Source organism: Syngnathus leptorhynchus, chromosome 2 (assembly GCF_054491065.1).
Source record: "Syngnathus leptorhynchus isolate UIUO chromosome 2, UIUO_Slep, whole genome shotgun sequence".
In the NCBI taxonomy this organism is placed as follows: domain Eukaryota; kingdom Metazoa; phylum Chordata; class Actinopteri; order Syngnathiformes; family Syngnathidae; genus Syngnathus; species Syngnathus leptorhynchus.
The window spans coordinates 21,704,671-21,774,473 of record NC_141196.1 but is presented as its reverse complement, the minus strand read 5'-3'; the positions used below and the strand labels follow the sequence as shown (position 1 = coordinate 21,774,473).

At 39.7% G+C, this 69,803-nt stretch overlaps 7 protein-coding genes and 1 long non-coding RNA gene across 11 annotated transcripts in view; 3 read left to right on the top strand and 5 right to left on the bottom strand.

Moving 5' to 3' along the window:
- Nucleotides 1-10,382: 10,382 nt before the first annotated feature.
- Nucleotides 10,383-26,005, top strand: afap1l1a (actin filament associated protein 1-like 1a). 4 transcript variants are annotated; one of them, XM_085905690.1, is made up of 19 exons: nt 10,383-10,557; nt 16,277-16,402; nt 16,485-16,568; nt 16,965-17,044; nt 17,434-17,569; nt 17,885-17,968; nt 18,062-18,276; nt 18,575-18,754; nt 18,921-19,004; nt 19,605-19,677; nt 20,319-20,426; nt 20,495-20,706; nt 20,811-20,956; nt 21,045-21,114; nt 21,575-21,668; nt 22,691-22,861; nt 23,752-23,927; nt 24,017-24,142; nt 24,362-26,005. In XM_085905690.1, exons 1-19 carry the CDS (start codon nt 10,527-10,529, stop codon nt 24,386-24,388), a joined length of 2,223 nt encoding a protein of 740 aa, XP_085761816.1. In that variant the 5' UTR covers nt 10,383-10,526; the 3' UTR covers nt 24,389-26,005. The 4 variants fall into 4 exon arrangements, with proteins under 4 accessions (XP_085761816.1, XP_085761814.1, XP_085761815.1 ...); XM_085905688.1 differs by having other exon boundaries at nt 17,885-17,980; nt 20,322-20,426; XM_085905689.1 differs by having other exon boundaries at nt 17,885-17,980; nt 21,578-21,668.
- Nucleotides 25,484-30,846, bottom strand: gabrp (gamma-aminobutyric acid type A receptor subunit pi). The gene is made up of 9 exons (XM_085905691.1): nt 30,794-30,846; nt 30,604-30,716; nt 30,469-30,536; nt 30,148-30,365; nt 27,857-27,939; nt 27,519-27,656; nt 27,295-27,447; nt 26,294-26,487; nt 25,484-26,214 (listed from the first exon to the last, which is right to left on the bottom strand). The coding sequence occupies exons 1-9, from the start codon at nt 30,844-30,846 to the stop codon at nt 25,882-25,884; spliced, it is 1,353 nt and encodes a 450-aa protein (XP_085761817.1). The 3' UTR covers nt 25,484-25,881.
- Nucleotides 30,847-49,593: 18,747 nt separating this feature from the next.
- On the bottom strand, nt 49,594-51,863 carry foxi3b (forkhead box I3b). Its single transcript, XM_085906344.1, has 2 exons — nt 50,910-51,863; nt 49,594-50,811 (listed from the first exon to the last, which is right to left on the bottom strand). The coding sequence occupies exons 1-2, from the start codon at nt 51,508-51,510 to the stop codon at nt 50,243-50,245; spliced, it is 1,170 nt and encodes a 389-aa protein (XP_085762470.1). The 5' UTR covers nt 51,511-51,863; the 3' UTR covers nt 49,594-50,242.
- Nucleotides 51,864-52,491: 628 nt separating this feature from the next.
- On the top strand, nt 52,492-53,361 carry syce3 (synaptonemal complex central element protein 3). The gene is made up of 3 exons (XM_085905020.1): nt 52,492-52,598; nt 52,847-52,952; nt 53,057-53,361. The coding sequence occupies exons 2-3, from the start codon at nt 52,847-52,849 to the stop codon at nt 53,215-53,217; spliced, it is 267 nt and encodes an 88-aa protein (XP_085761146.1). The 5' UTR covers nt 52,492-52,598; the 3' UTR covers nt 53,218-53,361.
- On the top strand, nt 53,141-58,037 carry LOC147061242 (uncharacterized). Its single transcript, XR_015063865.1, has 4 exons — nt 53,141-53,285; nt 53,490-53,601; nt 56,150-56,268; nt 57,014-58,037. It is a non-coding gene; the product is annotated as an uncharacterized LOC147061242 (long non-coding RNA).
- A 1,839-nt stretch (nt 58,038-59,876) lies between these two features.
- LOC147061241 (protein Wnt-8-like) lies at nt 59,877-62,106 on the bottom strand. Its single transcript, XM_085903348.1, has 6 exons — nt 61,971-62,106; nt 61,866-61,899; nt 61,663-61,792; nt 61,310-61,435; nt 61,051-61,193; nt 59,877-60,620 (listed from the first exon to the last, which is right to left on the bottom strand). Exons 1-6 carry the CDS (start codon nt 62,030-62,032, stop codon nt 60,063-60,065), a joined length of 1,053 nt encoding a protein of 350 aa, XP_085759474.1. The 5' UTR covers nt 62,033-62,106; the 3' UTR covers nt 59,877-60,062.
- A 390-nt stretch (nt 62,107-62,496) lies between these two features.
- Nucleotides 62,497-64,261, bottom strand: LOC147061240 (protein Wnt-8a-like). The gene is made up of 6 exons (XM_085931333.1): nt 64,188-64,261; nt 64,051-64,084; nt 63,820-63,958; nt 63,379-63,504; nt 63,139-63,281; nt 62,497-63,057 (listed from the first exon to the last, which is right to left on the bottom strand). The coding sequence occupies exons 1-6, from the start codon at nt 64,259-64,261 to the stop codon at nt 62,497-62,499; spliced, it is 1,077 nt and encodes a 358-aa protein (XP_085787459.1).
- A 4,608-nt stretch (nt 64,262-68,869) lies between these two features.
- The window catches only part of tmsb2 (thymosin beta 2), a 1,613-nt gene continuing 679 nt past the window's right edge, over nt 68,870-69,803 (bottom strand). Inside the window, exons 2-3 of the mRNA XM_085904820.1 lie at nt 69,457-69,561; nt 68,870-69,305 (exon numbers count right to left, since the gene is read on the bottom strand). Of these exons, the coding sequence (XP_085760946.1) occupies nt 69,268-69,305; nt 69,457-69,556 (138 nt within the window). The 5' untranslated portion in view covers nt 69,557-69,561 and the 3' untranslated portion in view covers nt 68,870-69,267. The remainder of the gene's footprint in view (nt 69,306-69,456; nt 69,562-69,803) is intronic.

Genomic DNA, 69,803 nt, shown 5'->3' with positions numbered 1-69,803 from the left:
ATAATCAATGAGTTGTTTGATTGATCAATGTATCTGCACCTCTACATTAAATAATTGCTTCATCAATTTATTGTGAAAAATAAAAATCTAAATGTTTTTAAATTAATTTTCTATTATTATTATTATTATTATTATTATTATTATTATTATTATTATTATTCATTAGTTTATTATTAGAACAAACTATTTTACATACACATAAAAAAAAAAAAAAAAATTTAAAACATCTACAAATGTCCGGACCTATCTGTTCAATCGAGAAACATTTTATATTTATATTTCTTTTTAAAGTGAGTATGCTTTATCTCGTGGGGAAATCTGATTAAACCTGGAGCCAATCTTTGATCAACATACTCATTTGAGTTGACACATGCTAGGACTGAAGGGTGCACAAAGTGGTGTACATCGAGGTCACTGTAGAAAGAAGGTCGGTACAGAATCAGTAACTGAAGCATCCACATAAGACACCTAAGTATATCTGAGTACAAATTATTTATTTATTTATTTTTATTTTTAAGTGGGTGTGTCCTGCCTGACAAATCCACCCCCCCCCCCCCCCCCCCACACACACACACACACCACCACCACCGCCACAAGTGAACATAAAAACAAGAAAAACTCTGGTGTTGAAACAGCCAACAATACGTCTGTCTAACCGGCTTGTCTGTTTTCTTGGAGGAGCAGAGCTGCCCCCTGCACTGCAAAACATTATTACTGGACTCAGGGCGGCCCACCTACCCCTTCTATGTAAGCTTTGTCTTTGTGAGGTGCAGCATTCTTTGCATTTTACATGTGACGTTAAGCCTTACCCAGAGGGTGTTGTCATTTGGGGGCCCAAGGCAAACCCAGTCACGGGGGCTTTCACATCCGTGGACTGCAATGATTTTCTAATTTTCCTTCAACATGCCCAAAATTGACAGGTCCCAAAATTTCTACATTTTCCTCATTAAAAGACCCGCAGGAATTTCAACCATAAATTCACCATCATTCCCAATGGTACATTTAACATTTTATTTTTGACGTCAATGTGCTGAAAAGGTGACAGAAAACATGTCGCAGACTTCTCCCATAATGTTTTACGGTTCAAGATATTTTTTCTCAATTTCATGTTCCAAAATGAGAAATTGTTTGCTGTGTGCATGTTAGTTGTTAAGAATGTTTGTTTTACCTTTCTTATTTTATCTTGTTTGTTAGAAACACATTGTTTTGTTAAACTTGCACGACAGCTGAAATAGGTGTGTTGATTGATGCACTCCGGTGGATGATGCTTACCAAAAATTATCAGGGATTCTCTGTATCAATCGGTGACTGATCACGAATGACCGAAAGTCGTTCTAAATAGTGTGACTAAAAGATTTGGAGCATTGCCATCCATGGTTGATCATCATGGTCAAGCATCACCCCCTGGATTCACGTATAAAATAACTGCCATTGGGGTCAAGTTAGAAACGTTCTCATTGTAGTTGTACTAAGTTCATTTTGTTTCCCTTGTCAATCACTTTTTTGGGTTCTTTTATCACATCTTCGGCATCTGATGAAGGCGGAAGTACATGCCGAAACATGTCAGGTAATATAACCTAAAATAAATTGTTTGTGATAAAAGAACCAAAAAAAGTGATAGGAATGTTCTCGTCGTGACCCTGTTAATCCGTAAGCCTTACGGCGTAAGGAGACCAACCTAACATTACACGCCAAAACAGTTGTTCATATATATATATATATATATAGAGTAAAGTAAGTAAAAAGAAATACAAAAGTAAAAATATAAAAAGAAATAGCAACTCAAATGATACATAAATAATTAATAAGTATAAATAAAAAAATGCATGCATAAATACAATTAAGAATCAATTAAGATATTTTTAAATTTATTATTATAATTTTTTTTATATCTATACTTGTTCTTATTTTCACTTTTATTCATTTTGGATGTCGGCAATTATGGTCCTCCACAGGTTTGGTCAACCAGCCACCCATTGCCCATCCCTGAAATAGACATGCAGGTATGGAAAATTTTAACATTGTAAAATATGACATCTTGAGTGCCTTTGTTTTGGTTCCTGTAGTTAAAAGTACGTACTCTGAGAAGTGGAGCATCAGGTGGGTGAGGAAAAAGGAGCGGTTGTCCCCATAGAGAAACACTGCGTTGGTGAGATGTGTGTTTTGTAGCTCAGTAGCCGTGATGAATCGAGGCCATTGTCAAGCTGCATATGGAAAACATTGTGGACAAACTAGACTGTGGGATAATGGTGCATGAATGTAATATACTGCTCCTGTAAACATAATGAATTCTCGGTACCTCCACGAAAATGAGCATTTGGTCAAAATGATTGACAGGTCATTACTGGTGACACAAAGATGTATAATTAGCTGTGTTATTATGCACCCTGCTATCATTACCATGCTGCTTATTTGTGACCCCATTATGGGATACATTCAAGCAACGCTGCTACAGATTGAGATGTGAGATTTCGCAGCAGAGGACAAAAAACAGGAGACTTAACTGCAACAATAGGTTATCCTATGCTCCATATAAACTGTTTGATTTCATAAATCGCACTATTGAGTTCTGAGCATTCAGAACTTTACTGTTTATTTACAACAATCAATACAGAGAAAGGCCAAATATTATGACTAATTTCGCTATACGATAATGAGGTGGACCATTTGTTCTTGTGCCCTTTTGTTTTTTATTTTGTAAATATATCACCTGCGAGAGAAAGCAATTTTTCGACAACAGACAACCGGGAGGTTTTTTTTTTTTTTTTTTTTAAATCCTGTTATTTTGCTAGAGGTTGTCAGAAAAAAAAAAAACATCTAACTACAATAACAACAACCAGAGTATACTGAGAGTGAATCTCCTTTCCAGTTTATTGTATTTGGACATGTAATGGGCTGAGCAGTGGTTGATTTACCTTCTTCCCAAACATCGACAAAGTGCCCTTGAGCAAGGAACTGGACCGCCAGATGTGTTTTATTGCACCCTCATCTTTATGCCTCTATTTTTGGTGTACAGAATATACTACTTCAAAGGACAATTATATAAAGCACCCGACAGAGCTAATTATTGGATTCCAGGTTCCTTGTTTCTTTCATTGGCTTAAACAAAAACATACAAGTATCCACAGTTCAAAAGCAACTTTTGGTGCATTATTATTATTATTATTATTGTTTATTGTTGTTATTATTATTAATGTTGTTGACAGCTAGCTACTGGCTATATACAGGGTTTTTCCTGGCTCAAATTGAGGTAGCGGCGGTACCATCCTGACCATGCATGTATTCTGTAAATTCAACTGACTCACTTTCTTATACAGACAAGATACTTTGAGTTCCAATAAGAATATGAGTAATATCATATTCAGTCATCATTTGTTAAACCTACATACTCACACAAATCAGGTGACAACTTGAAACTGAAATCATCCACACGTCTCGCAACCAGACACAGAACATTTTAGCCATGATGTAGAACATCCTCATGCACTCCTTGTAGTCCAAGCCCCCATGGTCTGGTTCAACTACTGTGTGTAGATACGTATATTTACACACATACCTTTTGGGTTTATTTGTGTATTTGTTAGCCTTACTGTGTGCAGCATCAGTTAAAATTTGACAGTGTAGTGACACCACTTGAACGTTTCTCAGTGAATACTTTAGTGTGAGGCAGACATAGCATTGTGGTGATCTCATCGGACTGGGTACTGAATAATATTGAGTGCACTGTAGGGTCTTTGTGTGGCAGCAGGCTGACTCAAGCCCTCAGTGTCATGTCAAACATGAATTAATCACACAGAAAGAGCCGAAAAATGAGCATGAGGGAATCGCTCTTCCTTGTCAGTGACATTTGACCTCCAACCATGGCTTGATGAGCCCATTTGTCTGTTTTCAATATCTCTGTCCTTAGATTGAGCATCAAAAAAGCATTTGGAAAAATCTGGAAAATCCCCCGTGAATTCATTTTGAGTGCAGACAAATCCTACGTTAGCTATTACAAATGTAGATATGTCAGGATTTGGAGTTAGTAATGGATAAACAGAGGACATTAAGGGTAGAAGCAGCTTTTTTGGAGTTAAGGAAGGGAACTCGGCCACTTAGCAAACAATGGGAAACTTTGTTGCTATATATTAAAGCATTGCAAGCTCTAACTTAATCATAATTTGTTGTCTAATACAGTTATTACTCAGATGGAAGGTATCAAATCAAGTCTTGGGATTGTTTCAGTTTATTAATTCAAAGGTCTACGCATTGCTTCTGTTGTGTATGTCTTGGCCTCCAATGAGGGCAATGTGAGGCATGCATACAGAGAGTCATGTAGATTTGATTACAAGACACAAATAACAATTTTGCTGCCAAACTGATCTTCGGTAACTAATTTTTTGCTGAATTTTGAGTATGGCTATGACTTCTTATATGTGTTGATGCGTCATTTGTGTTTGGATATTTGTTATTTAAAAGGTTATACTGCAAAATTGGTCCGAAGGCCATTTGGTACCAGGGTGCACAGAGATCAAACAAAAAGAAAAATCAACTGCGGTGAAATGTCTATGACAGCATCCAAACAGAGACTGGCTTTTCCTTCTCCGCTTTGGTTTGCAAGTTGAAGAAGTGAACAGAAAGTTAAAGTAAGAATGTAACAATGACGGAAGATGAAGTTAAAGACGCAGCTTCAGCCATTTTGACAAGTTTGTGTGGCGCTGTCTTAAAAAAATGTGGATTAAATGAACTCATTTTACATTGTATGACTTCAAAATCAGGCAAAAGAACAGTTTTTGTAATCATTTGAACAAGTACCACACCTCGTGATGATATGAAATTTATAAAAATGCAGCCCTGTCCATGAAGCATCAGTCACTTAGCCACGACTTTTCTCAGTAATGCCTACAAATAAAACTGAAACCCTTTCCATCTAAAGCAATAGTTCTGAAGAATGGAATGTAAATGCCAGAGGCTCATTTTCAATCTTGAGATGAAACAGTCAGGTGAGGCTCAGTTGTCAATCATTTCAAATGAAAATTGTGTTTTAGCGCACAATATTCTCATGCTTCTACTCTACTCAGTGTGAGATCATTGCTCTATTTTTATGATAACCCCAAGCATCTTTCTGAGTATAATAAAAACAGTGGGAAGAACATATTTCTCCCCTTCCCTCATTAATTTGTACATCCTTCCGACTTTTCCAAACATGTTCCACATGTTTGCATCACAAGCTGCTTACCTCCTGCTTGTGCTTGCAATCTGTCAAAAAGTTGAGTAACACCCAGCTCTCTCTCTATGCCCATTCATGAAGCTCCCATTCAAAAAAATGACGGGAGATATTGCACTTTACTTATGGGTAGGAATTTGTTGGTAAAAAAACAAAAAAAACCACTAATTGCTCATACTAATGTTTTGTCACTTTGTTGAATTAGAGCAGAAGAAACAAGTACATTCAGTCATATCTCGAAACGGATCGAGGGTCACTAGAGACAGTACGGTACAAGTGGATGCACGTCAGCTGACCGGAAGAGGAAACAGAAGGCCGGAGGTGATATGTGATGTCATCAACAGAAGGAGGAAGACCATTTCCATAGGGAGCACGAAGGCCCTGCACATGCCATCTGGTGAGTCCAAATGTCGAGTATATTGTTGGCAGCATAAAGAATTCCATTCAATTCCATGTTTATGACAGGCGGACTATTGAAAGTAGCATGAAGATTTGTGTCTCCTTTATTGGATGTAAAGCAGGTGGTTTATAATATTTCATTAAATTATTTAATATAAGAGTAGTTGGAGTAAATCGAAATTGTAGTTTAAAGGCTTGGGTGGGTGGAAAGGTTTTTCCTTTTTCTTCTAAGATAAACATTTCTGATATATTAAAATGGATTGTTTCCTTTTATTTTTATTTTTTTTAAGAATTATTGATGTAATCCATATATTTCATACAAGTGTGGAATTTAACAAAATGATGATGCAATGTTTAAATCAATTTATAGAACCCTATTTATATTTGTTTTGTGTATTTCATTCATTCATTTTGTATTTTCACAAAAATACTTTCATCATATTTACTTCCGAGACCGCTTATCCTTTTCAGAGTTGGTGACAGACAGGCAGACAACAACCACGACTGGTTGTCAGTCAATCACAGTGAACATTGTTTTTCTTGAAATTGGATAAAACCAATGACTTTTTATATGGTGTATTCACATTTGTATAACTATTTATTTTCCTACTGTTTTGCACATTCAAACAATCACATCTACAAACATTTTCATCAGAAGCAAAGCCAACCCTCTAAATGTTTTTCTTGAGAAAAGTACCAACTATAATAACAGAGTGGTAGTTATGTACTTTGCCGTGGAATGTAAACGCCAGAGGCTCTTTTGACATCTTAAAAGAGAAGCGAGATGCAAGTGTCAATCAGTTATAATTGAAATACATTGTATTGTCACTTTTCAAGCAGCAAATCTCATATATTAAAAAGCTTTCATACTATTATTCAAGCCCATCCACTCATTACGATCATTCTTCATGAAAATAGACTTTTGGGTGGAGAAAAAAAAAATCTTGTTTGACTGCACAGTATAGTGTAAGTGAACCAAACAAGATTAGGTGTAACAGACATAAATAGGTCATTTTCAATCATCTGTTAAGTAAATATCTATCGATTTCAAGGAAGTCCTTTTTTCATACTCTGCATTTTTCGCCCACGCTAATTGCCCTTCTGTTATACCTTTCACACAAAAACTGGGAATGAACACGCAAAGCATGATTCACCAACAAGAAGCCTGTCATGAAAATATTAATATTTTGATATTTCGGGAGACTTGGAATGAGACTACTTTGTCTCTTTAGATTGAAATCTAAAGAGATAAAACACTTTTTTAATTTTGAAAATGCCTTATAGTATCAGATAGACTGTGTGATCGGCCAGTTGTGGCTTTGGACCGCTCTAGCTACAGTGCACTTCCATTTTTTTACCCCATTATTTTGTATTTAAAAAAAGTAACTTAATTAGATTATTGTGCATGTTTGTAGAGTCTATCGATAAAAAACATTGGGAAAAATGCTAAGTTGATGGGAGAATATTCGCAAGCCCAGACTGGACAAGGAACAATACCGTTTTTACTTTCTGGATTGAGACATGAACAAACTCTTTGTTGATTTGTGTCACTGTGTGAGTAGTCTATTTTTTTTACTCAGATTAGTTAGTGTGCTCAGTTCAAGCTAAAATTGTTATTTCAGGACCAGTAAAATAATCACAACAATGTTGGATGACTTACAAACTTTAACTGAGTGATACTTTAAATTGTACAACTGTAATATCATAAAGAGTGAAAAATGACTAAACTCTTTACCACTGGCGAAGCTACGAAGCTAGGATTTATTTTTTCTTGAAGGGGGCAAGGATATCTCAAGGACAGGAAGACACTGATCGTGTTAACCATTATGCACAATAGATTTTCAACAATGATTTAACATGGTAGGAAACAGATAAACATCACTAGGCAACACTGTTAATACCATTTTCAACAGTTTACATTTTCAAATGAACATTTTAATCCTAGGAAATCACAATGTCTCATCACTGGTGAGCTACTTTTTCGAACAGATCTGTGGGTCACTCATGTAGACCTTGGGGGCGACTTCTGACCATCAGAGAGAATGAAAGTTTTAAACACTTTTAAAACGTGTTTTAAAAAGACATTGGGTTTAAGGCAGCAGAATGTACTGTATCAGCAGTCCATGAATGCCCAGACATGTCGTCTAGCCACGAGATGAGAGCCGTCACTCTTGGGAAATGCCTGGAATCTGAAGAGTAGACTGGGAGTGGACTGGTGGCACATGCTGGTGAGACAAAGCATTATTGGCACAGCTCTCAGTGCAATTTTAAAGAACATCTGGCAATCCAGAACTCCCCCAACAGCCACCATTATAGGATGCAGCGCATAAAGAATTGGTGTTCTTCTAATGTTACCTTGTCCTGCTTGGGTTGTGAGTTAAGCAATCCGAACAAGACATGAAAGTAAAAAAGTAAAGTGCACTTCTGCTGTGGCTTTTCATGAAAATAAGCTTTGTTCACATCCTGGAGACCCCAGCACCAAAGTCTTGGACCTGCAGCGCTCTTTCATGTCTGATCAGGTTTGAGAATGTTTGTTGGTCCTCCATGTCCAAAGACAATAAGGAAGGAGGGGGGACTTCCAAGAAAAGCCCTGCCGTTTTCATTAGACATAGCTCTCCCAGGGAGATGCTTCTGGACTGTCAGACTTGGGTTTGGTATTGTGAGTTGCTTAGTATGACGCAAAAACATGATATTTGGTGTGCCCAGTCAGTCTTCAAGGTAAAGTGTGTTTTGTGGCCTAGTTTGCTTTTGCTGTCCTTCCTATGGCATCCATCATCTTGTGAGTTCACAGCTTTACTCTGGGGTTCAAAGGTCACGTTTAGTCACAGCGTGGAGCAGTTTTGAAATACCATAACTGAGCTTAACAGGGTGTGTCTGGTATTTGTCACGTTCAACACAAATTAGGGTGATTTGTAGAAAAAATTGGAAACAGGTGAAAACCTTGTACTGTATATTATTACTGATGCCTTTCGGTGAGAAATTCCCCTTGCTCTCTCCCAAGTTGTTTTTCTTTTTCCATTTTGTTCTTTGCAAACTCTTTGTGTGCCTGAGCTGGCTGCGTCCCTCTCCCAGTCTGCCAAAACAAGATCAAAGGTCACTCAAGGTCCTCTGAGGCTGAAACTGTTGTAATACTCTTCAAACAATGGATGAAAAGGACAACAGTAAGTATAGTAAAAATATGACACATTGCCAATACGCCTTTATTTCCTCAATAAAGTCTTCCGCTCTTCTTGACACTGTGGAAGATTTAGATGTGTGTTTGTGGGATTTTGTTTATCCTGTCGGAAGGATTCCTGAACAACTTTTTATTAGCTGAAAATCACTGTTCTGGTTCAACCCAAAGGTGTGTTTATGGGGTTGAGGTCAGGGCTCTAGTTGAAGGCAAGTCAATCTGGACCAAATTTGATCCAAGCAAGCCTTTAAAAGTGCTCCGCTTAATTGATAGGGAAATTAGGACACTTGTAGGACACCTAAGTTATGAACACATTAGCAGTCCATTATTTACTGTATTTCACTAAATGCTATTGCAGCATTTGTATTTATGCCTACAAGTCCAGGAGGCAGATGAAGGTTTGATCGACTAAATTAACAAAATAGATAGGTGAATATGGTAGCTCTTATGTACTGGTTACAAGCATGATGCTAACCTGCTCCATAATAATATGGTTAGTGGTCCCTTTGTATATAATTGCACTATCCTCCAGTCCCCATAAAATGCAGTGGAATAGTTTGTTTGCGCTGAAATGACATATGGTTTGATACAAAAGAAAACTGTGAGTTGAGAAAATGAATGCTGTTAACTATCTTCTTCGAAATCAGGATTATTTGATTTGTTGGAGTTGTGAGGTTATTGAAAGTTTAAATGCATCATATCCAGTTGAGCAAGTACTGGACTGTATACGGAGGACTTTCTATCTGAAATTGGCTTACAGTATTCTTCAAGTGGGTGGGGAAAGTGATATAAATGGGTGTCTGTCAACCTTTTGCTAAAGAAGTGGGGAAAAATATTCAGTGCTCAGAATGATGTCATGTACTTTTTTTTTGTATTTACACTTTCTTGAATCTTATTTGATCACGGGGGGTGTATGTAATGTTGTGGCCAGTTAACACTCTTGAACGTTTTTTACTTCTGCAGCAAATTTGACAATTGGCAAAAATGTAGAGTAAAAGTATGCGTCAAAAGTGGTCGGTGAGGTTATTTATTGTTTTGTGCTGGAGGGGTTTTGACTGTCACCTTTGTGCTGATGTCAAGGCGTGTTTCATCATGTCGGAGCCTGTATGTCTGCCTGAAGGCAAGAAGTAACTTTGAGAAGTTCCAACTTGCCTCCCCCTCAACAGACTAAAAACACCTCAATTCAAAATCATCACTTGGAACAGAATTTTATCGAACAAAATAAGACATATCTTTTCTTCTGTCAAAGTGCAGATTGGGTCTGGCTACTGTACTTTCAAATAATAACACAGGCTGAGAGAAAATTGCAAATAATAATAAAACAAGTAAAAACAAATAACTGGTTGAGTCTTTCCATGAGTGAGAGACTATCCTGGGTGCTTCCCAAACCCGAGACAGGGATCTAATAAGAACACACACACACACACACACACACACACACACACACACACACACACACACACACACACACACACACACACACACACACACACACACACACACACACACACACACAGCAGCTCCCCTGCCCCCCAAAAGAAAAGAGAAGTGGGCAGATGGAGGGAGGGAGTGTAGAGATAACAGATCAGAGGGAGGAAGGGAGAGGAGGGACTGTGATTTCAGCAGCAGGCGGGCAAGCTGCAGCTCACCTCCACCAGCGATACCGACACAACAGCCAGGCCTTGACTCTGGAATATTTCTCACACTATCGGATTGTTGTATGAATGAACGTCTCTGTTATATGGGACCATGGTCGGACTCTCAGCCACTGCTGTAGAGGGTAAGCTTTGCCTAATGCTCTCTATATGCTGTATTTCAAGCTGTATAAAGGGTAAGAAATGTGGACCTTTATCTTACAAACTACTGAGAAGCTTTTACAATGCTCTGGGGCCAACTTTGTTTTTCATTGTAATGCAGAACTTTCTCCCATGTAATACATTCTAAGCCATAATATGTCTTTTTTTTTGTAGCACAGGGTTTCTTGGAATTATTGTAGAAGTTGTCTTAATTATGTACACGCATAGATGAAATTATTGTTAGTCATTAAAGAAAGTTAAAACAATAGTGGTCACAAAAATAACTGATGACAATGGATTTGCCAAAATGCATAGTAAGAAGCCACAAGAGTGTTTTTTGGATTGATGAAGCAAAATTGCAGCATTTTGCCCCCCGGTCACTTAAAGTCTATGTGTACAGAAGTTGAAATGAGGCATAAAACACAAGGGGGTGGCGTGGAGGGGCTCTGCTAATTGTGAAACTTGGAGGAGGCTCTGAGGCTGCTTTGATTGCATCCGGCGCAATGTATCCTTAATTTGGGCAGGATGGAATGAAGTCCTAAAACAACATTCTCTTGTGAAATGAGCTGCTCAGCGTCTGAAACGTCTGTCTCAGCCACACGGGCACGGCAAAGTTTCTTCAACAGAGAAAGAAATCGTTGAATTGTCAAACCTGTGTTTGGTATTAAGGTTAAGGGTACAGGTTTTTTTTTCTTATGCGTACTTCATTGTTTTTTAAAGGAATTCCACTGGACGACAATTTGAGAGCAGTTGCCAATTTTAATCATTTTTTCAGAAATCAAGAGCTAAAGCATCATCTCACTTCAATAGCCTTGACACTGAGGTCAAATCTATAATGTTATTGATTTAACTTCAGCATCAAAATGGCAAACAAGTGAGGTGATATGTTCCCACCAAATATATGAAATTAGCAGTGCAATTATAGCTCTTTTCAAAATAATCATCATCGGCCCAAATTTGGCAGATTATTCTATTAGACTCTTATAAAAGTACTTATATTTTGAATTTGAACTTGATCATGATAAAAACTTGGTCATGTTTGCCTAAAAATGCATGCTTCTTTTGGACACCTTTTGTTTATGTTGTTCCACCTGTTCCACTTGGCTACCTCCAATTTGCAGACCAGTGGACCAGAGGTATTTCTAACCTCATTTATAAAATTATTTCATTTGAGTTTAGTTAAATAATTTCCCAAAAGATTTAATGTTTTTATTTACATATTTTTATTTGCATGATTTTATCCCTAATTTTCTCTCTGTTTAGAAATTAAAGAAATATTGAAAGGCAAAATATTGTAAAACAGTCAATTATATCTTTAATTTATATATTTGTTGGAAGTGACTAGAAAATAACAAGTTGACGTAGTTGGTATGGTTTTGTTGTCTTTCAAATATCAGCATTGGCATCGGCCTTACAAAGTTCGTATCAATCAGGCCCCAAGTTTTTTGAAACAGACCAACACAAGAAGATCTTTACGAGTGAATGATAAAAAATAAAAAAAAACTAGCAAAGTTGACTGTTGAGGATGGGCAGCTCCAACACTTACACCCACCACCCCCAATCGTGTATCAAAGTGTGATAAACAAGACAATGAACCCAAACATAAAACTAGAGCTACAATGGAATACTTTAGATCAACGAATATCCATGTGGTACGATGGGCCAGTCAAAGTCCAGAACTAAATCCTGTTGATGTGGCAAGACATAAAAATTGCTGTTCATTTGTTTAAGGGCTGTGGATATTTTCCTCAAGGCATTGTACCTAAAACTGTATTTTTTTGCTGTCAACAGTCTCCTCGCCAATCAAATTTCCTCACTGTGGCCATGATCCTCGTTCAACATTTTTTTTATTAACATTGCTTTTGTCATCAATTTTAGTGAAATTTACAAGCAGACAAAAAATTATTGACAAAAGGTGTTCTTTGGCCGTTCCATTCTCATTTTCCTACAGAGGTAACAATTCCCAACTGACAGCAGTTTGTCTCGATCCATCCTTTAGCTTCCATAACTGCAAGGTACCAGAAAGTGTTAACGTAACTAAACTGTCAACTGAACTAAACTGTGTTGCGTGGTGTTTGCTAGGTGTGTGCTTTAGTAATGCTGCACTATTGTGAAAGTGACTGGCGCCTTAGCTCAGCTAATTGGGAAACTTGGGAAAGTCTCTGTGCAACCAAATTCCTCTGTAATTAGATGGAGTATGCGCAACAATATTGTGAAACAGAGTGGCTGCTGAATGACTGAACTGTCACCTAGGACAAATGTCATTCATGCGTGTGTCTGTGTAATTACAGTATGTGTAAGAGTGCAGCAGACTCTGCAAATCCTATTAAGGAGAAAAACTCAACTGAGGTCAGACTATTTTTCATATCAGGGTTTGTTGGGTATGTTAGCACAGGTGTTCTGTTTGCTGACGAGATTCAATTCCCAAATCATCACCAACCTCCTCCCCCGCTTCTCTTTCCCTCATCCTTGCAGAATTGCTTTAGACAAAAAAAAAAAAAAGTCTACGCTTGCATCTCTATTCATAGGCTGCACTTTGCAGAGACTTACACTATCAACAAGGTGAGGAATGTGTGTGGTGTTTACCAGCAATTGTCATACAAGTGAGAGGAAGTCAATGTTTGACAGAGGCTAAAGCTTTTGAATAGCTTCAAGAATTCCTGCCGGGACAGCAAGAAGAAGAATGACTCTTCTTTATTTGGCTCACATTACCATGCTGCCAATTTTAAGTACAAAACATCCTGTAAATATTTTAAGTGTCAATAATTTCAGGATGGCAAAAGATTTTAAATAAAAAACGTAACCCTACGACTCACTGTAGTTTTCCTCGGGTGCTCCGAAATACAAATACACAACACCTCGAAGCAGTTGCAAATTTTAATAAACGTGGAGATGTTTTTTTTACTGGTGCACAAAATTAGCCGTGCATGAACGTCACCTTGTTCAAAGAATAAAACCAACACAATGCATCAACTCACAACAAATGACATACCAGGCAAATCAGTGTGACTTCCGCTGTTGCCTTTGCTAGACCAGTTCAGATATGCGTTATTTAAAAATCTGGTGTGTTGGGACCTGCCGAACCCCTTAGACCGACTCACCGAACCCAGGTTAAGAACCACTGTTATAGAGGCATATGACTTTGGATTCAATGTTAATTCTTATGTGCGCTTTCTTAGTGTTTTGGTTTTCTGTGTCAATGCAGCACCTATTAGTTTACTAGATTTGATTTAGTGCTGACTTTGGTCTAAATGTTCAGTGAATGAATCACAATGTGCATAGATGTTCTTTTTTTTCTTTCTTTCCAAGGTTAGGGGAAGCACAATTTCAACCCAGAGCGACAATCTAAACAGCTGGAAAATTTGGCAAAGAGACAGCTTTCACTAGGCCAAGTGATCCGACTCTCATGAGCCTCCCAATCCCCCTTGCACAGTAAATCGCGTCATAATGAGCAGGGTCAAAGCGGCTGATCCATGCATGAATCACTTCTTCATGCCAACGTTACAGGGAGTGCAAGTGTGGTTTGAGTACAATAGAAGGAAATGCTTTTACAGGAGCAGTAAAACACATGTTACTAGCATGGAGACACAGTTCTATTTGCATTTTGACTGGAGAGTCCATGGCCCATTGTTCAGCCCAAAGGAAGACCTACCTCAGGAAAGTATGCCTGTTGCTGTTCAGGGTGGGAACATCTTGCTCTCTCAAACCATTGACAAAAATACATTGCTGTTGACAACTGGCTAAAGCATTAATGAGACACTCGTCAAATTTGCATATATGAACTTATTTATCATCCCACCTGATAATTACACATACGGGTGTGTGTGTGTGTGTGTGTGTGTGTGTGTGTGTGTGTGTGTGTGTGTGTGTGTGTGTGTGTGTGTGTGTGTGTGTGTGTGTGTGTGTGTGTGTGTGTGTGTGTGTGTGTGTGCGCGCGCGTGTGTGCCTGCTAACTAGAACAGGTCTTGTTACCTTATGGCTGCCTTTCCAACAAAACGTTTTCTAGCTGAGAGACTGTCCGATGGCTGACCCCAACAAGATGCATGGTTCAGCAAGTCTATTGTGACTAGACTGTGAAAATGAATCAGGAAGCAGGGAGGTATGGCTGGTGGCTGATGATAGGGGGCTTTGAGTTATGGAGATGTTGGGGCAGTAGCAGTGACTGAAGCAATTGTCAAAAAGGTGTAAAATTCTGTATATTGTGTATAAAATTGCACGCAACTTTGTCGAAGAAAAGCATTCAAAATGACTCATCGGTGGTGAGGGGTATGAAGGGGCGCTGCCTTTGGTAGCACTTGCTTGTGTCTAGCATCAATTCCGATAACACAGGAATTCAAACAAAATGGCTCTTGAAGCAGGTTGAGGTCTGGGAATAATGGGGCATTACCACCAGATGCTATCAGCTTTGTATTGGCACCAACTGGCCGCAACATTAGGTACACCTGTGGAATTTTACAAAGAACATTAAAAAGATGCTGAGTTTTTGATTGACAAGATTATTTTTAAAAAATCACATTAGTCTTTGCACGATCAGGATTTTGTCAACGATCACTGCCCTACAAATAAAAAAAGATCACCAATCCCATCATGTCAGGTCAATTTCCTTATACATAGTTGTTGCCAATTGAAAATAATTTTATAAAAGTAATTTGCTGATCCGATTGAGCGTAAAGTATAAAGTCTGTGTAAAGTCTAGCTAATAGTTACAACTCAACACAGGTGTCTGTTTTAATGTCGTAGTTACTCCGTGGTTATGGTATGGGCGCATTAAGCTGTCACATTTTTGTTACTTTTTTTTCACCTATTGGAGCAAATGAGTGCACTGGCGTACCTAAATATATGTCTACTTAGTATTTTGAGTAATCTAAGGCATTGATGATACATCAGATGTAAATGATGGAGACTTGTTAAAAGGAAGGAATCTTCACCTGTATCATTACCACGCAACACTGTGTGCAAACAACATCTGTGGTCTTTTTATTAGACTTTATTCACTGGACTGAAATTTTGATGTGTTGTGTTGTCACCATGACAACCAGACATAGTGAGGAGACACCGAAGTCCAATGGAATTCAAGGGATTCAAAATAGAGATAGATTGAAATGTGGCTCTGTTTTCCACAAGCGGGTAGCAGAGCAGCTCATTGCATCATATGATGTCATCTGTGCATGCATGCATGCTTTAACATTGCCTAACTTCAAGATAAAGATCAAGTCTTGGCTGCTGCATCATAAATGTGCTCTCTAATCTAGTATTCTTGCCATGATCTCCTATCTCGGCAGACTGCCAAAGCTTTTAATTTTGCCTCGTCAGTGTTTGATTAAAATTTGACTTGGTTTGCCATTGTTTGTGCAAGCCATATTTCCAAGATGCTGGCTAATAATGATTTTGCTTTCTTTTGATCAGAGGATTCAACTGCTTGTTTTGCTCCCTCCAGTTTTAGCTTTCTCTATTTTGATGAGGAATTGCTTTGCAGACATCTGTCCTGTCACTCAATTAGTGTATTGTTTAGTCTGGCTCTTCTCAGAAGAGAGAGATGTTCACAGACTGTGAGGGGTTAAGGGTTAAACAAGCAAAATATACGGTGAAGTAAAGAGAAGCAGCTTGCATGCATTGAATGCTTGTTTAGACATCTGTACCCGACCTTTGCCCTCTGTTATATTTCATCTCATTTCGCACTGACATTTCATCTCGATATTGCAGCAATGGAGCAGTTAGTGAGTGAGCTGAGTGCACTCCTGAAGTTGCTGGATCAGGAGACTCTGAGCTCATCAACGCAGGAGAAGAAGACTTCAGTTTGGAACCTCCTGCAGCAGATACAACCATCAGGTCAATAAAAAGACACCTTGAGAGAAACCTAAGCATACTTTGCAAAGCCATCAAGTGTTTAACTTAGCCTTCTTTATTCCAGTTTCGGGAACAGACTATATCTATGTGAACTCAGCAGTGTACAGGAATGGCACCAGCTTTGTGGAGTCACTCTTTGACAAGTTTGGTGCGTTTTTATTCAGTAATTTTACAGTACATAGGGCCTACTTTTGTATTTAAGTCGAAGTCAACCCCAACATTTTCTTTACAAATAATATTGTATGTTGTACATGTACTACTAACTACTCACAACCAATCACGACTCACCAGTTTTCTGTAGCAAACGTGTGACCTGAGACTTTTGGCAACTGCGATGTCATTATCAGTCAACGGCAAGTGGCAAAATGGCTGCCCCCTGAGATGGATAAAAATGAGTGAATTTTGCCCATTTAATTCATATTCCACAAATGAAACATTATTCAGAAAACTGTGTTTCGATTAGTTGGACTGCACAGAGCATATTATTCCAAAGATAATGTAGGGGTTGACTTCACCTTTAACCATGAGTTGTTTTCATTTCCAGACTGTGAACTTGGAGACCTAAAGGATGTTACGGACGATTTGAAGCTAGAAAAAGACACACAAAGCGATACTTTGAAACAGGTCAGTGACCTAATTTCTTGTACATCCAAATGTAGGTTTCAAATAACAACTGGGTTAGTTTTCTATATGTAGGCTTTGATGTGTGACTTTCCATATCATTTAAAATCTATGCTAGTCTTTCTTTTCCAAAACGAACTATGTGAGCAAAGATTACGATGTGTAAATGATTAAGGAGGCCTGAGGGGATAAAATACAATGTATTCCATGTTGCGGGGTTTCCCACATGTTCATCGCACGGTAAGGAGAGATTTAGGGCCTGCTCCACCCAGGGAATCATTTCTTCTCTGTTTCTCTTTGACGAAATAGCCCCTTTGGTTAGGAACAAACAAATCGCTCATAGTTATTGATGACATTTGAGATGTACTGTAGGTTTCTGTCTCACCTTTCAGGACTGTGGAGACTCCCCAGCTGTGCATTCAGCCGACTCTCCTCCCCCTCTGCCCACGACACCTCCTCCTGAGGATTATTATGAGGAGGCAGTGCCACTCAGTCCGGGCAAGATGCCTGAATACATCATCGCTAGAGGTAAACATCTTCCTTCTTGACTCGACTTGTCGCATTCAACTGCTTTTCAGTAAGCTCTCAAATGTTATAAATCGACAAAATCGAATATTTTTCATTTGATTTGATTTATTGAACAGATTACATTCCACTAAAGGTGAAAAGTTTGGAAAGAAAGAAAACAAAATCAATAGACATAGTTCAAAGCAGTTTATGTGGAGTGGATAATAGGCAGACTTAGTCCATTCATGTGAACCAACAGTTTTGAGTTTCAAGAAATGTGGTGTAGCAATTGTGAAATGCCGTTTTTATTAATTAATACTTAATTTTTTTCTTCAGTTAGACCTAGCCCTCCCACCTCTATAGAGGATGGATATGAAGATGCAGACAACAACTACCCAACTACTCGCATCATCTCCCATCGTAAAAACTCCTGTAAATTAACAATACATAATACTGACACCCAAATGTAATTCAAAGAATAAAAAATAGCGTACTCTGCCTCTGCTCTCTCAGATAATGATTCTGATGCTCTGAGTAGCTCTTATGAGTCATATGAGGAAGACGAAGAAGAGAGGAGTCCCGGTGTGCAGCTGACACATCAGTGGCCCTCAGATGAGAGCTCCATGCCCCCAACCAGGGACTGTCGGATCTGTGCCTTTCTGCTACGCAAGAAACGCTTCGGCCAGTGGGCCAAACAGCTCACGGTTATACGAGAGAATCGATTACAAGTGAGCAAACGGCAGAAAAACAATGACGGGTGAAACATCGCGACAACTAACACAATCCTTTACGATCCAACGCATGTGTTGAATTGAACTTGAAGAATGTGCTATTATTGTTGTGGTTGGAGTTTGCAATGTGTGACATCTCATCTTCTACGTAGTTTGGGCCACAGACTTATTATTAAATTTGATACCGCTTCATTGCCTGTGTTTGATCTAATTAGAGCTCTCCCTAATGATGTGGCTGTGAGGTTCCAATATTTAAAAACATTTTACTATAATCCCTCTTATGTATCATTGGCAGTGTTACAAGAGTTCCAAGGATACATGTCCCTACGTGGACATGCTGCTGCCCCAATGCACTGTGGTCTACGCCCCCAAGGATAGCAAACGGAAGAACCATGAACTTCGGTTCACCTTACCCAACGGAGATGCTCTGGTTCTGGCTGTGCAGAGCAAAGAGCAAGCGGAGCGATGGCTCGGGGTAACTGCAACATGACTAAATGTGTTTACTCTGATTGTCTACTCCAGCTGCTTGGCCAGCCTGAGTGTGAATACAATAATAATGTTGAAATGTGACCGTCAAGCATATTGACAGCCCCTGGAAAAACAGGGTGGAAATTGTTTGACTTTGACAATTTGCCCTGCAGGTTATCAGAGAGGTGAAGGGCCAATGCACTGGGTCAGAGGTATCCGCGTCCCCCGTCATTCTGAGGAAAACTGAACTTGACAAGGTGTGTCAAAAGGCGATTATATGGTCACAACACATTATCATTCCTTTTCTCAGCTGCGGTGAGAAAAAGTCAGCAGCAAGCAGCAATTGTGTTGTCACCATCAATTTTCCTAATCGATTGTATGTCAAAACACAGCACTACCTATGTTTGATTGGCAGAGCAAAGGCAAGATGTGTTATCGTAGTAATTGCTAAGACGCCAATAATAGGGCTGCGGGTGAGTCAGTGTTGGACTGAGTACTACCTCTTCAACGTTCACCCATACCACCATAAATTAAAGTCAAGGAAGGGAGGGGAGAAAAACAGATGGAAAATACTGTGTTTGTGTTTCTCTTCTGATGTCATGTGTTCATGGTGGACAGTGAGCAAAATAAAGAATGAAAGTGAGGGAACCCAGAGATAAACATACTTTATAAAGACAAGACAAGTGGAATGGATATTGGAGTTTTTGGTTGTGCCCATGCACAGCTCATTAACACCAGATTACTCCGGAATGCTATCGAACAACACTCTTGCTTCTAAAATATATTTGGGTTATCGAGTAGAAAAGTGTCTCAGACAATAAATCCATTTGTTTGCGTGTATGTGTGCTCTTCCACAGAGGTTATCTGCAGAAAGGAACAATTCAGATTCAGATGTTGGAGTATCAACGGGGGAGAACTTCCGAGAAAATAGTGAGTATAATGTGAATGGAGCTACTCTTTTTTTTTTACATTTGTTTTCAATTTAACAGGTTTAGCTGATGCAGCAGGCTGTGGGAATTGCCTCTTGCTGATAACTCAATAAGAATGATACACTTCCCGGCCAAAAGGTCAATACTGGGATTTTACAAAATCTCAGATCGACTGTATCTTTGCAATGTAAAGCTTGATGAAATGGGAGACATTGAAGCTTTGTTTTTGAGGGTGAGGGCTCAGATGACTGCCTTTCAATGCTGCCGTGACCTTGCGCTGGATATGCAAGATAGAAAGTGCATGGGTTCTACTTATTATTCTTTCTAACAAAGAAACCAACAAGATCGAAAACTGGCCAGCAGGTTTTTGGCCAAATAGAATCGAAAACCTTTCACATTGATGGAATTAAAATTCTGCAGTAAATAAATGTCACATTTTATACCCTTGCGTGAATGAAACATGTCCCAGTAAGTGTCATCCTAAAGATCATCAGGAAAAGCTTGCTTATTGTCGCGTGAAACTTTTACTGTGTGGGTTATTTAGAATTTTGATTTAGATATCTCTCATCAGTGAATGTTTTCTAATCAATTACTGTTTCCAAATGTCAAGCAAACTCATCTCCAATGCTTTGATTTTCAAAGCAGGTAAGGTGAAGCGTGGTGCCTTAGCTGCAGGTCGAAAGATCACACGCATCATCAGCTTCTCAAAGAAGAAGACTTCTCGAACAGCCTACAACGACCCTCGACAAGGTTTGTGGCTGCTTCCACGTTTCTCTTTGAGATGACTTGGAGTTCATTCGTTATTTCTGTTTGCTCAGGTTATCTGTCAGTTCTCGTCAATCAAGAGTGGCAGGAGCACTGGTGCTGTGTGTGCAGAGGCTTTCTGCACTTCTACCACGACAGAGGCGACCATCAGACCTCCTTGCCTTCCCTCCCACTGCATGGCTGTGAAGTGGTGCCAGGCCTGGGACCCAAGCATCCCATTGCCTTCCGGATCTTACGAGCAAGCACCACTGTGGCTACTCTGGAGGTGAGAATTGTTTGCTTGACTGCAGCTTTTGTTCACCTTCCAACCTACTTGAGGTTTAAAAGAAGTGGCCCCCTTCCTATTGAATATGTCCTGCTTATTTCCAGGCAGCCAACTCTGAGGACCTTGGCAGATGGCTCGGGGTTCTCTTGGCAGAAACCGGCTCCACAACAGATCCCGAGTCTCTGCATTACGACTGCGTGGACGTGGAGACCATTGCTAATATTCGCAATGCTGCTCGCCATTCCTTCCTGTGAGTGAGACAGTTTTAGGGTTAAAATTTGAAACCCTTTCACCTAAAGCGGACATCATTTCTTCTCCACTTTCTGATTCTTATGTAGATGGGTCACATCCTCCCCAAGTAATACAGACTTCAGAACATATGACGAGGTCCCAAATGAGGATGTTCAGGTTGGTCTTGCAAGCACAGAGATGAGCGCACATTTCCTTTGAAACAAGAATAAGCTGGAATAGCATGACAATTTTTGTTCATATCATCATTTGTATTCAAAAAGTAACTACATTTATAAACTATTTTTACTCAAAAGGTAAGGAACTATAAATTCACTTCACGCTAAAATGTTTCATGATTCTGATCTTCATGTGTGCGTGTGCGTGCGTGTGTTTATGGGAGTGAGGACAAACAGCCTCCATAGTGGTGACAAGAAGGTCACTGCAGTTTAACAGCCTTTAAACCCCTCACATCGGTCTACTGACATGAGTTTAAACACACGCTTCTCACTGCCTCCACCCACACACATTTGGACACACCTCCGTTATCAGAAGTCAATAAATCCAAAAGTGGGTTCGCTAATTGATGAGTATGTGATCTTTTTGTTTGCACCCCTCCCTTCCCCGTATTCTTCTACAGCAGTGGGGGAATCAAGGCAAGTGGCACTCCGGTTTGTCCAGCAGGGATTCTGAAAAAAACAAAGTGTTAAACTCCCTCGAACGAACAGGTTCAAGTAAGTGTTTTTTGGTCGAATTCCCACACAAACTAACATTCATGGGTCATGGCCATGCTTCTGGCTAGTTTCAAGGATTTGTCCTCAAAACAGTTTTCAACAGACCAATTTAAAAAATGTCACTTTGCTCTTTTTGTGGCCTGCAAAGGCAAGTAACTGGATGGTTTTGATTCCTTTTCATTTCGCACCGAAACGAAAAGTATCTAAATTGTCCAACTTCATCACTGTTGTTTTCTTTTCTTTGCTCAAGTTTGATGTAATTTTGAAAAACTGTGTTGGTCGCACCGCTACTGTAGAATACTCCCAATACCATCACATGACATGCTACACAAGATTTAGAATAAAACCAGTGGAGAAGCAGTTTGTGACCTAGAATCTTAATATAAAAAAAATTGTCCAGAACTTTATTTACAAAGTTGTCATGTCAATGTGCCCAACATTTGTCTCATCTGACAATTCTTGCTGGCCTCAAAGATGTTTTACAGATGCTATATCTTAATCATAATCCCAGATGACACTCTCTGGTGTTTACCAATCCCTTCTTTTGTCATAAAATAGAACGTCAGTTTCTATCTGGCTCAAAGTCCAGTATCCAGCATCTCCACTTTCCACTGGCCGCTCCCATGTGCGTCATTGTGTCCCTTGGCTGCTCTCCCACTAATAGAGATGAACATTCTGGGTTTAGCAACATGATATTGGCGTTGTCCTTTCTTTCTCTCTCAGGCCTGTGCGCTGACATTGCGATACTTCAAAGAAGGACTGAGCACGCTTAGAGTTTGACAGCTTCAGGATGAAACACGAGATTTATTAGACGCATTAGATTCGCTGTCTCGCCTCATGACCTTTACACCAGTGTGTGTGTGTTCTGTATGTGTCACATGATGTCGTCATTTTAACACTGTGGTTGAATAGGATTCCTAGGGTTTTTTTTTTTTTTTTCTTTGTTATTGGTTCATGAGTGAGCAAAGATAAAACAATTCTTTTTTTTTTTTACCTCTCACCTGAAATCTCTGACATCACAGATTCTAACAACCAGTATGGAAGGTATGGGAAAACACGAGCAGAGGAGGATGCTAAGCGATACCTGAAAGCAAAAGAAGAGCTGGAAAAAGAGAAGGAGGGAATTCGGCATACACTCACAAACCTCCGACAGGAGAAACGAGAGCTAAAAGAACAGCTGCAAACAGCTTCTGGTAAGTAAAAAAGATCAAAAGGAAAGAAAAATCTCTTTATTTTGGCCATCATATCCATGCAGTTGCTCAGCTTTGCTTGAACGTGTAGGTTGATATCCTGCAAAAGCTTCCATGTCGAATGGGTCTGACCCAGCTGTCTGACCCCCACAAACCCAGATTATTTTAGAGTGAGTGGGAAGACAATTTGCCTGCAGGGATAAAGAAAACATCAACAGCATAGCATTCCTCACTGATTTATTAATTTCCTCAAATTGAATATCCAATGTTTTATTGTGATGATTTCAAGCCCAGTATCAGCATTGTAATGATGTAATTGCTTTTTTTTTTTACACATAATGATTGACAATTGTATATAAAGCAGTATTGCCTAGCGTGGCTTGTACACTCTAAATTATTATGGTAGTAAATCTCCTTTAGGATACACCCAATCCAACTCAACCTGAAACCTCCTTTAAGGCTGAGTTGGATTGGCTTGATTCCAAAGGAGATTTACTAGCATAATAATTTATGATATTAAAAATAAGTCAAATTTTTTCTAAGGTCATAGTGCCCTGAAGTGTTACATTATTAAATGTTTGACAGTGCCAACCATAGCGTTAATATATGTGAGATGTTGGTATGCTTATCATTGCACCAGATTCTTTGACTAATTTACACATCTCATTTTGTGACCAGTGCTAAATTACTCAGAGGTGTGAATGTGAGTGCGAACAGTTCAGGGGCTACCCAGTCTCGCCCAAAAGTCAGTTCAACTAACCCGTGAATTGTGACCCTAGTGAGGACAAGCCGTAGTGAAAATGAATAATGCTTTAGCATGACATTAAATGATACAATTATCCCACTTGAATGATAAATGTTCAAATATTAGATATGATTATGTGTGTGGACAGAGAAGAGATGTGTCCTCTTGAACCAGCGCGTGTCCCAGCTGGAAGAAGCTTGTCGGACTAAAGAAGCAATGCAAGTGGACCTGGAACTACGACTGTCCCAAGTCAAAGAAAACCTCAAGAAAAGCCTGGCAGGTGGAGCTCTTGGTGCCCCTGTGGAAACTGTCCCTCCCGTCAAGGTATTTAAAATGGAGGATCATTTATCTTTACCCATCCTTGCCTTCACATATGAGTGACAACATGTTTACAACATGTTTCTTTTCTGTAGGGGTCCAGAAAGAAGACACATAATATCTACAGTGACACCTTACCAGTAAACTGTGCTTCGGAGATGCGCAAGAGACCGCCCTCTGTGTATGCTTCATCGTCAGGAACTGTCATGCAGAAGGCCAAGGTAGCTTTCACTCCCTGTATGTGCTTCTGCTTACAGTGAGCAAATGATTAGATCCAAAACGAATGATCAAAAAACAACAATTATGCCATTGTCAAGTGGAAGGTATTATTCAACACTATGTCTGATGTTTAGGTTGTGCAGTTCAACTTTTGTATTATTTTCTCTGTTAATAAATGTGTTGTGTAATAACTACGCCACTTGCCTTCTGACTTTTTGCAGGAATGGGAATCAAAGAAAGGAAATTAAAGGCAGAACCTTCAGAAGTACTTGCAGTAAATGGAACTGATTACAGGATGTAATAGTTGCAACCTGCCAACCTGCTGAGGAGAACATCTCACCAGTTTCCAAAAGCACAGATGCCCAACGAGTTGTTGCAATGAAAGAAAATAGCCACTAGATGGAGGTACGTCCTCTATAATGCTCTTGACCAACTTCAGCGCCTGAAAGGACTTGACAATTCAGAAATCCAAAGACTGTTTCAAATTTTCAGCTTGAAAAATGCAGAACTTAATGTGGAAAGCACAAATGAGATATTTAGAGTTTTGGAATGTCGTAAAGCGTAGTGCCTTGTAAATAGAAGCTCAGGTGGTTGTGGGTTAATATGAGGAAAGGCTTATGAATGTGATGTGGACTGATGAAATGATTGGAAGTAGATCAAGTCACAATGTGCCTTTTATCAATGTTATGTTTTTTTTTCTTTTTACGGTGACTGTTTCATGTGTTTCAATCTTTGTGTATATTTCTTTTGTTTGTGTTTTCGAAAGGCTTCGGATAGCACAATCCTGCTATTTTAAAAGGACACACTTCACTATATGTGCTCGTAGTTTATTTCTAAATACCCCTGCATCATTTTAGATTCATCTTAGGCCATAGGTGAGCCATGCATCAAAAGATTGGATGCAAAAATGTAACTCACTCCTGTCAAAGTAGGGAAGTCTTACCTTTTTCCATTTACCTGCAAAACCTGTGTTGAATTTTGCACTTTAAGATTCGCTGACCTGGGTCCAGACAGAACCTCAAAGTCATTAAATTGAGTCTTCCTATTTATAGCCAGGACGATTATTTTAATAAGATTACGATGCTGATTCCATTCAAAAAGATACCGAATCATTTCATGTGTTTTTCTTTCTTCAAGCAGTGTTGTCTTTCTACTTTTTTTATTTTCAGATCCCTGCCTGCATATGCCACATCATTAAAAAAAAGTTGTAAGGATTCTTAGTCTTATTTGAACTCAAATGGCAATTTGTTCTGCATTTTCTCATCCTGAAATTATAATAGCCTCAATTATCCAAACAAAACAGCACATCAGCTTGTCCTGCATCACTGTTTTATTATTCTAAAGTTACATGCTGTGAAAGTAATTACAGGACATGGTCTTGTACAAACAACGTATTAAATACAGCAGAAAAAAGGTAGTCCGATGGAACAGACATTTCTTTCGTTGTTTTTTCTTTTTATAGCTAGTTCTTTCTTGTGTGATTTTTCCAGTCAATGGACAAATTGCAGGCTTGGTAGAATGTGCGATGTGATCTAAAGACGGTTTCTGATACTGGCAGCTGCTCTCTATTCGTTTGTGGTCTCTTCATCTGGTTGAAAGTTGTTGTTTTTTACATATCACTTCTCAACCAAAGGCATGTGCGATCACTTCAGATCCAAGCGACTGGCCTGACATCTCCATGGGGAATGCAGAGCAGCTGCGGGGTGCTGAAATGAACTCAGCAGCAGCTTGCGAGGAGCTCTCAGTGAAAGAGATAATAAAGCCAGTAGAGAATATTGACAAAAAAGAATGCCATGGGGAAAACGGTGCGGGCATGGCGATCGATGTTGTGTGGATTTTCTACAATAAAGATGGATATTGCCTTCTTTGAAGCATCCTTCACTGATGACAGGCTGCAGCCTTGACCTTTTTTTTCCTGCTTGGGTTCACCAGTGGCCTTTGTGTCACTGGTGGGCGATTGTTCTGTAGGCTCCTCGGCGACGGAGCTTACTTTCACAGAATCCTTCGGTTGGGTGGAGCTGACAACGGGGATGGAGCCGTTTCCGCTGGACTCGTTGAACTCTCTCACAAGATCCTAAATTAAAGAACAGATGCTTTCAGTAAGGGAACATTACATGAATATATTTTTGCTGATGTTTGCACATTTGACCCACCCTGTGTAAGTCCTCTATGGTTTGGTGTTGCATGGTATAGAAGTGAGCACAGGCATACTCCAACAGAGCACCAAATATGAAGGTAAAGCAAATGCCCAGGTAGACGTCTATGGCCTTAATGAAGCAGTTGGCATTTGGTAGGGAGGTGCGAGCGCCCATCATCAGAGTCGTCATTGTCAGGACTGTAGTAACGCCTGTGAGCAGATTAGTTTCATGTAAGTGTGACCATTTTGTTACCCACCCTAACCAACTCTTTATTCATTAATTATGAATTAGCCCGTCATCTTCATGCATTTTTCATACAATGTTAGTGTAGCGTCCGAGATGTGGTCATCTAATGTCATTCCTGCGACACAAAAACTCATTCTATTTTGGAGTGCACATTCATATGATGCTGGTCTATTAATGTAGTTTAACACATCTTAATCTGGTATTTCTTACACATGCACACTGCTGTTTATTGATCTCAGCTCACATGTGACCATCTTAACTGCAACAGTCGTCTCTTAGGCATGTCTCCCCCGCATCCCACTCTCCAGGCATCGCTAATTGATTTGTGCTAAATCACTGGTACACTAATCTAACAGTTGTATTAAACGTGGGTTTATTGGTCATGTTGGAAGAGTGATGCACAAGGGTGCCGTAATAAAACTGTTGTTGAGTTACCGTCTCGAATGCGAGATAAGTGAAGCAACAGACAGCAACCAAATCCCACCCATCCAAATAACAATATACGGTAAACAAAAGAGGATTATATCATACTGTAGAGACTTTTATATTGCACTTAGATGCTAATGCCCAATCGAAAAAATTCAGAACCAAAGTACAAAGCTTGTGTTTGATGCCATCATTCATTTGCATCATCATAAAAGATATTTAGAAGCACAATTGTCAAGCACGGATGCAAATAATGCCTAGGAGTCAAAGAATAGTGACCCTCAAAAAAAGAAAGTAAAACAGTTTTCAATTCCTTATGTGACTGTGATTAATTTGTTACTAACCAATGCAGGTCCTGGCTGGTACAGAGGACTGGCTGATCCAGAATGAGACCCAGGAGAGAACCACCAAGAGGGTGGAGGGAACATATGTTTCCAAGATAAAGAACAAAACATTTCTGCGCAATGCAAAATGCAGCACCAGCTTGGGGTATTGTCCTGTGAACAAAGGCACACCCTTAACCCTTGTAAAATATTGCATCATTCCCAAGCGTACGTAGCACACCTACCAGTCTCGTACACAGCCTCTGACACAGATGTGTAGTAGCTCTCCACGCTATACTGAGCCAGCCGCAGTGTGTCCAGACCCTTCACTGAATCATTCCCTCTGGTCCAGTAAAACACAACATCCTGCAGATTGTAACCCCCTGTATACACACATAACACAACACTCTAGATTAAAATGTGTCCACTCTTAGCCAACCACAAGCCTTTGCATCGCCAGTGTCATACTTACTACAACGATGTTTACAATGATGATGATATTGAGGAGGATGGTGATGATAGTGGCCATCTACACAGTGAGACAATATGATAGATGTGAGTGAGTTGGGGTTCAGTTACTCACAGCTTTCTAGCTGCAGGGTGCACACCTGTCTGTCCATGGGGTATTTGGTCAGGTCCATGTTGCAGGCGATGGTAGCTGTGATGCTGTGGAGACAACATATTCTCATTTTCCATACAGTTTATATGTGTTTTACATTGAGAAATGTATTTGAGGTGTATTTTCATATACATATATAGTTTGTCATTGCAAATAGATAGTGAACTTACAACTTAAACCTAAAGTTATTGTCTGATAAGTAAACCAGTTGACACATAGACCTCCCGGTGTCTTGCAAGGAGAGAAGATAAATGCCCCCACCCAGTTTATGGTTGCTTGAAGGTGTTAACAGTTCCTGGCTGGAGACGAAAATAGTTGCCCCCTATTGTGACCATTCGCCTCAAGGGGAACAGAGCCCAAAGCTCACAGAGGCATTTGCAATTAGTCAATTTGCACATTCAAGACAGACCCAAAAAGCCGTCACGGGAGCAGAAGAGAGAAACACGAGGAAAGACGCTCGTGCGGACAGAGCCGCGCGGACACAAGGTAATGAAGATACCTCAGCATGAGCAGGAATAAAATATTTTTCAAACCAAGACGCATGTGTCATGAGGAGTAATTATCCATCAACCAGCCTTGCCGCAACGGACTCATGTCTCTCAAAAAATACACAACATACTTAAACAATAGACTACAGTGTTAACATTTACATGCCGTGCAAATTCTTGCAAATCAAGGACCTATAATTAGTTTTAATTCTAAAAAGCTGAGAAGTTCCATTAATTGACTTGGGCAGTTTGCAAAACAATAAAAGTAATTGTGCAGTCAAAATAATTCTCTTCCACAGGGACGGGCAAATGCATGGCGGCCCGTGCCCATGTTTGAGTGAACCCCTGATTAAAAAACTGATAAGATATTTTTTTAAGGCCAGATTATAAATGTAAAAATACTACAGTGGACCTCTTTCACCTCTTCTCATTTTTTTAAAATATATTCTCTCAAAATGGCTTATTTTTGGGGGTGGGGCAGTGTTAGAGGGATTTTTTTTGTGTCTTTTGAAGATTTTTCTGGGTTTACAAAATGTACACATATTTCTTTGTCAATGTATTTCAATGGGAGTCCATCATACTCATATTTTTCATTTTTGCGAGCTGGTGCTCCCTATCCCCCACGAATAGCCAAGTATTTTACTTTCAATTTGTAATATGACCATTCACCCCTAGATGGTCGATATTGCTTACAGTAGTTGCACATCATCTTAATAATTCTTTGCCGATTTGGAATGACAGGCATGACCTTTAGTCTCCAGAATTGTTGACACAACTTAACGGAGACCTCAGTATTATTTGAGAAGTGTCGTTAACAATTCAAGTTGCGCTTATTGGGGTTATCATTGTTTTCTCTAATAGTCCCTCAAGTGAGAAGTTCAAAGTTATTGTGTGTTGAGGAACTAAGTTTGTCTGCTTCGGGTATCTGTAGCATAAACATGACGGTAAAGCATGTCATCCTAAGGTGAGGAGCGTCCCATGTCATATACTATGTGATTACTACACCTATGATTATAGGGAAAAATGTATGTTGATATGATTGAAAGTGAAATGTAATTGAAAATAATAATGGGATTTCTAGAATGAATGAATGCTGAAAAATCAAACATTTCTACGTACTGACCCTTTAATGCTAAAAACAATTCTGACAAAGAAACATGCTTCTATTATTGAACCCAAATAAAACATTTTTGATTCAATATTGATCTCCTTATTAGGGCAGCCAAAAATGTTGATTTTTGAACACCAGATCCGCTCAATATTTCCCTGCATAAGGCAGCAAAATACTATCAAACTTGAGATTGTCACCTAGTTAAAAACGTGTCTCCAAATTTAGGATTATGTTAGAAATGTATTGCATTTGCAAAGGCTTTTTTTCTCTGATTTATTTTGTTCCCATTGCCCCTCGGCTTTTGTGGAGTTTTTTGGGGGATGATTTATTGAGGCTTGTTTCGACAAAAAACATGGGGGTGGGGTTTAATCAATCATGGGTTAACTCCGCCAGTTGCCCATCCCTGCTCGAGAGACTAATAACAAAGCCACCATAGGGACACGTGTCCACGTCTAGGTGGATTTTATTTTACAGGGCTCCAACCCAGGTTAGGCACTAAGTATGAGAATTTACCATTATAAGCAGCTGCGATTGTAATCAAAACTCACACCTCAGAACAAGATTTCTCTTGCTAACTCACTTACTCTGCATGTTTTTGAAAATGTACAATCGCTTCCTAACTTGTGTTTTGTATGAAGCAAACTGGAAGAATGTACCGTAGTGCATAAAGTACGGTCCCGTTGCTGAATATGCGTATGAGGCGGTTTTCCACCGTCACATCATGGAGGAAAGAGCGCTTTGAGTCAGGAATAAAGGTGTCGGGGATCCAAAGAAGTGACACCAGGCGTCCATCCACGCTAACACTCTCGTTTCCTGGGAACACCAGTCTGGAATCTCGCCACCGTTGGCGCAGGAAGATAGTTGCAGTGTAGTCCTGAAAAGCAATATCTTGGTGTATTAAATCAGCAATTGTTTTTTAGTGCCTCATTCTCACAGACACATTATCCCACTCGAAGAAAATAGCAGGAATATTGTACCATATTGATTTCAGAGATGGCATCGATGCTTGCAATGTCAAGACTCATCCCGATTTCCACAGGGCCCTCTGTCAGGGAGATACAAGAGGCTTTGGCAAACAAGTCATGAATAAAACTGATCAGGCTTGGTTCTACCATTGAAATTGGGTCTAAGATAGCGGTTGTATCCTTTCATCAGCTTCTGAATGGTTGGCAGGAGCTGGGAGTCGTTCCATTCCCCCCAGTTATGGCCGGGGAACATGCAAGCACTGCGGACCACAGACAGAAATGTAAATTCAATTTCAACACTCTTTGTGACACAAATTGCGGGGTTGAGATGTCTCACCTGAGTGTGAAGGTCAGGCACATGATCAGCGGTGTAGGCAGCTGGACAAACATTTTGGATCAGCAGCTAAGCAATTACAAATGTGAAAGATGGTCATTGTTCATAAATCGGTGAGCATACAGTTTTTACAAATAAAAACATGAACCGGAAAATCGGTTAGATCCGTGAATCGTGTCCCACCCGGATAGCACACCAGATATAAATCAATATGACGTTCCTGATGATTTGTTGTTTCCTTGAATTTCACTAACTTGGGCTTTGGATAGCTTTTACATGTTGCGTATTAATAAACATTAGAAAGCCTACAGCCGTAACCTAATGAAATGAATCAGAATACCACAGAATCAAAATGTTTTGTTTTAAAATTGTTACATCCATGAATTTTATTGTAATCCACGCATTGATAAATCAAAGAATCTTTGAGGTAGAGACACATTTCTTGTACACTAGATGTCATAACTGTACACTGGTGTCAGTCACAGATGCATATTGATAACCAAACCAGGCAGCATTTCATAAATGTGGTAACAATGCATCGATTACCTCCAAAAGTCAAAAGAAAATTAACATATGCCAAATCATACAATCTAATTGATGAAATGTGTTTTGCTTACACCTTCACCAAATGGCAAAGGAATGAAGATTAAAACCAAAGAGAAAATATGATGCTCTCCAGCAGCTAAGGTCAACTCTCAGTATCGAGGTAGCAAGACCAAAACAGACCTACTCTAGGCTCTAATACGCTCTCTAGTATATGAGAGATGAAAGCGTCACAAAATACCAACGCTCATGGCTGGCTAATTTACAAAAAGCAGAGAAATATCCCAGAACAAGAACCAGTCATCACAACAATGGCTGATATCCAAGCAAGAGTGTCAAGCAAGAGATGAAGAGCATGCAAGCATGATTCATGCCTACTGACTAAAGAGGCAAACTTCTCTCTGTCAGCGCAAATGAACCAGACATTAACATCAGGCACCCACAAACAATGGCTAACCCAAGTTTGAACAATTCTCATCATGAAAGACCCCACAAAGGGAGCAACTCCATCAAACTACTAACTACCTCAACACCACATGGAAGTTCCTTTCAGCAGACAAATGAGTGGGCATATGGATCAATACATGAGCAGAGCACAGAAAGGAGCCAAACACCATCTGCTGCCAGACAGGGAAATCACTCCAGTCTATAAAACCAGACTCATCAACCTGTGCACTGCCTAGGTCTTGTAGGATTTCCAGACCCAGATTCACAAACTGGTGATAGCCAATCAGCCTGACATAATGCTGGTGGATACTGTAAACAGCTGTCGTAATAAAGGTAGCAATACCGAATGATCTGGAAAAAGGAGCATGAAAAGCTGGAGAAAGAAATGAAGGAAGAATGAAAGAAAATGTGGAGGGGAAAGGCAACATTGGTGCCACTCGTGACTGAGGCATTGCTGACAGTTACCACCAAGCTGGATGTATGGCTCCAGATCCTGCGCAGAAACCTCAAGCTCCGACACCCTAGACATTGGCTTGTATTTATTTTTGTAAAAACTGCATGTGTGCATGTCACTCGACCTGCTTTGCGTACATGTGTGCCACATCACGGACGCATTAAAGTTAACATCAGATTTTTGTAATGTGAGCGAAAACACAAAAAGGGCATATGTAATGGAAAATCTGAATTGGGCATCAAGCCCTGAAGTGTGGATATTGTCTGCGTGACTGTGACATCTCGCTAAGAACTAGATGTAAACCAGGTTGCCAAAATTTCCACGGACTGCTTTGATCCCCGCCGAGAGCTTTTAAATCTACGGTAAATTCCGTGATCATGGAATCATTGATTTCAAGAGGGACCAATTTGTGCACTTGTATCTGCTGAGATTGAAAGGCAACACATAAAATTGGTGCACAATTTGGATGAGTCTTTGTATTTTTTTTATCGTCATGCACATTGGTCTTTACCTCTCTGCAAGAAGCATATTTTAGTGGGCCACTACTATTTGCGCAATAAAAATTATCATAAACTTCCAAATTTGAAATCATCAATAACTTTTTAAAAGCAGGACGTAAAGCGTGGCTGTTTTAGCATGAGAGACATTTACATTTAAAATCAAGGCAATGTTTAAAAAAAATTACAAATTCGTGGCTTGACTCTTATTGATCAAATCACATAATAATTATGAGTATTTAAAGCTGCTTTACCTTTTTTTTTTAAAACTATAATAAGACCAATTTCTTTATACTGACAGTCTAGGAAGTTAAAAAAAATATACACTTGCATAAAAAAAAAAAAAAAAAAAAAAAAAATTTAAGAATAGTTGATAGTTAGACCCTGGAATGGATTGTGGGGGTCTGTCCAGAATGCATATTGAATTTGAGATTTCTTTTTAAGTGATGTGATGCATCAGCCAATTTAATAATTTGATCACACAAAACTACATTTTTTCTGTCCTTTTAATATGTGGAAAACCTTCACTGCTCTATTCCCAGAACTAGTCCTTTGTGTGTAATTAACACATAAAGGCGGTGAAGCGGCATGGATTTTAAAGGGTTGTTTCGTTTTCCTGTTAGCAAGTTGCACGTGACAGGGAAAGTGTCACCTGCCGATTTATGGCACCATTGCCTCATGTTTTATTCACAAAGCTAACCCGATAACTAATTCAACATCAAAGTCATGAAGAATGTACCATTGTGTTACAACTTACTCCCTCTTACCTCTGCCCTCTAAATGAGATGTCTTTCAATGATTGACTTTTTTTCTCCCTCTTCATCACATCTGCAAAATAGGACTGGTTTTGGTTTCCAGCAATTCCCAAAGACGCGGTCTTGTTACCGAAGGCTGTTCTAGCTATGTATTATTCAGACAGAGGTGTCATTCTAAATGATGTTTATGGCAAGAATGATTTCCCATGCCTATGGCTGTTATGAGCGTTAAGACATATTAGGTGTAATTTGTTTCTCTGCAGTCAGGTAGTGTATGATAAATTCGTAATCACATTTTAATTTAACTGTTTTCATGAATTGTGTGAGCTTTCCATTTTAGTCGTTTCTTTGTGTCGCTTCCCTTAATCTACACTATACTCAAATACTACATAAAACAGCCCTGTCCGTGGATATCCACTTTGCATTACATTTTTTTTTTCCGTATGGCAAGAGTTGTCATTTTGACATTTGTTCTTCTTTTCTTTCTTTTTCTTACCTTTCTCCGTACAGCACCAAAGATCTTCAGGGTTTCTTTGTCCACCTGTTCTTCTTTTGCTCTCCTTTCTTTGTTTCCTTTTCCAGTTTTGGGCTGTACCAGTAAAAGAGATTTGTGTCTGTTGGTTATGATTGCATCCAAGTGTCAATCCACCAATGATGCGCTCATTTGGTCCTGGTGTGCTGGTAATGTTGCTTGTTTGACTGTGTGCGCATCTCCCTGCATCTCTGCACAGTTGCCGTCATCTCCCAACAGAGCAGTTGTTTAGCCCCCACCTTCCTCCTCACCCCTCCCTCTTTTGTACCGTGTCCCCTTCGTTCCTGCTTCGCTCAACTCCACTCTCAAATGAGCATGAAGCTGAAGTACAAATACTACATGTCCTTTAATCCCTTTGACAGTTCCCTCTCACTCTCATCCTCACACACTCTTCTGCTCCTCTGCACCCTGACAACCACCTCCTCTTGGACTTCTGATCACATCTCATCCCCTCAAGCATGCCTCAACTCTAAATCTGTTCCTTTGCATCATTGTCTTCATGTGAATGCTTCCCTTTTAGCATTTTCATTGAAGTGCTCACAACACTAGTCTTTTACGCACAGAAATCTTCCTCACCAGAAAATGTGTCAATTATGGACCTTTGTATCTGACCCATCCCGAGTTTACCTTGTACAGAAAGCTGACCTGGGAGAAAAACGTGGATAAATCCCACCTTTAAAATGGTTGTATTAAATATATACATCTTCCCAAAGAAGGGAAGAAACCAGAAGACACTGACTTTCATTCAAAGCCAGGTGGGTTGTGGAACTCATTTTGAAGTCTGATCGTTTTTCTTCATCATGTCGTCGTCAACTCACTCTTAGCCACGTTAGTAGACAATATTGTTTTTTACCCCCGGCCATATGGCAACTATGTTAGTGCATCCAATGTTGCTGTTTTCCACCCCCGCAGCTTGATGATGTTATCTTCATGGGATCTACCAACCGACCTACCTACCTACCTACCTACCTACCTACCTACCTACCTACCTACCTACCCTACCTACCTACCTACCTACCTACCTACCTACCTACCTACCTACCTACCTACCTACCTACCTACCTACCTACCTACCTACCTACCTACCTACCTACCTACCTGCCTACCTACCTACCTACCTACCTACCTACCTACCTACCGATTCATCTATCCATCAATCCATCTATCAATCAATCTACCAATGCTGTGATGATTATGCCATACATTTGCACCTCTCCATGAATTCCTTGTTCTCCAATGGCTCAGACCATAGAGTCAGTTTGTGTAAGAATATTTTCACATTGGACTGAATGTTAGTCAATGCTTCGATGTTCCCACAACCGTCATCCATCGCCAGAGTCAATATTTTTATCATTCTTATTATTATTAAGAGTACGATGTTAGTGGTTATTTGGTGCATCAGAAAAGCTGTCGCAAGGTTGTTTATTTTTAGTCAATGCTCCTTGAATGCTGCTTTATTTGAGCAGAGTCTGTGTACTTTTGCCAAGAAAAGAGTAAATTTCTTTGGGATGAGACCCTCTTAAAGTAATTTACATAAACTGTGTGAATTATGAGGAGCGCTTATTTGCCTGACAATAATGTGAGAGAGGAATACTGTATATTTGCAAAGTTTGAGTAATTATTGTCTGAGCAGAGATGTCAGGTAGGCAGATAAGTCACTATTTGTGTGCGCCTGCTAGTATATTTGATCTGATTTTATTTTCTCACTGAGGCATCTTTGTCAAGAGTGTTTCATCAGCCCATAAATCAGTTGTTAGCTCATATTTTCCTTATCTTAATATCATTTGTGCCTTTCTCGTTCCGACCCGATTCCCTAATTTGGTGGTTGTATATCCCTTATTACCATAATTTAATATTTTTAGAGCTGTATTAATGAGATAGAACCATTCTCTAATAAGAGATGCAGTCAAAACTGAACGTCCAGGCGCAATTGAAATGATGCCAAGGTGAATAGACCTGAATTGATAATCTGCAGTCAGACTTTAACTTGCATATAAAAGCAGAGACTGCACTTATAATGAGGATGTTATGTCATGCCCAGCACAGTTAAATGGTACACTGTAACTGTAACTGTGCGCTTGGGTGGAGCGTTCTGGTATTTTCCCAGATGCACGTAAATAGAAACGAGCATTTGCGTTATAGTGGATGTGAACACAAGCAATTTGCTTCCCACCCTGTGGAAGTGGCTCATCTCATTCCCTCTAAATTCAGTGCAGAACAGGTGCATAGTTTACATCACTAGACAGGAGATTGACATGCGCAAAGCATGTGAAGAAGAAAATGCAAGATGATCGCCACTTCCGGATGAGGTCAAGTTGGTCAGGGCGGTCACAGATCACCACTGTGAAATGGGCAGCGATTGTGTCAGCCCATAGCTATGCCACCGCCTGTGGGCGATTTTAAAAACATCTTAAAGATGATAAAATTAATAATGTGTCCAGTGAATTGATTTTTACTCTGATCCAGAGGGTTTGGTGCATGCATTTGTTACATTTATGAATGAAATACAGTCCATTCACATTCATCACACATAAGCTTGGTGTACAAAATCTGCTTGCACTTTGATAAAATTCACCAAAATCGTGTTTGACTTTGTCCTTCTTTTTCCAGGCATAGAATGTAGTTCCCGTTCAGGCACAAAAATATCAGGTGTCAAAGAAATGCCGGAATGCCCAACATGGGTGCAGTCTGTGAAATAACAAAATACTAAAAAATAAAGCCCTGAATGTGTGTCTGAAGTGTATCTTAATGCACTGTTTATTTGTCTAGTGGTGTATAACAGCACTTGAAAGTCCAACCATTCACCCCGTAAAAATTGATGACTAATGCTACAAGATAGGATCTTACCTGCTAAAAGAAGGAAAGTGGAGAATGAAATCAAGGATTTTCCAAGAGAGTTTAAGTTATTGAAACTCTGAACATTGAATGATGAATATGAATGAGAAAAGAAAAAAAATGCCCAAAACTGCAGCAAGTTTTACACAAATGTTATATACACAAACTATATATTTTTTTAGTCCATCAGAAGTAGTGTTCCTCAGTCCATTAATTTGCAGCGTTAAATTCACACTTTATCTTTGCATTCTCTGTCTGGATACTTTGGTCCATTTCTCATCTTACTTTGAAAATTTTCTTATCCCTCCATTTCTCAGTCATCTCAGTCAGCCCGACAACCATCCACTTTGTAAATATGTTTTTGTCATGTCTTAGCCAACACTTTGTTGGCAACTGAAGTTTATTTACCTTGGTGTGTCTCGAGGATGAATTAGCAATGATGAGATCACCGTGTTACATATATTGCTGCCCTCGTCTTTGCATTAGCAACAGTGAATGGAAACGTTACAGCCCACGCACTGGCCCAGTAATTTGCCGTCATGTGACAAATGAAAATGTCATTGGAGTGCACATTAAAGAAACGGGAATGACGTTCTCTTAAGTGATTGTGACGCCTACCATGTCCAGAAGCAACATGGAATGTATGATTTAATGTAGTATAGCCTTGTTCTTTACACTGAGTCGTTTATGTTTTTCATTGAACAAGGACTAAAACTGTAACACGAGCATGTCATGTCAGTAGGTTTGCTGGCCTATATTCTTCGACCTTTAAAGCTTTATTTTATCAGTCTTTAACCAGTTGCAGTTCCTTGGTGATTTTTTTTCCCCTTACAATCTGTCTGGTTAACGACAGTAACATTCTTCTTTAACTGTTGCTCTTTACGACCTCATTTTGCTTCTCATTTCTTTGATTTACTTTGAAAGTGTTTGTAAAGTTGAATTACAAATAATGCCAACCTCTCCAAGGAATATATCACAGCAAATAAAATATATTTAGAATTTCAAACCTGTTTAACTTGCATCTCATTCCAGATAGTAGACACATTAATTATTGGCATCAAGAACCAGAGGTAAAAAAAAAAATGCATGAAAATATTAAATTGAAAAAAGTTAATGCCATTCCTAATCCTTGATATCAATCATTTAACAAATTGCTCACGTAAACACATTCAGGAATAATTAAACAAACTGTGAAGTTAAATTCCCTAATATTTCTGGAATGAATCGTCACTGCAGTTAATTTGTTTTCATCCATCCATTTTCTGTACCACTTTGGCCCCACGGGGGTCGCGGGCGTGCTAGAGCCTATCCCAGGTGTCATCGGGCAGTAGGCGGGGGACACCCTGAACTGGTTGCCAGCCAATCGCAGGGCACACAGAGGCAAACAACCATCCACACTCGCACTCACACTTAGGGGCAATTTGGAGTGCTCAATCGCCCTACCAAACATGTTTTGGGGATGTGGGAGGAAACCGGAGTACCCGGAGAAAACCCATGCAAACACGGGGAGAACATGCAAACTCCACACAGGGAGGGCGGGAGGTGGAATCGAACCAGCACCCTCCTAACTGTGAGGCGGACGTGCTACCCAATGCGCCACCATGTTTATATACATATATACATATAATTACTACTAACTTCTGTTATGTTAGCCCATCTATGATGATTAATGTAAGCATTAAGGATTGCAAAAGTACTCCTCGTGCTGCAGCAAAACATGCACAACAAATAAATTGTTTAAGCTACAGGGGTGAACCTGAGGGCCCTAAAAGTTGTGGTTTATAGTCCAAACATTACGGTACACGGATTTACTGTTTATTTACACAGCTGCCATGTCAATGAGTCTGTCTCTTTGAAATATTGTTCATTTAAATACATGTTAATGGGTTTAACCCTACGGCAGATGACATCTGGATTTAGAGTGTTCATCTGGCCTCTCCGCAAAGGAGCCTACGCATCACCTACCTGTTCACATGGGCCTTGTGTCTGCGAGCTCCTGTTACGAGAACAGCCCGGAAAGCCTCATGTTGGACGTAAATGTCTATAATTCAAGTAAATGGAAAAGTTTGCTTTTGATAACAGAAATTCTATTTTCCCCCTTCTCAAAGCTTATAGGTGTGAGATTGCTGCTTTGACTTTGAGCCAACCACTTAGGATTCAAAGGTTCAGGGGAAATGGATGTGACACTCCATCCGTAATCCTGTCAGCATTGTGTATTGGGATAGTTCCATGAGCAAAGCTACATGATGAAATTCTGTAAGTGTGTTTGCAACTGGCTGGCTGTTGGGACCAGTTATCAGCAGGTTGATGCAGCATGGAAGTAGAACGATAACCTCTACTGGAGATATAGCTTTACCGGAACAGCTTGCACTTTCCTTTCCATTTTGGTGCCAAAAACTTGCCTCAACTTCTGTTCCTCTTTCCATTAGTTTGTCAGAACTCTTTTCAAAGTTGATAAATTAGCTTACCCACTGTGAGCTGGAGTTAATCAGAACGTAAATTAGCCTCACCCCCTGAATGATGACAAATGTCATAACAGTCCGTAGTTTAAATGTGCTCATTTAGTGTCTTATTAAAATCACAGCATGGATAAAGAAGCGAGTTGTTTTTCCATTCATGTTAATGGTCCACAGGTTCACATTCAACCCACATCTCATGGAGCAGTTTCAGCATTCACATCTAATCAAAGTGAGTGCAGTGTTCATCCCAGTCTCACACTGATCCAGTCTGCTTATATCAAGCTGCTGAAGTGTGAATCTATCAACTGGCCGGGTGGCTCCCGCGGGATCCTCCACAGCGTCTAATCAGCCATAACCCTGGCAACTAACAGGCAAAAAAGTAGAAGTCAGTGACACAAGTTTATTATCCATGAATCTGCTTTACCTCCTCTTTGACCTCTATCAGATTTTTTATAAAATCAGTTTTCTGACGCATTGTTTCACCATCTCTTCTCCACCCGCCTCTAGCCAGGACAAGTCATGTCACTTTCTCCTCTCTGCTTGAAATTCAGATGAGCAGAGTGTCAAGAGTGGTTATTGTCTAGAGTAGCTCATTCATTCCATAGGATGGAAGTGAGAAAAGAGAATATGTTACGGTGTCATTCTACCAGGGAGGAAACTAATGGCAACTGTTACCCTCACTGACATTTCTATTGTATTTGAGAATTCTAACAGTTGTTGCTAAAAAAAAAAAAAAAGTGAAGAATGTGACCAAAAAGCTGTTGTTATGTAAAATATTTATTTAAAGTTCATTATGGTCATATCAGTAAATTGTCTTTGATCCAACATATAGTCAGTGAAAAAAATGAAAAAAAAGATATCGTGAACATTTGTTTTGCACAAACATTGCCACGTGAATAATGTATTTTTAGGAGACATGCTGGTACAAACATTCAAATATTTTTCAAATCCATGCAGAGAGCCTTAGGGACACACTGGAGAAAAAAAAAAATTATCAGCAAAATGTGTATACTTTCGCAAGAATAAATCACAATATTATGGGATGGGGTGGTTATTGCACCATAATCGTGTGCTTATTTTTTTTTCAGTGGTTTTCCAAGACTATTCCTCACTTGCTTCCACCAGTTCAAAAACTTCAAATGTTTTGTGTCGTTTTGTTAAAATACCTTCTCAGGTTTGATTTGTTGCAAAAAAGCACAATGAAAAAAAAAATATCTTCTTTCACATCCAAACCTTACAATTTCTTTAGCCGTAGGTCATCGTCTCTCGAGAAGAAGAAAAGATTGAAAATAAAGATGAAATTGCCAATAAAGATGTTAACGATGTTAAACATGGCTTCATCAACAACTGGAAACTACAATGTAACCTAGTTTTTTAATGGCTCTCTCTTATGTAGACTCATTGTTAAGGCACAAGGTGAAGCAAGTTTGCTTGCAAAGTGCCCTCAAGGAACAATATGGCCCTCTTTTGAATGTGTCTGAGGGGATCAGTCAAAAGAGATCTGCTGGACTCATGATAACTGTCGAGGGATTTTTCCCGCAGCAAATCCCAGACTCGATGCCGAGACTCCTCCGCCCACACATATGCACATTTACATTTAGTATCTTCCGCAGTACTTCGAACACCAATTTGTATGCAGCAGTTAGCTCGGCAATTGATGAAAAGCCCAGTGGGACGTTGCAGCTTCAGACGATTGTGCCAACAAGTCTTTCTGGCACTGTAGTCAGAGTAATTAAGGTACACAGTTGCTACTTTGATGGGTAACAAGATTTTAGGCAGTTTTAGTTAAATTGCCAATTTCTGGATAATAAATGATACAAGTCATAACGTTACCGTCAAGTCTCTGGTGCTTCAGTGCTACCTTCAAGCTTCTGGTGCTTGTATCATATTGTAGGTCGTGTTGACTGGATGAATACCTCAACTAATTAACATTCCTTCTCTTCCTCCCACATCTGTGTGTATGATGCAAATTTCTTGTGTGATGCATCACCCATCTCCATGTGCACATGGTTCCTTCTTTTCAGAAATAAAGCTTCGTTTTGCTCATTAACAGCGAAGGGTTGTCTGATCAGGTTATTGAAGGATTGCCACCTGTTTCTGACAGAAATTCTGTAAATTCTGACCATTGAAGGGACCTTTTTGTTTGTAAGCAATGGCGCCCTCCGCTAACCCAAGATAAAAATCAACCTTCTACCCTGCACCCTCGTCATTTTTCTAGAGCCATTAAGGATGTGCACAAGTTTACGGATGTAGGCACGCTACAATTAAACTGAAATACACGTTTCACACAACATATACAAAAATCCAGGATATCTCAGTGTCCCAGATTTCTTTTTTCTTTTAGGTTATTGATGAGACGCTTTAGGGGTCACCAACTTTTTTGAACCTGAGAGAGGCTTCATGAATACTAATGTAAAGGGAGGCCAGTTTAAAATTACACACACGTTTTACAGTATGTTGGAGTTGAAGTAATTGTGGTGTGAATTTCAAAAATAACCACAACTTGCAGGTGACCCCTGATATACTGAATGTACATGTTTAGCAAACAGGTCAGACTCAAAGTATTTTGCTTAACCATTTAGTTACTTTAGCACTTTGACTGGGAGTTAGTTCTTGGGAGGGAGATTATTGTACTCCTTCCACTGGCAGTCAGCCTCTCCTTTTTTCCCTTTCCGAGTGAACTTAAGGCAAAAAGTGTGTTACCCCATAGCGGAGACTGATCACCAACACATGATGGATCAATGTCAACGCTCACATCCAATCCTACTTGTACAAGCAAGTGAATAAAAACACTACGGTGGGCAATTGAGCTGTCAATACAAAACGGCCAAAACACATTTTGGTACACTGTACATTGTATTACTAACAGCTGTCAAAGTCTTGAAGATAATGTTGTGGGTCTAATGACTAAAGGAAATAATGGTGCCCTTGGTAAATTCTAGAGTACCAGCATATGTTACTGCATCTAATAATTTGCATTGAGTTTAAGATCAGGGGATGTTTGAGAATAATTGTCAATTTTCACACGTCCTGAATGTTGTTAGTCACCCAAATGTTGAACAGAGGCTGAGATCTACCGGAGTCAAATTCCTTGTTTGGCATGCCCTAACATGGACAATAAACTTCTTGAATCTTAAATCTTGAATTGGTACAAGGGTGTCAAACTCGTTTTCACGGGCCACATTGTAGTTACAGTTTACTTCAGAGGGCCATTATGGATGTCAACCCAAATAAAGGTATGAATGTCTCATATTTTATACAGTATAAGCTACACAACAAACTGATGACTGACTAGTTTTGAAATCTGAGAGTAGTAAGAACTTTTCTAATTTTCAAAAAGATGAATGGTAATAAAAAATTGCTAGAAACATCTTTACTTTTTAAAAATGAAGACAACTTACAATGTTAGTATTGACACAAAGTCGATGCACCATTTGTCTTTGCGGGCGAAATATGATGACACTGCGTGCCAAATTTGTCTGACACCCCTTTCCCAGAGCAATAAATTACATACATCTAAATGTGACTGGAGGTTAACTTTGTTCTTCTGATTTCTGATCACTGTGGTTCTGACGCTTGTAATTACATTTTGAGGCAGCAGGGGCTCCTGTTTCATCAAATTATGCTGAGTGTAAGTGGTCATCCATCCATCTATTTTCTGTACGGCTTATCCATACTTTAGTTAGCAGGCAGGCTACACCCTGAACAAGTCACCATTTATTTAAATCATATTGCCTTTTAGCCCATAAGAAAAAAAAAATCATGTGCATCAACCATTTAATGTGACACAGTGAAATGAAAGTTACCTCAACCTAAATGTTGCCATGAATGTCTGATTTGACATCATTTCCCATTGTGGTCCTAAGATCCAACAGCTGACACACTTTTTTAGTTTTGCATTTCATTTATATGGAGTTAAATGGCAACTGCACCAGGCACACCAATTTGCATAGTAATACGTACGTAATAAATCATTCAGATTCCTCTTAAACTGGGAAATCAGAGAGTAGTAAGAACTGACATCTCTTACAAGTAGCAAACCTTCAGATCCGCATATATCCGTCTCTCTGGGTAGTAATACATTTACATACATACATACATGTAGAAATGGGTTTACTGAAAATAAAAAGGTCACGACAATAATAAATAACGTTGATTGTAGTTTGATCATTATGCTGGAAAATGTAATCAGTTCAACTTGAACAAACTTCAAACTCTTAACATCATACAATTGACATTTGGACTATAATGGAAAAATATACAATAATTGTCTTAAATATTTTTTGAGTAATCATGCAATAAGTAAAATTTAATGACATTATCCTACATGAATAAGACCACAGACTAGTACACATTGATTGGTCACCCGTGTGTAAAACTCCCACTTCACCTCAATGCTACGACCCCGTGAAATTAATTTACCATCGATTTGCGCCCTGACCCGCAGAGATTTGAGAAGTAATGAAAAAGCAGATAAGACTCTTTTGTAAGGCTATGGTGCCGTAATGAAAAAACAGATAACTCTTTTGTTAAGGCTATGGTGCTGTGCTATCTAATTGATGCTTATACTTCAAAATGTTAATGATGTTGGATCATGTCAACTGAGAGGAACAAATAGACAAATCTCTCAGTGCATATGCACTGACATCTCATGTCAATATTAAAAAATGACATAGTCGACTCAATTCCAAAGAAGCAGTTTTCTCTTAAATGACACAAATTATGCTATTTGATGATGCATATGATGATATAACTTGAGGTACTTTCAATTCATTATAGCAGTTGTTTGGAAAAAAAGGATAGCTGGCTATAAAGCCAGCATGTGTTACGAATTGGTATCGTTCAAGGGTTTTTCATTGAGTTATCTGGGAAGCAGTGAAATGAACGTAGAAATCGATCTCTTGAAAACAAAATCAATTGCTAGAAATTACTTAATTACGGCCATTATTTATGAAATAGTGTTCCACTTCCAAGTTAGGAATTGTGCTGCTTGCAGTTTTTTACAGTGTTTTCCTTTCCTTGCAGCAGGTGTCATGTAATTTGTCAGTGGTATAACATTCAGGTATTATTAATGATGTAAAAGGTAGCACGTTGATTGCTTCATGACGGCCCTGAGGCAAATCTGAAATCTGGCTCGAAGCAGATTGAACAGGCTGAACTGAGCCTGCTAAACTTTGATTAGAGAAAAAATAAAACTGACAACATCCAACATCAACATAGGCCTATGCCTAGTGCAAGCAGTGCAGCAAAGATAAATGCAAAGAAATACCAAAAACAGACTGTTGGTAATAAATGGCAGTAAATTTACCATTTAAATTTACCATAAACCATTACAGGTTTGGGTTTACAATTTTTGTGAATTTTATCTGGAATATTAAATGATGCTTTATGTTGCTCTAATGATCATCTGTTCAGGATGCACCGTAAATTTCGGACTATAAGACGCACCTGTTTATAAGCCGCACGAGCTAAATATAGGGGGAAATCTTGTTTTTATTCATATATAACCCTCACAGTACTATAAGCCGCGTGTTTTAATGTTTAATTACCATTCGTAAGAGAATATACACAAGGAATATTGTCAGGAAAGAGATGGTTCTTTGGGGACGCATACTTTTTATTAACATAAGCCTGATTGAGAAAGATAAAGGAGCTCTGCAAACATACAAATATGTATACATTTTCATTCGCTAGGTTACATTTAACTAGTGAGCTACACGTATAGCTCCAGAGTAGACGTGACCGGGAAATAAAGAAAGTAAAGGGTGATGCAACAAGATGTCATCAACAATAGCCCAGTGCCCTCCAGTGATCGGAGGAAACCTCTACAGCGCATGAGTAACTCTAGTTCCTTCGTTAAGAGCCAAATCGACTGCCTTAAACTTAAAAGCGGCATCATATGCATTTCTTTTGTCCCCCATACTGAGGGTTTGTGTATAAAAGCTTCCTTTTTTCAGTAATGTCCGTCTTGATCTCGTTCTGTCTCTTCTATTTGTCAATTATACGGCACTATTTGCCTGGCAAACGGACATGAGATCAACACACCACTCTTCTCCCCAGTGACCGTGTGTCAGGTCACATATTCCTCCGCCCAGCAAAGCGGTGCCGCCCAGCAAAGCGGTGCACAACAGCGATCCACAGCCGTTTTTACGAGTGTATAAGTATAGTGTAGTCATCACAAAAATCATGAAAAATCCACAAATACGCTGCACCGGACGACAAGCCGCAGTATTGAAAGCTTGTGCAAAAGGTAGCGTCTTATAGTCCGGGAATTACGGTAATTGCATTCTTGACCAGATGATAGCAGATAACTTACTCTGAGATGACGTATGTAGAAAAGAAGTTATCCACAGCTGGAGTTCATTCTTGGCAGGTTCAATCATGTGCCATAAATGCTATAAAAATGTTTCTTACGTGTATTCACTTGTTGTGGGGGTGGTCTGGAATGTAACCCCCGTGATGGTGAGAGGACAATTGTAATGCAATTTCATTCAACAAATGTTAGCCTATAATATTGCTTCTACATGTAGGTCAGTGCTTTTAATAGACCAGCAAAGACCACCTTGCTGACCCTGACAGCACTGGACAGTAGAGGAAATGGAGCTAAGATTCAGCACAAACAGCTTTTCTGCCCAGATACATGTCAGTAGTTCTGCAACAATCTATATGGTGGGCCTGCAGACTGTTGAATACCTTTGATTACCAATGCACTGGCTGGTGTGCAGTATTGTGAGGCACATTCACAGATTTCATGGTGATGAAACAAAAAACACATCTCTGTAAAGGTTGAAAATATATATACTTTTTCATATATATTATCTTATACTATCTTTCATTTGTGCCATTTTGCACAGTTGGGCTCAACTTGTGCCTCTCCAAAAACGAGTTTGTCATCACATTGGCAGAGAGTTATCCCAGACCTACGTGCCTCACTGTTATAACAATCATACGTCACCATATTCAAGTTTGTTTCCAAAGCAGCTCATGTTGGCTGTCTTCTTGCTGTGAAAATTCAAGTTCAATCCATGAAAGAAAAAAGTAGAGGACTTGACAGGGATTTCATTGTTGTTCATACTTTTGGGCGATGACCAATGCTCTGGGGGGGATAATCTGCACAAACCTAATTTCTCGGATTTATTCCTATTGAGGTGTGGCAAAATATGAGACCACCCTGCTACCTGAAATGAATAATTCTCTATCACTTTCCTTTTTATTTTCTGGTCCTCTCCTAAGCTCCCAAAATGTAAAAGTTAATTTGAAACGGAATATCATTTCTTCCAGGTGCATGTTAATCACAACTTTAGAGGGAAGGTGAACTTCAACAACACCAGAGAGAGGATGTCATTATGTTGGATTTCACGGTCTCTAAAATTGTGATGGGCATTCACTACAAAATATATTTCAACTGAAAATGAAAATAATGTGTGCAATATACCACACTAGTCTTCAGCTCAGAGAGATTCCCACGAGTGGTGTTGTTCCTTCTCCCTCCCTCTCCGCAAAGCCCTCTTCATATCACCATGTTTACCGCCTGTTGACATGGAAAATATTTTAGGGTGAAATAGCAATGATTCATATATACACAGCCTCTCTCTCTGCTCCTGTTTGTCTTTAAACTTAATGTTTTCCACAAATGGTGTATATAAGCCATGTTTAGAAAGGGGAGAACACTCACAGTCTTACTCTACAAGACCTGACTGGGATGGATACTGCATTGCCTGGTAAAGATATTTGAAGTTGGCTCAACTGGAATATATTTGGAGACTAACCTGATTGGTTAGGTTTTAAGGAGTTTTTCTATTTCGTAAACTTTGTCCAGAATGCTACTGTAGGGAAATGTTTCTCTGAACTTTTTTCTCTTTTTTAAATTAAAAGATGGTTGAGGCAATTTCATGATTCAAATCCAAGCTATGGTTGAGGACATTTACATTTTCCATTGACCTTTAAAGGACACAAAACTTGTGGACTCGGGGCAAGGTATTTGGTGCTTTCATCACCTGCGTACGTGTGTCTGGAGTGTGTTTGCGTGTTTACACATAACAGTAAGCTGGTAAATCCTGGGCCCACTCCTGAAGCACTGAGCATGACCACATTTCTCCAGGCTTGACGTTCTCCCCTGACGTTTACTAAACAGCCTTGATAGGGCACGGCTGTTTTAGTAAAAACAGGAGGTGCATGGGTGTATGTTTTGGGTTAACATGGTACCAGGAAATTTAGCATTTCAATTCAGATCATTTCGAAGCAAAGAAATCATTTATTTTGAACAGTCTCACGAGCTGTGTCATCTTACAATCTCGACCAAAAATATGTTTTCAATGCTGCCAAAATGCAATCCGTCAAATGGTTTCCTCTGCAGCAAAAAAAGATAGTCGCTCCTCTTTTAGTTTATGATATAAACATCACACACAAAACACTTGTGTGGGTGAATTCCGTTACTTCGGCAGGTGTTTGAGAGACTGCCACGAGCCAGGCAGCAGGTGAGGGAGAGGATTTATTCGATTTTAATCACTCTACTGTATTGAGCAATAATTCCACTGCCTAAGGCGAGGAAGGTGTGGGTGTTAGATGTTCCCTGGGCTGTGCCTTCGTCATAATGTATATCTCAAACAAGTATGTCAAAGAACCATTTTGAAGGCTTGTTCCTCATTTTGAATGTAAGTTTCATACGTTTTGGGCCCAATTAGATATTATTTAGTTAACAGGAATTTCCTCACTCAATGAGTTCAAATGAAACTTGGCATCGAGTGCACATGCGTTCAGTGTAAAAACCGGCGCGTCTTAATTTTCATGTCAGGGCAAGTTGCGTTTACCGCTTTTGCAAATTTGGCAGACCAAGCTAGGTGTTCTGGCCAAGGGCATAGTGGCCAGGGTGACACAACACCTCAATGAGGGGTGGCAAGGGCCATGCATATACCATCCACAATCAGGGCTTCATGAAATAAAATACATATACTATATCCAAAACAATGCCCATCACATCTAATATCAAGCATGAACAATTTAGTGAAATTAAAATGTTTTGATGATCTTAGTTTACGAGATAAGGCCATTTTTTTGCCGTTTTTGCGTACTATCTCATAGTGTACTTTTATCTCACGCACTGATTCACTAGCTAACAGCCAATCAGAGTGATCAGTTGTCAACGACCAGGCCAACGACCTTTTGCATAGTACGATTAATGCCATCAAACTAAAAAGCACAGAAGCTCTCTTAATTGTAAACAATTGTTCATTTTTCAGAGTTCTCAACATAGCTTTATACTTGAGTTTGTTTCCGCTTGCATTGATGATGGAAATATGTGTCTATTTAACTTTTAAGTATTCCCCCAAGTCTGCAAGTGAAGCATTATATTTTGCACGATTAAAATTACATTAATGCGTTTTATTTTAATCAGAACTCATATCCTGCTCTGAAATCAGAACATATGCCAATAATATAAGCCTGATCTTTTTCACCTTTTTCACCTTCATGCCGTAAATTCTGGTTTTGCAGATCTTTTTCTCTTCCTCTCTATCTTCCCTTCTTTGTTTCTTTTTCATTCTGTGTTTGGTGTAAATTGATGTCATGCTGCCTGTGTTTCAGGGTAAATAAAGGCCTCAGGCTGAAATTTATCAGGAGGTAGTTTACTGCATATTTTTATGTTCAGGACTGCCAAACAAAATTGTACTGTAACCTACCTGTGCATGCGATTCGACCACATTCAATAAATAAAGTTTGACATGCATATAAATTGTGTTTTCTATGTCATGATCCTGATAAATCTGACCCAGTGTCATTTCATATGTTTATTATCAATGTTTCCAAATACAGCAATAGCATCTAATGAAAATAAAATCTCTCTGAATCTATGTGTGTTTTCATCTGTTTCTTGCAATTTCATTGTTGAAGAAAAAGACTACAATTAACAATTATGACCCATACTGCTATCAGTCAAATGGTGTAACAGTCAGTTCCCACGTCAGCATCGTTGACACTTGTGGCAGTTGAATCAAACTGTATCCAGTCAGCATTCCATACAGAGTCACTGTGACTGTTTAGTTGTTTAGGCAGGGGAGGTGGGACAGCATGGGAATGAGAATTTTTATCATTTCTGCAAATCTGTTCAACAATTCATCACACAAAGATCAAGTTTCAACGACCCACTGCTTCTACTCTGCTGGTCATCATATTCCCTAGCATAAATGTTGTGCTTAGTATATATTGTACTATCATGTATTTGGTTCTTTTTCTTTTTCTTTATGTATTTATTTCACAACATAAATAAGTGAGAAATGCAACTGTCAAAAGTATTTTATTCATATCAAAAGGACAACATAACCTTTACCTTACATTAAGAATACATTAGCATCGGTAATAACCAAATTATACAAAGGGTTCAGATTAAAAGACACATAGACATATTTACAAAGAGCATATATATGACTCTGGAAGATCATCAGATCAGATTTAGGAGACAACAAAACAAAACAGTAATGGTTCACATGAAAATAATCCGTAGACAAAGCTGTAATTTAACCGCTCATCTAAACTGCTGCCTGGACGTTGTATTTGTGTGATACCATCAGGGAATCACAGAGAGTAGAGCGGAACAGACCGATGTCAGCAGATAAGATCTCAGATCAGTTAAGAATGACTCAGCTCTGATAGAGACAAGCTTTGGTAGGGATAAAAGCTGACTCTGGATTTGGTAGTTTCAGACAGTTTCTGCTCTTTGCTGCTGACTCGGATGTTTCTGTGGGAATCTAAGGTTTTTAAATCTGTTGTCACATGCTTTTGTGACCTCAACTGTCTCTGTCAGCGCAAACATGCTTAGTGTGTGTGTGTGCATGTGTGTGTGTATTAGCCTCTCAAAGTGACAACTAATGTCTACTACAAAACAAAACTAGTTTCTGTGAAATGTCTCGTCTATAGCAATCAGTTCAATGTAAAATTACACTTCAGTGCCCTCGCGTTGATAGATGATTCCTGTTGAGCCCAGCGGAGGATAGAAGGACGTACTGTACTGACTGAGGATGGGACTAGTATACCCTAGTGAAGAGTGGGTGGGTGAAGAGGAGAGCATGGGGGGCGCTTGCACCTGTGGAAGCCACTCTCGCCCGGCAGAGTTTGGAGAGTAGCTATTAAAACTCGCAGCCTGTGGAAGCCTGTGTGGCCCATCTATAGGGAGGTTGACCTGCAGGGGTCTGTTCAATGCATCACCTCCCACATCATTGGGTGATCCACCGGACACTCCAGACATCTCAGACAGGAAGCTGCTCAGACAAGGTGCAGCACTGGATGATGATGGCGAAGGAATTCTGTCTGGCGTTTGGGAGATGTTAAGGGAAGAGTTGGCAGAGTGCTTGGGGCTGCCCCTCTCACTTTCACCTGACTCTGCGGCTCCTGAACTACCGTCGACTCCAGAGAGGGTGTCAGACTTTCTCTTCCTTTTGCGGCGGAAGTTTCCATTGTCGAACATCTTTTCACAGTTTGGATCAAGTGTCCAGTAGTTGCCCTTGCCTGTTAAGTGACAAAAATGTTAACGATACGGGATGTAAAATGAAAACAAAAAAAAAGTGAGAGAGAAACAAATAAAAATATTATTCTCAGAGTATTACCTGGATCGTCTTCATCTCTTGGTACTTTTTTGAAGCAGTCATTTAGCGACAGGTTGTGTCTGATGGAATTCTGCCATCCTGCTTTACTCTTGTTGTAGAAAGGAAAGTTGTCTGCAACATACTGATATATTTGACTCAGGGTCAGACGACGGTCGGGTGCTCCGTGGATAGCCATGGCGATGAGAGCCGAGTAAGAATAAGGCGGCCTGACGAGCTTCATCAAGTCTTCTTGTGAGGGGAGGGAGAACCAGCTCAACTCCCCTCCTGGACCTCCTGCTCCAGCTGAGCCCAGGTAAGGCCTCTGCATGCCATAGTGCTGGGGGACGAAGGGAGGGCCCGGGTTCCCGGGTGGACCGTTGGAAGTCAGGTACGATGGTGTGTTGAGCCCGGGGCTGTTGAACCAAAGGTAAGGGTTTGGGGAGGTGGTGCTGAAGTCACCCAGCTCATAGGAGGTCGGTGTGGTGCGCTGAGGACTTGGCAGGGATGGCGGAGGGTAGTAACAGTCACTGTACATGCTGAGTTCAGGGGGCTCCTGGCCAAGGCTCGGAAACTGAGGCCCGCAACGTGGAGGAGACTGTTCCTGGGCCTCAAACGCAGACATTGTCGTGGCGGTGTTTCTTCTTACCTTGAAGAGAGCCTCTTTACCTTCAGTTTTCTTGGCGTCTGGATCAAAATCTTTCTCCGAGTTCTGTTTAAGCTCTTGAAAATAGTGATCTGATCCGAATGGTGTTATCTGTTCTCTTTGCTTGTCAGCTTTGCCCTTGCTCTATGTTCAAATGTCACCTGTCATACCTGCTATATTTGTTTCCCTGGAAACGCCCCCACTCTCATTTGATTGGTTCTTTCCTTAGGTGAGAAGCCCTTTTTTTTCTCTCCTTGGGATTGTACAATTGCTCCAGGCGTTTTGTTTAACCTTGCTCAAGACTATTGTCTTAAAACTTAAACAGTTATTTCAGTCATTCTCGTTTTATTGCGCAAATTCATCTAAAAATAAAATGTGCTTTTCTTTATGCAAAGATTAGTAAATGTAGTAAATGTCTTGTCAAAATTGTTTTTTGCTATCAAGGCGAATGGAACATTCCACAATTTGTATGTTTATTGCTTTCACATATCATTGACAACCTGTTTTAGCTGACATAATTAGTATATATATATAATATATACTATATATTATATATATATATATATATATATATATATATATATATATATATATATATATATATATATATATATATATATATATATATATATATATATATATATATATTCGTCCTCTGAGAAGTTCATCCTATCAAGTTTGTGGAAGTCACCCTAAAACATTCTATTATATGATTAAAATGTTAAAAGTATTCTGTGCAATTCTGTTTGATTGTTCTAATTAGGAGGATGTTGGACAAGGTTGGAATTAATATCATTTTATCATCTTTTAATATTTACATTGTAATTATCAATTGTTTTATTTTTATTTGTGGTATATTTAGATAGATACTTTATTGATCCCGGGGAGAAATGTATTATTTATGATTGTATTTTCTCAAATTGTTTGTATTCATGATCAAATTAATGTAATTGAATTGTGGGCGTGGATTAAGTGTATTTCAATAAAGTTCAGTGTGCCTACTGTTCACCATTGTCATAGCTGTCCACTGCCTAGGTCTACTGAGTGAGCCTAAAGCCTCGCCTAACGTAAGTTGTGAGACTTTTTATTTGATTTGACCAAACAATATTTATTCTGAGCCTATCTGGAAGTTAATTCGGCTGTTTCTCCGAATAAATTGTTAAAAAGGCGTGGATATTGGTGAAGCTAAAATGACCTAGCATCCTAGCATGATTCATTTATGTCGTCTGAAGACGTCAGCGTTGTAATCCGAAATGGTTGAACGATGTCTAGTTGTATTAGAATCTATTTGTGGACGTGTCGGTTTGTTCGGCAGATGGCCAACTCTACATTGCCTTCCGGGGACCAAACGGGCGTCGAAAACCCGTTGGAACTCGACGGCCATTTGGAAAGAATGATTGAAGACATGGAAAACATATCTGGTGCGAAACGTTTGGACTTTTACCGAGTATCGTTAAACTCGGGGATATATTGTCGGTCCGAGTCTAGTACAGTGCAAATGAACTGCAGTTGTGTCCACCTGTAGCGCAACTGACGCTGATGGCCCATGAGATGGCGGCTCTGCGGACCAACCCCGAATGTTGGGGTTCAATGTTGCTTCTCGAGGAGGCTCATCGCAAATGCTCCAACGCAGTGGGCGGGAGCCAGCTGCTGGAACCAGCTCCCACTGACACGCGACACACTTAGATGTGAACTTTTCAATCCTCTGTTGTTCATATTTCCTAATACCAACCAACATGTCTACACACTCAATTGTTAGTACTGCATGTACTTTATCGTAAGACTGTCATTCAAATATATTCTAATAAAAGTACACATTCAGACTAAAAATATGGTCTGCCTTTGATTTGTGACAGCCAATAATCATAATCGTTCAGACACAATTTCACGGTGAAATGTACCATTTCAGTAATTTCCTCGTGTTATTTTTTTTTCATTATTATTTTTTTTTTTTCCAGATGAATAACGCAGGGACAAGCACTGAGCAGAGTTTGTCAGCCACCCACATTGATTTGGAATCTATCCTCAGAGAGTTGCAGTCGCTGTCTGACTGCATGGATCAACTGGCAGGTATGGGTGATTATATTGTCAAGTAAGCATCAATTATGTCATTAGAATGATGATGACACTGATGATTATTTGTCAAATATGCAAATCACAAAGCGTAACAGTTTGCCCTCGATCTGCAATGCGATAGCCACGTAGTTTACAGGAGTCCAACTGCTATGCAAGTTAGCCATGCTTAGAGGCGTCAGATGTGCAGACTTGCATTGTTATACATGACAGCTGTCAGATTGGAACCCGCTGGTGGGTTAGACAGAAGTAACTGAAGGTTTACTCAAATGCCTTATCCATCAAGCAGGATGTTGTGACTTGTTCTCTGCCAAGGGGGACAGATACAGTAATAAAAATAAAGTGTGGCATCAGTAAAAATGTCTTCTCAACAGCTCTAATCAAAGAAGCCACAAGATTTGTTTAATCCCAAACGTTCTACATTCAATACGGAAAAAAAAACCTGACAGGGACCCTGTGCTCCTTGCTATTACTTATATGTACACTCTCCAGCCACTTTAGCAATGTCTATTCAATAATATCAGTAATATGTTTAATGATATATATATTTTTAATTTCTATCACATAAGTACCAATGTTTACCCTGCCTTGAAGACAAATCACCCAGTATGCTGCAGGCCAGTGTATGGCGAAAGATCATAGAGATTAAAGTTTTTTTTACCTTGAAATTCACAAATACTTACTATACAGGAAGAATACCTGGCTGCTATTTAGGGTATGAATGCATAGTGATTTTACTGTGATAGTTGTAAAAAAACTGTTTATAAAATGACACGTGGCTTGTATCCTAGCTGCATGTCTCATTCATAACAAACCAATCTGCGTCAAAATCGCAAAAAGAATACAATGAGTTATCATCAACACAGCCAAACACAAACACTTGCTGTTGTATATCTATCGTCTTCTTCGCCACCGCCTTCTTCTTCGTTTTCTTCTTAGGCTTCTTTCTGGCAGCCGCAAGGACTGTTTATTTTTACTTTGCAACAACGTGTGCAATATAACCGACCCAGATTTTACAATAGGCCACAATGCACTGTGAGATTCTACTTAAGGTAAACCAGTTGGAAAGAAAAAAAGACAACATCCCGTAGTTAAAACATAACATCAGCGATTTGGTTTGGTTTCCCGTTAGGGGTAGACAATGCTGGCAATCAATAACCCTCATTCCTGTATCTCATTAAAAAAAAAAAAAGTTTTTGAATTGGTTTGTTTGAATATTCCTTGTGCTCCTCCCTTAACCTATTTCCCTCAACCACAGTTTGACACCACACATAGAAAGACTAAAACTTCTTATGCTTACTCTCTTAATTTTGAAATGAAATCTACCTCTCAATTTATAGCCCTCTTCTCTTTCGATGAACAACTGAATATTTGTTGGTAGCAAATTATGTTTTTGCTTTGAATAAGTTCTTTGTTGTTTGCAGTTCTATAATGTCTCTGACTTTTAAGAAGTTTGATCGGAAAAATAATGAATTGGTGTGATGCCTGTAACTTGGTTATCCCGATTGCTTTCTTTTGCCAAATCATAAGTGGATGTATTGAATTGATGTAATTATCTCTGTAAACCTCAAAACAATAACATATACATGGAAGAACCATTGAAGAGTAGAAAATACAAAATTACCTGTTTCATAATGCTATGCATCTTTAGATCTCGGTCTGTAAATATTTGATGTGATTTTCAATTCATTTTCTCACCCATCGTCACCCCGAAATTTGATTTCATTAAGTCTGTTAATAGTCACCTACAAAAGGATCTGTAATTTTGTAATTTTTACAGTTCACCCAAAAACATCCTTTTATTTTTACTCGAGTCTAATGCTAATTTATTTATATCAAACCATTGTTTTACTTTAAGAAATTCTGTGTTAATGTCATGCTTGAGGAGTTGTAAGTTATTGCCATAACAAAATTATTAGTATCATTTGTAATTCAAACACATTTGATGTCTTACATAAATCATTGATATAGAGAATAAATAATTTGGGGCCTCGTACTGACCCCTGAGAGACACCAGGATGTCCAAACATGTGTAAATCACCTAGCTTCACAAACTGTACCTTTTCCCGATACCATATAAAATATCATGTGGGGGTTTTTTTCATACCAGTGAATATTCCAATCGTATATAGTTTTTGTTCCAATGAATTAGTGATTTCTTTTATGGACTCTGTTGAAACGAATGATGTTCATTTATTTGATGTGAATCCATAATGACCTTAATATATTTGTGTCTGACCAAGAAATAATCCATTATCCATGTTTTCAATATATTATTGTGGTGTAAAATAATTGAATGGATGACAACAAAACATTTTGAGAAAAGTATAGTGTATAATAAGCACTATATAAGTATTTTGCAGTTACTCTTCAGGAAAACCTTTATTTATTTTCCGGGAAATATGTATCTGCTTGTGCATACAAATCTTTAAATGTGTGCAACACTCAAGTTGTTTATTGCTAAGATTGTTTAGCTTGAGAAACTCAGACTGTTTTTTTTTTTGTTTTTTTTCTCTTTTTTTTTTTTTTTTCCCCCCACCTGCAGTACAAACTCAGCTCAGGCAATGTGATCTAATCGTTTGTGTCGGCCAGCCTGACAAGTTGGGACACCTGAAAATCCTGGAGGCGCCTCAGCAGGCGCCACAAGCTTTTCCGGGAAACGACGTAAGAGAGCAGAGGTCATCTTCAAATAACTCAGACAAGTCAACTAGCGCAGTATATGCAGTTTATTACATTTTTTTCAAAAAGTATTTCATACTGTAAAAAATTATTTCCATGGCAATGATCTTAGAAGACATGTTTTTCAAGGTTCTCTGGGACAGCCCCCATGTATGGACATAATTTGCATACAGAAACACATGCATGTTGTTGGTGCAGGACACAACCCTGCAGGGTACTGCAGACCTTTGTGGCGCCCGTGTGTGTGTGTGCGTGTGATGGGTAATTGTCTCCTTTACCCTGGGGAATCTTAACATCACTAAAGTGCCCACAGAAATCTGACTTTGACCTAATAATTCAGTGCTACACTCGTAGACAACCATCAGACATTGCCAATGGCATGCACACTTTTCAGTTTGCATTGAATGAATGGCTACGATGGTTTCTCCCCGATCGGGGTTTCATGTTTTCCTCCCTTTCTTTGCTTTTGTGGTGGGATGGCAGGGAGTTGAGTTGCCTTGGTTACTGCTCTTAAAGCTGTAAACTGGGTGAGTTTTATAGCAGTGATCAGAGGAATGAATTTGAGAAGCATCATGGTGTGAGAATGCCTCAGAGGCACAAACACACACACACACACACACACCTGAACCTACATACTGTAGATATTACATATATCTATTTTATATGTACTGTAACTTGACTGTGAAAGACAAAGGCTGACATGCATGTGAATTTTTTTTCTCCATACCAGTTGGAAGGCCAACCCTGAAGACAACGCAAGGACGACATCAATTTGACAGGATGGCAAGCCAGGTACTAACTTACAAAGACTGGTCTCTGTTGGAGTATTCTTTCTTTTGACAACACCACCATCTGCTGTTCATTTTCTCAAAGTTCATAGGTTAAGCTTGTCAAAAATATTTGCATTGAGAATTCTTTGCACAAAATGTTTGTAAATTCCCATGTATTTGTTAGGAATGCTGGGCCCCATGTTAATTTCTGTGCCTTGAGGTATACAGTGCATTTGAAAGGAGTATTATTGTTACACAAAACTCTGCATATATAGATGACAATAAAGCAGTTAAATTCCATAGTCTGTATGGTTATTTCAAATGGACAATGTGGCAATGCTGGAATAATCAATTTAAAAAATATTATTCTTTTGTGTGAAATTAAGGAATACATTTGAAGAATTTCAAATGAGGTACATGGAGACAAGAGTAAAACAAAAATTGAAAAAAGGATATGATGATCAGTTTGTGTTTTTTTTTTTTCTTGTGGTTATTGATGGTTTCAACTGATGGCTAGTGAGCAAACTTAGGGGTGGGCATTATGAGGATATATGAAGATGTCAGTAAAATAGTGTTTTTACCTTTACAACTAGTGTGGTGTTGTCATTTGTCGCCTGAAGCAAGCTGCGAGTAATAAGAGCGTCAGAGGACATTGATTGATGTGATTAGATGGGTACTTTTTTCAGTAAGTACATAGTCAACACGCTTATTACTACATTTTACATTTTGTTTTATATGACTTGTCGTAAAGAGAAGTGTGTTGAAGCAATTCTGTTGATCTAATCATTGTATTTCAAAATGGTCTGTATTGTGATTTTCTTTTTCATGTCACCCAGCACTAACTTGGAATGTGAATAATTAACAAATCAGTTGAATTAAAAGAAAAGGATCAATTCTGCTTTAGAATTGGAACTGCAGTCAAAAGTCTTGCACTGACATCTTTTGGTTGTTGTTGGTAATGTCCACCTTTTTTTGTTTTTAATCACTACATCTTTAGTAGTGATTAAAACCGATTGGGTTTCGATCAAGTTCAAATTAATGTAATTTTGTGAAGCATATTGTTTGTGTTTTGTGCGTGCAGCAATTGAATTAACAAAGTCAATATTTTACTCACTTGTCATTGTTATTTCTATGGGCTGTAATTATTGCAATGCATTGGTATACCAGTGAAACATTCAGTAATGTAAACTGATGACCACATGCATACATATCTTCATAAAAATAACAATTATGCTTATTGCCCACCTAAATCTCCTCATTGCAGACCTTTTGTTTGGTGGTTTTGAGCTATTAAAAGTTGCTATGACTCTTCACTATTAGTGTTGTTGTCATACAAACCGGATCTTATCATTTTATTCTAAATCACAGCATTGCCCAAATCCAATCTTGTATCCCGGCGCAGCGAGACTTGTCTCTTTGTATCTCACACGTAGGTGATAGAGGAGGGTAGCGAGGGAGGGGGGTGATCAATCAATGGTGTGATCCACCCCCAAGACCCTCAAGCCTGTCTGAGTGTATACATGAGTCCTCCTTGGGGGTCTTTGTGGCGACCCCCCCCGCCCTCCATCTACTGTTGTACTCGACCATTCTGATTTTGAAACGTATCCCTGCTGAAAGGCTGGATATTGCCACCGTGGGGTCAACATGGAACACTGTATGATAATAGAACAAGTGTTGCTTTAATTCGGACATATGTTCGACCACGCTGTGGGGAAAAAAGTGCATTCACAGACTCCCCTATTGAAAAGGATGTTCAGTCTGACCTTATTTGACCCAAGTATGGTAAATTGGTTGATGAGAACAGACGTGGTCATTGGGAGCAAACGTCATGTCAGTAGATTGTTGGTTTTTTTGGCATCAATATGGAAGTCATCATGTAGAGCTAGTGGGAGAAAAGAGATAAGGGGTGGATCGGGGAGGACCTCCAGTGGGGCAAAGCCTTCATTAGTGCACAGCAGGACAGCATGGGAAATACAGGGCATCCCCAGGAGCAAACGGGCAAATGGGAAGGATTAGCAGCTAAAAAGTTTCATGTTTTCAGAGTCAATATTTGGGACTTTTGTTATTATGACCTCCCTTGCCTGAAACAGAAGGCCGTATTTCTTTCTTATTAATTGTGAAGCTTTGGCTCCAGCACCTTTTGTGACACTGAACAAGATAAGTGGTGTTGGAAATGGACGAATAGATGGATAATTGAGAAGCTGTATGTAAGGTTGCTGGTGATCCTTTTTTTGGCCCTTAACCATGCCAAAACATTTACTAAGACTCCTACCCCCTCTGCCCCAAAGATGGACCCCCGATGAAGGGGGCCATCTATCATCTAAGACACTGGCAGATTTATGACATGTCCAGCTGAGTGGAAGATTCTTATTCGATCCAAAGGGTCGAAGAGGATAGAAGGCAGTCAATCAGTGACTGTGGGCGCAGGTTACCAAAACAATTTCATTTTTGTTGAGGAACTGAGTATATTTTGCGCATTCGATACTAAGAAAAAGTGAAAAAATAAAAGTCAGCCCGTCAAACGTCCTGCTTTCTTTGAGCTTTGATGTATTGTATTGCATTAGCATGCTCTGAATGTGAGTTTGGCATCCTCTCAGATTATCAGGACAAATGCCCGGTGGAAATACTTGACTAATTTGTTTTCCAAAGCCCGAGAATCGATTGAATACACGTTGGCTTCAAAGTACTGCCGGATCAACACCTTGATAGGATAGAGGTGTCATTTGCACCATGTTATCCCTGTAATCCGCTGTTTAGTGGATTCACGCCATTCTTATTCTAATGCCCACAGCTTCCCTTGCGGCTTGTTCCCAAGTAAAGCAATATTCAATAGTTCGACATGGAAAAACAACAACACAACACGTAGTGTTTAAAAATGTATTCAAAGACTGAGGCAGCACTGTCGGTTGTTTATATCAAATGACAAGTTCATATAAATAGATGGAAAAGTGCAAACAATGGCAATTCAGATATCGGCCCTCATTTAGGAGATTGTCACAGAAGCTTGTTTTATTTGGGTCCACGACGTCTGCGTCCGAGGGCGTGACCTTCCGTCGCTTCCCTCCTGGCGCAGACGTGTTTCACCTTGACTTGCGAGCAGTTGTCACAGTTCACCTTGCAGCACCAGTGGAACTTACAGTTACAACTGGTCACCACCTCTGCACGCCTCTCCTCCACACTCAGGCCGCACTCGTGGCACAACCTGCGGCAGCTTCTCCTCTCCCGCTGTGTCAGACCCTCGCCATGCTGCACGCACTCCCGGCCCTCCGTGCCATACAGGCCTAGAGTGATGTTTCTCTTGCAGTAATCTGGGGAATCCTCCAGGTAGATGAGTTCGGTCTGGGGGACACTTCCAAATGCGTCGGCGATGGCCCCGCGGCTCTCTGCGCTGTTACCCGCCCTTTTGCGCTTTTTGTCGATGTCCAGTTTTTGGGCTTGACTGTGCTTGACCTTTAAATAATTGCCAATTTCTCTGAAGTCAGACAACTGTGCCCAACACGTTTGGACGCTGCAGCTCTCAGACATGCCGTGACATCTGCAGATGCGCTTCATGGTCGCCTTCACGGCCTGTTGGAACACAAGCAAGAATATTTTCTTGACATCATCCATTTCCTGCATCTTACCGATAAAGTTTGGACACATTTTTATGTTAACATTTAACATTCAAGATTGTCGATTTCCACATTTTTAAGATACCCTGGATTTTGAATTTATTTAATTACTGTCTTGCAATGATTGTTTTATGCTCTTCTGTTTTTTACATCCATTTGAGACCAGAGGGAAAAATTTGTCAGTCAGTCAGTTAGTTTGTACTTTTTAGGGTGGCGCAAATAAAATATACACCACATACAAATGTCCATCACAATGGACACAAATCTGGTAGTCAAGAGGATATTTATTTCTCTAGTGATAGTCCCATCAGACATGTGAAAGAAATGTCAGTTTATCAGTCATTGTATTTGGACTATCTAATCTGTCTCAGTGTGAGAATGCTTACAAGACGTCCAGCTTCATTGTTGTGCAAGTTGACAACAGCTCTTGAGTCCTGACCAGTCTCTTGCGCGTCCACATACTGCTTGGAAATCATTTCCCCGAACTCCACGTTATCACTGCAACCGCCCCACAGCCAGCCTTGCCCACCTATGTACACACAAAGCACAAGAACAGGGGATTTGCCATGCATTTCTTTTTTACCAGTGGGATGTAGTTAATTAGAACAGTCTAATAGTGTATCTCATTTTTTAATATGGTTTTACCAATTTTGCCATTCCTCGAGACATCACAGCCACAGTTGTCAAGGTCTCCCATACTGCAGTTCCTGGACAGAATGTACATGACTCCTGCAGCACTGATAGCATGGACAAATGATGTCTCCCTGGTGGCTGCAAATGAACAAAAGTGCAGAAGTATCCAAATGAATTATTTTTTTAAGACGAGTGCTGAGTGAATACCACATAAATATATTGAACAGTTTAACGCCCAAGCACGCTGAATGTGTGTGTGTGTGTGTGTGGGGGGGGGGGGGGGGGGGCGTGCCATGTGCATTTCCCCTTTCTATAGAATCTATACAGTATGTGATTCCACATTTCGAATCACGTAGGTTACCCACCGCGTCTCAATCCCTTTAGCTGGACAGCACTGTCCGGACAGTTCCATCTATCCCACGTAAACTGGTGTTTGCACTCCTCGATGCCACTCTGCGTGCCAACCTGGACGCTTTTTGCGTAAGTAAGATAAGCCTAAAAAGAAGACATGCGTTCATTAATTATGCTAAAATGTCCTCTCAGCGTTCACGTTTCAATTGTCATTTACCTTGGATCCCGTCATCAAAAAGTTACCAGCAATCCTGAGAAAAAAGTAACAATATTATTGCCCCGCTCTTAGAGTACAATCAAGTTAAGATTGTTATTCACTTACCAAGTGTGTCCCGGACAAATTCTGCATAGAAAAAATAGAAGGAGCCGCTGCAAGTGTACCATTTTGACCGATTGTCGACCAGCAAACTTATTTTGAACCCGCGCTCTGCAATTTAAGTGGGGAATAGGATGGGCCTCTGTGCCTTTACCCCCAAGCAGTCAAAAAGCTGATTGGATAACGGATTTAGGAAACGCCTCTAGGCTATGCGCACTTCAATAGCTGAAATTAGAGGTGATAGTTATTTAACTTCCAAAGCTGAATGACACCAATGTGCGAGTGAGACCAGCTTGTTACAAACCAGACGTCTTTATTTTATATAAAAATATTATAAGTACATTTAATGTACAATATCACAGTTTGAAAGCAATTTTGATCAGGTATCATCAAGCACAATTGCGGTGCATGAATTGATTTGTTCTTATCCTATCATTTGTATTTAAAATCCAGTTTATGATATGAAGTGCAATTAGACAGCATGCAAATTATTAGGTCATGAAAATGCACCCGTGCAGCACGAAGCTGCCCATTAATGTGGACGGTGTTTACGTTTTGCTTTGTTGTGTGATTTTCTGGCACTTCCCTTGCGTGCACAGTAATATTTGGTCACCACCTGTGTGCATTTGTCACATTTAACCGTGCAGCACCAATGGAATTTGCAATTACAGCTGCTGACAACTTCACTGTGCTTCTTTGCCACCCGGAGTCCGCATTCGTGGCACAACCTGCGACAGCTTTTTCTTTCCCACAGCGGTAAGCTTTTGTCCCCCTTGAGGCATTCCCGTCCCTCTGTGCCATCGTAGCCTAGGCTCTGGTTCCTGACGCAGTAGTCCGGAGAATCCTCGAAGAAAATGAGCTCCGTCCGTGGGATGTTGCGGAAGGCCTGCGTAATGGCGCCTCTGTTGTCTGCGCTGTTGCCAGCCCTCATCGGCTTCTTGTCTACTTCCAACTTCTTGGCTTGGGAATGCTTAATTTTCAGGTAGGTGCCCACCTCTCTGAAGTCGGCCAGTTGCATCCAACAAGTTTGGATGCTACAGCTTCCAGATACTCCATGGCATTTGCAAGCTCGCTTCATCGTAGCTTTGATTGCCTACAAGAAGACGGAATGATCATAAACAAGAAAGACAATATTTTTACCTCAAGAATCTGAGTTTGTAATTGAATGCCTCACTAGTCTCCCAGCCTCATTATTATGGAGGTTAACCGCAGCGCGAAAGTCGTGACCATCTTCCAAGGCATCCACAAACTGTTTGGAGATCTTCTCTCCAAAGGCCACGTTATCGCTACAGCCTCCCCAAATCCACCCTCTGCCTCCTGAACAGGAAAAAAACAATTAATTTGTATTACACCATTATATATATATAATATATACATTTTCTTTTATATATATATATGTTTGATGGTGCCAGACCTGTCTGTCCTATTCTGGAATCATCACAACCACAGTTGTCAAAGTCTCCCATGCTGCAGTTCTTGGTGAGTGTATACATCACTCCTGCAGCACTGATGGCATGGACAAATGATGTCTCTTTTGTTGCTACTAGAAATCAAAACCAAAATTAGACTTTGCAAATATGGATGGTACCCCGTGCGTAATGTGTGCGTAAAATACAACCGTGTCCCTTGTATTGAGTGCTTAAAATGCTTTTTAATTTCACGGAGTCTTCTGGTGGGTAAGTTTAGCGCGATTTGTGACTTATTGTCGGTGTGTTCAATTTTGATTGTGTCAATAAGCTAAGAACAAGGTGACAGAATCGGTGACGTTACAATTCGTGGGCAGTTCTGCGTGCTCGGTGCCGTTTCAGTTGCCATTGTTTGTTTGACTTGCAGAAAATTAAGAATCATTTCTTACCATTTCGATGGCTGTTATGTGAGGACAGCTGAAGCATACTCTGTGGACAGTTCCATCTATCCCAAGCAAACTGGTGCTTGCACTCTTGTATTCCATTCTGCGCACCCACTTGCACACTACTGGCGTAGGTAAGATAAGCCTTGAGAGATGCAGCCAAATGCGTGATCATTTACATTAATTATCTCATGAAATAAAGTTTTTACTGCACAAATCGATGCGTGGTGTGTTTACCTTAGGACCAGTCATGAGGAAATTATTCACCGTCCTATCAAAGCAACAGAGTCCAAGAATAATCAAAATGAATCCAAATTCGAATGCCAGCAAACACAAGGTTTAAAGTAGGTCCACGAAAAGTAGAAATGACAAACCACGTTGATGCAGACTGCACAATCCAACTCGTGTAGAGAACCATCCCAATAAGAAGCGTCCTGCAGCCTCCCATGACCGGAGTGCAAATTCCTGTTTATTGGAGTCCCAGATGAGAGTCGCAAAGAATGAAGCGGTCCACTAAAGATGTACCCCAACCTCCACGCTGATTTTATTTATATGGTGGTGGGTCCTTTGATTGAAAGATTTGTCGAACAAGTAACGCTCCACTGTGAAAAAGACGACAATGATGGTCCCGGCCAGTAGACAAATAGGAGCCGTCCGCGCATAAGTGCACTTCAAAGCGAGAACGCAGACACTTCACCAGCCCCTCATGAATTCACCTGCATCCATCCAATCCCCTTTTACCAAAATGTAAGTAATTGATAGTAATACCTCATTAAATCCCGATATCCTTTAACAGAGCCATCGCTAAATATTTACTGCACTATTTGAAATAACGGGTGATATTTCTTACCCACAAGTATAGCCACCCGCTTTTTTCCTTTCTTTTTTTTTTTTTACTTTATTTTTTGGGAAATGGCACCAGTGTCCCACAGGGCACACGGTGACGACAAAGCCATAAAGTCCTGCAGGAGCTAAGCCCATATAGTCATGTAAATATCTTCTTCACACATCACCGACATTGGCATCTTGGTGATAATAGGATAATAGATGTTTCCTTCAGAAACAACCTGGTGTGAAAATAGTCTGGAATTTACAATAAGGGTATAAAAATTTATGTGAGAGAAACATGCAGGGAGCGATTTGAGTTGGAATCGTATATTTTTACCCCTTCCACGTGCCGAAATAAATGTATGGAATTTTTAATCGTCTCTGGTTCTTTTCCTGATTTAGCCTATAATTATTGCAGTCAGCCATTAAAAATTAATCTCGTCAATTTAGCGTTATTCGCCAGTATCGTGACTAACATCAGATTTCAACAAGATGTCCAAATCCCCAAATAAACCACTCAAAATCCCCTACAACAACAACACACTCAGCGAGTAGAACAATGGACGGACGATTGGACGAACCCATGAACGCTATAGAATAGATAAGTAAGTGAGGATAATCCCTATAATTAAATATCGCCCGCAACATTCATCATGCAATATGACTGAAACGCAGCCACTCCGGACCTGGATAGGATATAATACGTGCCAATTTAAATCTCGCGGTCCTAATGTCTTCATTAAGGGAGCTCTTATACATTTTAATGAGTTAACATATTCAAACAATGGTCTAAACATGTGGGCGTGGTTGCCATCGAAAGTATGCTGACGAATCTCGTGGGCAATTGTGACATTCGCCTTCACAACACAACCAATACAACTACTACAACTGCTACAACTTTATTGAAATATGGCACGATTACTACCACTTATACTACTTTTCAAAAATATACTAATAGCATGTCGTGACTTTCAGAGCCACTTCTAAATGGCTTCATCAAGATCATCATGATTAGCATCAGCAGCAGTATATTGGATATTTTAGTTTGTGTTTAGCAGTTTAGAACATTGATTGATTGATTGATTGATTGATTGATTGATTGATTGATTGATTTACTGGTAGCACTTGTAGTAAATTATAGAGTTTTATTGAATTTTGCATGTTCTCCACATGCATGTGTACGCTCTGATACTCTGATTTCCTCCCACATTTCAAAAACATGCATGGCAGGTTAATTGTGCACTCTAAGTTAAAGTGTGATTGTGAATTGTTGTTTGTCCATGTGTGTCCTGCCTGCAATTGGCTAGCAACACCAGTTAACGACCAAGATTTAAGGTGGGCATATATTTTTTTATAAGAGTTTCAAGTAGCCTTTGAAATGTTTAAATAATACAAATAAGTTGACTTAAACACAGAAATGCACAAAAGTAATACACTTAACACATAGTTATTGATCTGCAGACTAATAATGTTGCCAAAGTAGTAGTACTGACGGCTTTAGCATTTTTTTTTCTTACTGTTCACATTCACTTTGTGATGCCAGGGGCTGCAAAAAGTCGCAGTTAGACTTGTATGCTGGCAGCGTGGGATCGATTCATGTGGGTATGGTTGTTTGTTTCTATATGTGACCTGCAACTGGCTGGCGACCAGTTCGAGGTGTAGTCTGCCTTTCGCCCGTTGCCGAATGGGATCGGCTCCAGCATCCCCCACGACCCTGAACAGGATAAGCGATGTTGATAATGGATGGATGTTAGCATTGCTGATAGGTGTCAAACTAGAGACTCGGGGGCCAGATACGCCCCGCTACATCATTTTATCTGGCCCGTGAAGACACATCGACTTTCACTTTCTACTGAAATTACAAATTGTATTCACTTTATAAAAATAGAGACATTGCTTGCAATTTTTGTTCCATTCATCTTTTTAAAACATTTGAGCAAATTTTACTAGTCACGGATTTCAAAACTAGTCATCTGTTTGTTTTGTAGCCTATAGATGACGTTGACAATCAGAAAAACTGACTATGATGCGGCCCGCGACAAAAATGAGTTTGACACCCCGGGTGTAAGAGTACACACGCCTGCCTTGTGTGCGGGCAGCATGGAATGGACTCCCGCTCAGTGATGGTGTTTGATTGGTTGTTTGTCTCTATGTGATATATTTGATATACATCCGCCTGCCCCCGAACACCTTCAGATCCCCACCAGTCCTGACAATCCGTGGAACTTCTAAACTGGAGTTAAAATGCCTCAGGAAAAGAACATAGCCATTGAAGACTTTGAAAGTCTTAAACAAATGATTGAATCGCTCACGGAGGAAGTGGACAAAAGTAGACTGTGGTGGAAAGTTACGCACTGGCACGGCACATGACACAAGGGTCTCAAATTATCGTAGTCTGTGGCCCTTGCCTTTATTTGAAAGCTAGTGTGGCCAGGGATTTTGATATGAATGGTCGTGTGCGGTGCTGATTCGAATGTGTCTTTTTGGGAGCACATACTATGTACTTGTGCAAGAAGCTCTTTTCTACTTTGAACTTTGATAAGTACAAGTACAGGTCCAGACTTACTGATGAGCATCTTCGAGCCCGGCTGAGGGTCTCAACTGCTTCTTGTCTTACGCCAAATGTGGCTCAGCTATGCGAGAGGAAGCACTGCCAGGTCTTTAGTTGCAAGAAGACCTTATTGTTTTCATTAGTATAATTCTAGTTATATATTATTTTTCTTACATTTTATAACTGTCACGGGACAGACAGGACAATCAAATGCGTCACAGTTTGTTTATTGACTTTAGGGTAATGGGATGTGGAAAGCGGACACAGCGTGGCAGGAGGACAAAGCGAAGACCTGGTCGAGGACGGGCGGTTGGTTGGGGCAGGCGGTGCTTGGACATTGTCGGGGACGGGGAATCGATCGGGGTAGGCCGCATTCAGATGTGGTCGGTCAGTTTGGGCTAAAAACAAGGTCGTCAACTGGAAGCAAGCACAAGGCGCAAACACATGGCATGTTGGGATGAACTGACAAGGACTGCCTGACGTGTGGGGTCTAAAAAGGGGTGTTGATGAGCCTGGAGCAAGGGAGAGGTGTCAGGCAATGAGCGTTGATAGCTCTGGGGGTGTTACTGTGCTGACCAGGGTGCTAGGAGAGCTTGACCCTGTCGGTGTGGCTGTGACTGACATAATCAAAAGCAGGGCACTGACCAGGGTGCTAGGAGAGCACAATAAGAGAGTGACAATAATAATTATTCCACACTGTGGAACTCCCTCCCCGACCACCTTAGAGCACCCCAATCCACTGACTCTTTCAAAACCGGACTTAAAACTCACTTCTTTAATTTGGCATTTCTGTGATTCCTGTTTTTATATCCTGGTTGTCGTCCAGTTGTTTTATACTTGTCCTTGCTTTTTATTCTTGTTTTTACTTGCCATGTAGCACTTTGAGATTCCTCCGAATATAAAGTGCGTTATAAATATAATTTATTATTATTATTATTATTAATAACATTAAATTTTTTTATCCAAGCCTAAAAAAAAACCCACTGCGGCTCAGTCTCACCCCAGACTATCTCTTGTGGCCCCCAGGTAAATTGAGCTTGAGACCCCAGCTGTAGATAGAATACACTACATACAATATACAGTCACTGTCGTAAATGAGGCATAATTACTTGATCATCACTCTCCTGGAAAAAAGTATGCCTTATTCAATACAAGAGCTAAGCTATATGAGAAACTGAAATATTAGTGCTCTGAACTTATTTTCAAAGTGGTATTAGTGGCAAAGAAAATCATTTATTATTGTGGTGGTAGTGTTACACTGTTGTAGAACAGGTGAGCAACACAGTGAGAGATGTTTCTAATATTTTGTTACTCACTCGTAGCTAAACAAATAACCTACAGCTAGTAGCACAATGGAGTCCAAATGAAATAGATCAGTTTCATAATTGACTTGACTTCTACATTTGTACCATTGATCAAAATTGTTATTTTGTAAAGGCCTGATAATACCTTGTACAATGTGCCATATTAGTGCAGATGTAAAATAATGTGCCCAGTGAGTGAGTGTATTATGTAATCATTCATATGTGCTTGTTTTTGATGTGGGTGTTTGTTGCCCGACCACCAAGTGCATAGTGTGTTCTTTTTATTTTTCTTGCATTCTAGTATACTTAAAGTTAAAAGTTAGTTATACTGAGAGGAGACTGACAAAATACACATGATCATTAGGTTCCGCATCTTGATATTTATTTCAAAATGAAAAGTAAAAAAAAAATATTAAGAAAACATTCTTAATGGTTTGGCTCCAATGGTTCTCTCCAATATTTTTTTTTTTTTAGGAGACCTCCCCATCCCCTCATTGTCTGGGTACCTGCCTCCTGATGCTACATCACAACACCACTCCCCAGTTTGGCAATATCGGTGAGCTGTTAGCTATAAGCTAACAGAGTAAGACAGGCAACCAGGCTAACCCTTTTCTCTCAAGTAGTAAAGAGAACCCATGAAAGGATAAAAGCTCTGGGAGCTCAGGAGGACCCTATTTGAAGACCGAAGTCGAAGATTTGAGTGGTGTGATAATTAAAAGAAAGTGCATTTTGCTGTGGCATCCCAGCTTCTTTTCTTCATGTGCTTAGCAGTCAAGGTGTGGCATCTCCTTTTCTCTCTTGTTCAATAGCTGCAAAAAGGGGCAGAGAAATTGTCAGCATCAGATGACGAGGCGGGAGAGTTCATTCAGTTCATTATTTTCATCACATGCTTTTTGACACGGTGGTGCAATAAACAGAAACTATGAGGCGCTTTGTTTCGGAGAATGTCGGGAGACTCACTCTCTTTGGTGGGTAGAGGATTTTTTTCTTTTGTCTCCGTTTTCTTCAGCTTTGTCTTGTCAAAACGGGAAATCTCAGTCATATCAGGCTTGTCAGACATTTTGACTGTAGACAAAAAAAAAAAAAATCACCTTGGCATCACTAATAAAGTATCCAGTCAAATATTGAAATTGTTTCATTTCTTAAATCTAATATTGTTTTTAAAGATTATCACAAGAACTGTGAAATGTGTCACTGGCTTTGAATGATTCAACTATCAGCACCAGAAGTGGTTGGCTGTAAAGGGAGTGGCTTTGTGCAGCTATCACATTGATGCCCGAGTAGAAGCTGCATCCACATAATGCACG

What these genes read in the sequence shown, in the direction of transcription:
- afap1l1a (XM_085905686.1), top strand. Translation starts at nt 10,527, where the DNA reads ATGGTCGGACTCTCAGCCACTGCTGTAGAGG. An exon ending in AAAGCGATACTTTGAAACAG is followed by an intron (nt 17,045 to 17,433) that starts GTCAGTGACCTA and finishes CTCACCTTTCAG; the next exon opens with GACTGTGGAGACTCCCCAGC. An exon ending in CCTCGAACGAACAGGTTCAA is followed by an intron (nt 21,669 to 22,690) that starts GTAAGTGTTTTT and finishes CTGACATCACAG; the next exon opens with ATTCTAACAACCAGTATGGA.
- gabrp (XM_085905691.1), bottom strand. Translation starts at nt 30,846, where the DNA reads ATGTTTGTCCAGCTGCCTACACCGCTGATCATGTGCCTGACCTTCACA. An exon ending in TCTTAGACCCAATTTCAATG is followed by an intron (nt 30,537 to 30,603) that starts GTAGAACCAAGC and finishes TCTCCCTGACAG; the next exon opens with AGGGCCCTGTGGAAATCGGG. An exon ending in ACCGTACTTTATGCACTACG is followed by an intron (nt 27,940 to 30,147) that starts GTACATTCTTCC and finishes TTGTCTCCACAG; the next exon opens with CATCACAGCTACCATCGCCT.
- foxi3b (XM_085906344.1), bottom strand. Translation starts at nt 51,510, where the DNA reads ATGTCTGCGTTTGAGGCCCAGGAACAGTCTCCTCCACGTTGCGGGCCT. An exon ending in AAGAGATGAAGACGATCCAG is followed by an intron (nt 50,812 to 50,909) that starts GTAATACTCTGA and finishes GTCACTTAACAG; the next exon opens with GCAAGGGCAACTACTGGACA.
- syce3 (XM_085905020.1), top strand. Translation starts at nt 52,847, where the DNA reads ATGGCCAACTCTACATTGCCTTCCGGGGACCAAACGGGCGTCGAAAAC. An exon ending in AGACATGGAAAACATATCTG is followed by an intron (nt 52,953 to 53,056) that starts GTGCGAAACGTT and finishes GTCCACCTGTAG; the next exon opens with CGCAACTGACGCTGATGGCC.
- LOC147061241 (XM_085903348.1), bottom strand. Translation starts at nt 62,032, where the DNA reads ATGGTACACTTGCAGCGGCTCCTTCTATTTTTTCTATGCAGAATTTGT. An exon ending in ATTTGTCCGGGACACACTTG is followed by an intron (nt 61,900 to 61,970) that starts GTAAGTGAATAA and finishes CTTTTTTCTCAG; the next exon opens with GATTGCTGGTAACTTTTTGA. An exon ending in CTCGAGGAATGGCAAAATTG is followed by an intron (nt 61,194 to 61,309) that starts GTAAAACCATAT and finishes GTGTGTACATAG; the next exon opens with GTGGGCAAGGCTGGCTGTGG.
- LOC147061240 (XM_085931333.1), bottom strand. Translation starts at nt 64,261, where the DNA reads ATGGGAGGCTGCAGGACGCTTCTTATTGGGATGGTTCTCTACACGAGT. An exon ending in TCCTCATGACTGGTCCTAAG is followed by an intron (nt 63,959 to 64,050) that starts GTAAACACACCA and finishes GCATCTCTCAAG; the next exon opens with GCTTATCTTACCTACGCCAG. An exon ending in TTCCAGAATAGGACAGACAG is followed by an intron (nt 63,282 to 63,378) that starts GTCTGGCACCAT and finishes TTTCCTGTTCAG; the next exon opens with GAGGCAGAGGGTGGATTTGG.